The 72,089-nt window shown below is 45.6% G+C and overlaps 1 protein-coding gene and 1 pseudogene across 1 annotated transcript; one reads left to right on the forward strand and one right to left on the reverse strand.

Annotated features, from left to right (window-relative positions):
- The first annotated feature begins 7,895 nt into the window (after positions 1-7,895).
- Positions 7,896-8,660, forward strand: LOC120681017 (annotated as a pseudogene).
- Positions 8,661-36,224: 27,564 nt separating this feature from the next.
- Positions 36,225-37,371, reverse strand: LOC120683608. Its single transcript, XM_039965696.1, has 3 exons — positions 36,867-37,371; positions 36,551-36,794; positions 36,225-36,415 (listed from the first exon to the last, which is right to left on the reverse strand). Coding segments are annotated over exons 1-3 (330 nt in total). The 5' UTR covers positions 36,951-37,371; the 3' UTR covers positions 36,225-36,413.
- Positions 37,372-72,089: the final 34,718 nt, after the last annotated feature.

Raw genomic sequence — 72,089 nt, forward strand, 5'->3', positions numbered from 1 at the left:
ACCAGTCGCTAACAGGGTGATGCATGCTTGAATTTTTATGTCCAGTAGATTATTTAAGCAACAAGAGCGACGTCTAGATTAATATGGACAGCAGCCGCCTTCAAGTATGGTCATAGCAAAAGATTTGTGAATTTAGTTTTATTATCGCTTCTGACGCAATGGCAGTAGTGATATAATTGACCTACAGCTTGTTCAGCTGGTTCCACCCGGCTTGTTCTACAGTGTTTTTATCTCACACCAAATCAGCACCAGTTACCAGCTACCAACCAGCCAGCAGTACTTTTCTCTCACAGGAAACCAACCAGCCGCAACCAGCCGAACGGGGTGCTAGCTTGCTTCTTCTACAGCGCCCCACCGCGGTCAACTTTGCAGGATGGATATATTTATAAATCCTAGCTAGTAAGTCCATAAGGTTTGAAATAATACTTTTCAAGACAAAACCTATGCATACCAACTTTCTTTTTGTTGTTTCAAAACAAAATATTTTTAAACAAATGTTTGTGTAGCATATTTGCAAGAAGAGAAACCGCAGGATCTTCAAGCACAAGACACTTCTACCTGGGCAAATCTTTGGGGCTGGAAAAGGTGGTGCTGCATCAAGCTGCCCGTGGCACCCCTGAGGGCTGAGTTAAAGTCCATCTAGTTTTACTTATGTTCTTGGAGATTGAGTTCATCGGTCTTATGTAATATCAAACTCTATGTAAATATGTCTTCTTCCTTCTTTAATGGCATAGCAGCTCCTGCTCTTTTTTCAAAAAGAAAAAACAAGTTAATTACTGATTTCCCCTTGAAAAATAAAATAATTTTGCTCAGTACCATTAATGTTTTGCTCAGATGATTGTCTCTTCCTTGTGCAGCAGACTAAAAATTTGGATCTATTGACGATATCAACAAGATAACACGTTTTAAAATGCAACAAGCGACATGCATGTATTGGACTCGGCGTTAACTCACGTCAAATAATAAAGGGCATTTGATCTTTTTTTTCTTGATATGGTTTTTCGAGAATAAAGGGATCATCATATTACAAAATACTATTGTTATATTAAAAATACGGATACTCCCACCTATTCAAATGTATGACATCATTGATCTTTTTTATTCGTTTGAGGCTTTTAGTCTTTTTTATAAACATTATACAAATAGATAAATATTAAAGTTCATTTTGAAGTAGCTTTCAAGTTAGAACTAACAAGAATTTTGGTAGTCACAGTTGGAATTAAAAGTTATCACTGTCATAAATTTAAGAACGTGGGCAGTAATACTTAACAAAGTTTTATACACTCTTAAAAAACATATTTGTTGTCACGTCTGTAGAGTCAATGCCTATTCACAACATGTCTATCTGGGTTGTGCGCTTACATTACATCAAGTTGATATAGGAGTAATTAAATAGAACAGAAGTGTGCAGCAGTAGTTAGCTCCCGCGCTTCCAGAAAATAGTCAAAGGATGCATGGCAAGCCAAAAAAAAAAGGGTTATGATGAGGCTGGCAGTGAAAGAAAGAGAGCTAGGAGCAAGCAATCTTGGAGAATTACAAAGTCAAGCTTTGTGATGTCAATACAATATTTTTTTCAAATAAAAAAATGAATGTGCAGAGGAGAAAGAATCATGAACTTTAGATTCAGTTTAGATTAGAGATAGAGTCCGTTTTGGACGCGATTAGATTTAGATTGTTTTCCAAGTCTCCGGACTATAAATATGTACCCTATGTTATTTGTAAGAAGAGAACGTCATCACATTTCGCAAACAACAACTCTCGGCGCAACGCCACCCCTAATTCTAGAGTTTCATCCAAGTAAGCGTCATGCTGCCCTGATCGCTTCTTACGATCAGGGCGGCGTTGTTCTTGCTTTTACCTTGGTATTACTCGTACTAAAGCATTTTTTTATGACGAGTAGTGCTAGTTATCCTGATGTTCGTAACATGACTTTTAGTAGATTCATCATGCTTTCATTGCTTATCATCTACGAATATCATGTTGTCTTTGTGCAGTCACGTTTCAATCTTATGCTAATTCTCGTTGCATAGAATTAGTTGCACAGAGACAACACCCTGCTTCTTTTCTATTTAGTAGATCTAATCCGTTGCGGTTTGTTCTTATACTTAAGAATTGGCGTAATATCTGCTAGGTTAGGCCTTGCAAACGGGTTGGATGATCCGGCGACGTATTAGATGCTTTGCTTTGATCTTAATATGGATTGATCCGGGAATCGGCTTTTGCTTGTTCTTAGGCCTCTTTTCTGGTTAAGGTTTAGTTATTTAGTACGCTCATTAGGCACAATTACGTGTAGGATATTCCGATCTAGCAGTGAAGCTTTTACCGTCGTGGATTAGATTAGCTAGATTTAATTGAAGCAGCTTTACAGTTATTTGCTTTATTTATCAATATCCAGATACATACAGATCCAATCTGACACCGGGACTCGATCGGCTCTTTAAAGCCGATGCAAGAGTCGTCCCGGGGGAGCTGACCACGGCTCGGACTTATGTTTCCACGTGTTTGTGTATGCAGGCAAATCATTGCAAGCACGTTCGCACCTTCCTGATCGGGTATAGGTCAGGTGTCACGCCATGCGTCTTGGAAAGCCGCGGCGTGTGCCAGGATTGCGGGTCGTTGACGAGGGAGCTGTGCCTGCCAGCGCCCCGGCGACCTCCCGACTCTTCGTGTTGCCTGTCGCTACTCGCCGGTGGGTTTTGACCGACAACAGTTGGTTAGAGGGGAGGCGTGCATGCTGCTGATCCGTTAGTGCATGGCCGTGTTGTGCGGGCGAACGTGTCGCTGCAACGTCGTGCGGGTCGCACGGGATCATGGCGAGAGTGCCGGGCGTGGAGGTTAGCTCCAGCGCGCCTCGGCTATTTGTAACCCCGTGCTCCTTCCTGTTGGGGCACCAGTTCCATTTTAGTGTGAAGAAGGCCAAGATACAGGAGCATTTGGCTCCGCAGCGTTTGTCGCCAAAGAAAACACTGTTCACCTTCCACCTTCGTCCGTCGGTGAGTGAGAGAGCTAGGGAGAGCGAGGCTGTGAGCGAGCCTGCGGAACACGTGTTCCTGGGCGTTTCCAACATTTGATATCAGAGCTTGGTTGGGGAGAAGGGAGGCGGCCAGGCCGCGCGGCGGCCGCGGAGCCGCGGGCTGCGGCACGTGCAGGGTGCCCGTGCACTGAGCGTCGGGGTCGCCGGTGGTAGCACGTTGGCGCTAGCACAGGCGCAGCACATGGTGGGAGCAGCAGCGCAAGGCGGCTGTCAGGGGCGCGGCATGGCGCGCGCGTGATGCTCGGCGTGGGGGTGGCACGCACGGCGGCCAGCGGTTTGCGCGGCTGGCGGCGTGCTGAAGGTCCATGGGTCTTGTGTCGATCTATGCAAGGGAGCCCGTGGCGACGCGAGGCGCTGCGGCTAGGCAGTGGACTATGCGTCGGTCCTGTCTTGGTGCGGCAGGGCGTTGTTATGGGCGGGGATCAGCGGCGTTTGTCGCCGTAGCGGTGTGTGTCGCCGCAGCCGGAGTCATGGCGGTCGGCGATGGATCCGCGACGGTTGTTGCTGAAGTCTACTAGTCGAAGTTGGATCCAACTAGTTGTTGGGGGCGTGGTAGCCATTCTCGACTAGTTTTCTAGTCGAAACTAGTCGAGATGAGTAATCGACATAGGGCCGATGCGGCCGGAAGGCGCACGGCGTAGTTGAAGTAGAGCCGATGCGACCGGAAGACGAGTAATCGCGGCGCACGGCGTAGTTGAAGTAGAGCCGATGCAGCCGAGAGACGAGTAGTCGGGGCACACGGCGTAGTTGAAGTAGAGCCGATACAGCCGAGAGACGAGTAGTCGTGGCGCACGGCGTAGTTGAAGTAGAGCCGATGCGATCGGAAGACGAGTTGTCATGGCGCACGGCGTAGTTGAAGTAGAGCCGATGCGACCGGAAGACGAGTAGTCGTGGCGCACGGCGTAGTTGAAGTAGAGCTGATGCGGCCGGAAGACAATGTAATCGCGGCGCACGGCGTAGTTGAAGTGGAGCCGACGCCGGAAGACGTTGTAGTTGATGTAGTTGTACTCGTGTGCATCTTGCGTGTGAGCCAAGCCAAAGATCTTGAAGCTTGCTGGTGTAGTTTTCGTGTGCGCGTAGCACAAATCCACCAAAAATTGTTTGCGCGGACAGAACAGCAGCGCACGATCCGAGGTTGGAGAGCTTCTGGTAGCTTTTGATGTGCGTGTAGCAATTATTTGCTGGATTGAATTTCTGCCGCAGCAACGTGATGCTTGCGGTTCGACTCTGTTTCGAACTTCATACGGACCACAACGCATATACGGCTAAGGCTGTCACTGAGGAGGGTATGAACAATTCCACTCTTGTTCATATCCAAATCCAAATAATTATTATCCACTTCTTACCCTCCCCAATCCCACCCATACCCAATGGATAATTAATTTTGTACTAGATTCTATACATACCCAATCGATTATTTGTACCCTCCCCACACCCTACCCTCCCCATTTCTTTAATGGATAATTTTATTCTACCCATACCCTCCCCATTTGAGGTGGGTGTGAATTTGGATATGAATTATGGATAAAAACAACCTATATACGGCCAGCCAGTAGCTTGGACTTTAGCTTCGGGAACGGAGATCTCTGTTCGGTTTCGAGTTGGAAACCGAGTCAGGCAGCCAGCGGACAACGCCCCATGTGCAGCGCCTTGCTCCGGCGTCGCACGTCTTGTCGCTTCTCCGCTCCGGTCTTGAATTCGACTTCTATTTTACATCCGCGCGTACAAGAACGTTGTAGCGCAAAACACAATCTCTTTTCGCCAAGTAGATTGATTTTGATGATGGGTCTTTTGAATTTGCCCAATGATCGTGACGATCTGCCCCACGGTGGGCGCCAGTTGTCGGTGTTTAGAACCGGCAACCTCCATAGGGGGTACCCGTTGGAGAGTAGATAGTGGAGGATCGCCATGACCTGGAACCTGAAGGTATGCGCGAGGACACAAGACACAAGATTTATACAGGTTCGGGCCGCCAAGATAGCGTAATACCCTACGTCCTGTTTTGGGGGTGTTGTATATTGCGCCCTGCGCTTGGATGTTGAGGTGTTGCCTCATGGTGTCTGTCCTCCTAGGTACCCGGACCCTCCTTTATATAGTCCAGGGGGCGGGTTCCTAGTCGGTTACAAGGTTGGAGTTCTAGTAGGATTACAAAATATGAGTCCTAGTAGGAATACAGGGGAATTCTAGTAGGAGTCTACCTTCTTCCTTCCTTGCAGGTACCCGGGGTGTATACCCGACAGGAAAGTAATCAGTGCAAATCTAAGTCAATAATGTGAAAAATAAGCAAATGTTATTCAGAGGAACGTGAGATGTTTTTTTATGTTTTACAAGATTTGTCTTTCTCTTTTGCATTAAAATTTTAGACACTACACTCTAAGTAATACCAAATGGCTGGTCATAATAATTATCCACACAATTAAAACACTTTATTTATCCTTGGTCATGAAAATATTGTATTGTAAAATGTAAATTAGGGTATACCTTTGTACGAAAGAAAATTAGGATATCTCCAAATGTTTTTAAGATGCTTATTTTTCATAATTGCAGCAATTTTATTTTTTAGCGTATGCTTCGACAATTAGAAGTTTGTATGTTACCAAAACGAGGCAGTTCTAAATGATGTAGGACAAAATATGAAAAATGGTAATTGGAATTTGGAATGCATTACTTCTCTGTTTAAAGTTTATGCTGTTCCATAGTTCATATAAGAGGAAAAAGGCAGTGGTAACTGGTAAGCTAAATTAGTTGAAGGAGTTGTATCGATTATGCTATGTTCATAAAAATATTCACCAATCATTTTGTTAGAACCCCACAAATAATTATCTGATTTTTTTGCAGTTACTTCCTCTTTTTAGATGATGTATGGTCCATGTCATCATGGCAAAATATTTGGGAATCTTTGCCCAGAAATTAAAAGGGCAGTAGCATAGTGGTGACTACAAGGTTCAAGTCTGTAGCAAATGCCTTCTCCCATCAACAAAACCACATCTACATGCTTAAGCCACTCGCTCATGCGGAATCTACAAAATTGTTCTTTGACAGAATTAATGACCCAAAGCCAGAAAACTTCAAAGAAGCCAAGGATGAAATTATAAAGAAATGTGGAGGTCTGCCTTTGGCAATAGTTGCAGTTGCAGGGATCTTAACCAGGAGAGATCTGAAAGACAAGAGCCATTGGGAAACAGTGAAAGAGTCCCTAAATTCAGAGTTAGATAAGAATCTTAGTCCTGAACGAGTGACACAAATCCTTAGTCTCTGCTATAATGATTTGCCAGCCGATCAGAAAAATTGTTTGTTATACCTGAGCATATTCCCTAAAGGTTGCAGCATCAACAGGAAGCGATTAATTAGGCGATGGATATCTGAAGGTTTCATTGCTGAGAAGGACGGGAAGACAGTTGAGGAAGTTAAAGACAGTTTCAATGAGCTCATCAGTAGAAATATTGTTCGGCCAATGGAACACAGCACCAATGGAAAGGTAAAGGCTTGCCAAGTTCATGATATGATCCTTGAATACATTGTGTCCAAGTCGAGTGAAGAGAATTTTATCACTGTTGTTGGAGGTCACTGGCTCACACCAACACCAAGCAACAAAGTTCGGCAGCTTTCCCTGCATAACAGCAACCCTGAGGATGTAAAAGAGAAAATAGAGAACATGAACTTGTCACATGTCAGGTCACTAACAGTGTTTGAGAATTTGCATCATCTGCCTTCTTATTCATTCAAGTCTGTTATACTGCAAGTGTTGGATCTACAAGGTTGCAAGAACTTAAATACCAATCAGCAGGATAAAATTTTTAAGATGTTTCAACTAAAGTATCTCAGTCTATGCAACACGGACATCAAGAAGCTCCCATCAGAAATCGGAAAACTCCAATATTTGGAGACATTGGATGTTAGGGGAACAAATGTGACAGAATTGCCTTCATCCATTGGGCGGCTCCAGAAAATGGTCCATCTACTTGGTGGCAATAAATCCACACATCTTGCCTTGAGATTCACTGAAGAAATTGCAAAGATGGCTGCGTTACAAACACTAGGCAGGTTGGCGCGCTTTGCGCGCCTGTAGCAAAAGATTTGATGTAAAATAATAATAAAAATATATTATCGTATATTACAGTTAAAGCAATATCGTGTTGATATATTTTGGCAACGTATTGATGTATTGAATGAAGTGTGATAGGTATAGTTGATAGATTGTCATATAATTATATTTTGCGAGTTTATGAAGTGGAATTAAAATTCAATAAGTAGTAGGGGCTAGCACGTGTAGACGTAGTGTATGAAATATGGTTATTGTTTTCATGTAAATAAATAATTAAATATATTTTGTGGGTGGATTCCAATTGAATATTATGTGGGTAACACCTAAATAACACACAGGGCCCACATGGGCCCTGTATAAATAGTACATAGAAGAATTTATTTTGTGTATGTTAGTAGATATAATTGATGGATTAGCTTACACTAATTATTAATTTTGGTAGAAAAAATGATAGGGTTAGAAATGAATGTATGATTCAATTATATTTTGCGAGTTCACAAAGTGAAAATAAAATTCAATATATAATAGAGGTAAATGTAGTATATAATTTTTTTCATAAAAAACTAAACATCTAAACACATGGGGCCACTTTTTAATTTTTTATTTTTTAATTTCGAATTATATTTTTTTATTATGAACAGTACCCGGGGGGCCCACATGAATAGTACCTTTTTTATTATGAACAGTACCCCCGGCCCCACATGAACAGTAGTTTTATTATTTTTTAAATGATGAACAGTACCCCCCGGCCCACGTGGGGCCGCGACGCATGAGCGCGCGCCGATTCCTGGCGCGTTAGTATAGTACTCAATTATCAGGGATCGAGATTAGTACGGGTTCAACTCCAGATCTTGGAAGCATGCACAATCTCACCAAGTTGAAGAAGTTAAGCATCTACAATCTTAAAGACCTTCATGCCAATAACAATAAGTAGACGAGTTACTCCCTGCCATTGAGTACCTAAGTGGATACTCCCTCAAGACTCTTGCAATTGATGATGGCTTCACAGGTTTTCTTAATTCAATGGATGATTTGTCCAGTCCACCAAAATACCTACTATCACTTGATCTTTCTGGCAAATTGCTTCATGTGCCTAAATGGATCAAGGAGCTGGAGACTCTCGAGAAGTTAACTTTATCATTGACTTCACTGAGGACAGATGGTTTGGAAGTTCTTTCCCAACTCTCTAAGTTGTTTTCTCTCACATTCTCAATCAATCCAAAAGGGCAGGATAGTAGTGTTGTGGAGATTCTACAGAAGAATGCACTGGATTCAGGAGGCAAGATATTTGTGCCAGCTGATGGATTTTCCAGTCTTAAACTGCTACGATTTTCAGCACCAGTGATACCTTTGCTGAGCTTCCTAGAAGGGGCAATGTCGGAGCTTCAAAGACTTGAGCTACAATTCAGTCTATCTGAGGGTGTGTATGGCATAGAATACCTTAGAAGTCTCCAACAAGTCCATCTTAGAGTCAGCCAGCAGGCTTCTGAAGCTACCAAGGTGAAGGAATCTGATATCAGAAATTCAGTAAGGATGCATCCAAAGAAACCCACAATTGTAGTTGATGAGTACTATGAGTGATAAACGCTGTAACAGGTCCTGTAACCTTAATCCTTGCAATCACCGTTGTGTGTGATTGTAGTTTGAATAATAGCCCACTCATGTTACATTGGCGTAGTGTGTTGTTGATGCGTATCCTAATTTGCAAACTTATGTCAGCAGGCTGTACGATGAGTGACACTCAGCAGGTTTTTTCTCCTACAAACAGTTCTGATAAATGAATAAGTGCTGCGTTTTTTTGTTTTAGATTTTATTTTGACTTCTCGGAAGCATTTTCGTATTTTTTTTTCTTATGTTTCTGATATGTCCAAACTTCTGATTCGAAATTGAACTATCCTCCTGGCCCAAACTCCCTTTCGAACGAAATTCATTTGAATTAAAAAATGATTAACTCCCATCTGTGGGTACGACTTAACCTTGATGCAACCATTAACCATAGTGCAGAGAATGACAGTTAGTTTCGGGCATTGTTATTATGCTTGTCGTAATCTGTACACATGTGGAAACCGGTGACAGTCCTAAGGGGTTCAATTGGTTACAAATTGTCATCATCTACATAATAAGCTACTACATACAGTAGTAAATTCTAATAGGACGGAGGGAGAGCCATCTGCTGAACCATGAACAGCAACACATCGATGCGGCAGAAAGGAAGCAGCCACACAAATGAGAAACCGATCGAAATCGATAGCTGTTGCAGGAAGCACAGCTACCTCGTTCAGAGTTTTCCCAGTCCCCCATGTGGAACGAACTTGGAGCGAGCGGGGCCTCACCTGGGGAGCCGCCTCATGAGGCGAAGTTGGAGCGGGAGAGCGGCGGCAGAGATGTGTAGGTCGGCGAGCAGTTGCAGCCCCGGCAATGGCGGTGGAGCGGACGGAGCATTCCCCAGCCATCTCATTCTCATCTCCCTCGTCCCCTCGGAAGGAAGAGGCGCAACCTGTGCTGCCCGCGCGAGTTGGCCGGAAGATGCGCGGCGGACGGCGGCGGGGCTGATGCCTTTGCAGAAGGGTCCCTACTGATTCACAATATTCTCGTACTAGGAACAATGGTACCAGCTTTGCCAATGTACGAGTCTTGGACGTGACTGTCATTTGAAGATGTGATGTGGAGAAATCATCAACTTCTTACATTAAATAGCAGTGCTGTCGCCATTAAGTAGAAAAAAATCATGAGCCATCGCCTGTTGTTCAGAGGTAAGAAAACTGTGTCCATGTATAAGATTGGAAACTGTTGTTCAGAGATCAGACTTCTTAGATGACATAACACATGACAGTGTCCAATCTTATACATGGAACAGTTTTCTGACCAAAGCAGTGATCCCGAACACAGATTGCATTTGGGTGCAAGAATTGGAAGGAGTACATTGACCCGACATTTATCAAGCAACAGGGTATGTAAAGCAAGGCTAGGCATATTATTTTTACTACTTCTGTTATATCAACAGCGGCCCTGAAACAGAGGGTCTGTTGAGAATAGGGTGAGTTGAACATGGATGATGGATTACTAGTGTTTAGATCAAATTGGGTTCAGAACCTTAAGATTTAGTCAAAATTTGAACTAAATCATAAAAGTTAATTAAGTTGTCACCTTGCAAACACTTGATGTAAACCATAGAAGTTTGCAAAGTAATCAACTTCCAAATACTGCAAGGGTATAACTGGATCGGAAATATTCTGTGTACTTTGATCCATTGGCAAAAAATCAGCAGAAGATAGAGAGGAAATTTAAATGATTTTTTTATTCAGAGGAAGATAAAATTGTAGGTGTGATCTTGCATGTTTTTTTTTTAAACCCATGACACAGATTGGTTGATTTTTTAAACACAGGGAAATGGACATGTGTGGAAGGAGCCTCCAACTAGTTGCCCTGCTTCCTACGGTAAAATGATTAGGATGTCGCTTTCTCGTGGTACGATGCTACACCGACTGATTTAAAACTAACCGTGCGCTGATTCAATATTCTCCTTCTTTCAGAAAAATATCATTTTGGAGAGCATTTTTTCACACTTTGGATAATCCTGATAAGGTTGAATTTTTTTCTAACAATGGGTAGACCCGAATTACATTAAGTGAGTAAATGAGTTTTAATGTTTTTGCCTTTACTTGGGTTTAATTGTTTTTTTCAAAATACTGAAATAGCTGTGGAACTAAAGATATATTGTCTTACTTCCAATTAACATTGCTCACGCTCTAAGTGTCAAACCAGTGATTTGAGTCATGTGAGACTGTTTGTGGTCCCAGCACAAAGAGTATCACCTTCTCAAGTTCTGCTTCAGATCCCTGTGGAATCTTGATGCAATGAAATGGATAGCTTGCTTGCACAAGGTGAATTCGATACGAAGGATTAGTATTTGGTTTATTGGGTCCAAAATTAATAACATGAATTTGGATTTTAATTAAACTATGAAAATTCCTAGAGCCCAGCATGGTTGGAAGTGTTCATCTGAATGTTTACTCATTTACATGTGTGGCAATTAGCAAAAGATGGAGAGACAATTAAAATGATTATTTCCTATGAAGTTAAAATGGTTGTTGAAAAGGTGGATCTTTTTGTGTTACTTTTTCAGCAAACGGATAGATGGTTAATTTTCAAAAGACAGGAGGAACAATGACATGAATGAAAGATCACTTGGATGTCACCTTTTGATGGTAGTGCTACATGCACTTCTTCAAGCCTTTAGCATCAAAACACATTACTATGGTGCTAGATATATGCGATATGCGATCAATAAATGAAATAGAAATTCAGAGTACGCATGAACATTATCCCTTTTGCTGTTGCAAAACAAAACTGTTATTTCTTTTGTGAAATCATCCCTATAGATTACTAATGGCATATATAGCAATATTTAGTCATCCAAGGATCGAAGAAGCAAAATACCAGCGCAAATTTTACCTCACACATTCAATTAATGAGCTCGATCAAATAAAAAGATAAGAAAAAGAAAAAGAAACCGATCAGATGGTGAGCCCTAAGCCCCAATTCATGGACAAGATCACGAGGCCTAAAAATTTGTATAGTATACGAACCGATCAAAGTTCCCGTGGACTGTGGTCAACTAGCAACTCATTGCTCATTCGCAGCTGCATGGTGAGCCAGAAATATGGCCCTGAATAAGGGAACAGTTCAGAAATAAATATGGTTTAGAAAACAAATTCTGAAGCAACTGTGTACAGCAAATTCTTGAAGTACTGCTTTTCTCCCAAGAAACACCGGCCAAATTGCAAAATCTCAAGTAAAAGTGGGGCCTTTGGTCAAACAGTCAATGAAGTACTGCTAGTCCATATCAGACAATATATATGTAGGTCCTCGTCACTGTTAGCTTTTTCATGCCGTGAAGATTATTCTCCTGCATGGGTCCTAGATTCCTAGTTGATGTCTGAAAGCAAGGATAACACCCGAGAAGTTTTCAGAAACATCCACTGCATTTGAGATTGAGTTTATCACATTGTTCAGAATCCAATGGCCGGCGATTTGCTTTGCTTCTCATATCCACATAAGCTGTTATTTTTCACATGCTCCATTTTCTTTTCCTCTTCCGAATTTAACCCTTCATGGGTACTGCGAAACGTCGTGTGCACACTTTGGAGGTTCATATATGGTGGATATCCATGACATAACGATGGAACACTGATTTCATTTTCCTATTCATGAACTTTGTAATACAACTGCGACAATTCCCTGTACTTTGAATTAACCAGCAAAATCAGGTGCATGTTCAGGATTAAATTGGGATTAGGTTGCAACTACAAAACGTAGAGACCAAGTTGGAAGTTTCGAAAGCAGCAAGCAAGGGGACAGTCAGTGGGAGCTCAGGACTGAACTGTCGTCAATACTGGTCGCCATTTCGTTACTGAAACGTGTACACTGACGGGAGACAGGATTTGCCATCATTTCAAGAGAGACATACAAAAGATTGCTCAGATTCGAAAACTGAGATGGGTTCTCACTAACCACCTCAATCTCTGACGCAGGACAATACAATGCACTTAGGACGGTTCCCTTGCTAAAATGTCATTACTTCAGTAGCCAATCATCCAGCACCCAGACAATGCCTATAAAGTCTCTGTCTCTGTTTCTGTTGTAGCCTTCCTCATGTCATGCAAAGAAATCTCATGGGTCCATATTGGTATCGGAAATCAAGGAAAAAGGTCTGAAAACTATCAGAAGTTCAGAACCATCCAAACACATGTGTTGGAAGTGATCTTTGACATGAATTTGTGGAAATGACATGCGTCGCAATCTGATCGACGTGCTGTCCTCCTGATGTCCACATGTTTATTCTGACTTCCTGTGTCATTTTGCTTGTGTAGCAATAGCGTGAACAGTTGCAAGTTGTTCAGTACCTGTTGCTGGATCCTGTCAGTTTCATGTGCTCCTCTTTGTCTTCCATTCTGGATTTTATTTCGTTCTCATAGATACCGCAAAACATCATACGTAGATCATCACGCAACATCATCCAGCCAGCAGTTTGGAAGTTTATATGATACCCAAGAGATAAGCATGGAAACTCTGCAGGGCGTAGCGCGTGGGGAAGTCAACACCAATCCTGAACGTGATTGAGATATGTAGACAGTGGAAATCTGGATTAAGCGGCGACACAAGCAACCGCGCATTCAGGCCTGAATTGGGGGCAAGGTTTGGAGTTTGAATGTACTGCAAACTTGTAGAGTTGTAGTCCATGCTGGATAGCGAAAATCATATAGCAAAAGAGCGCACGACTGAACTGTCTTCAACACATGGTCCCCATATCATAACTGAAACATGTTCGGCGATAAGAGACAGGGTTCATGCTTTTGCTAGTCAACACAGTGCTCACATTGCTCTGCACTGGGACGTGGACAACAGTTCTTCCCTCCTCTCTCGTCCAAACAGTCCATACCAAGTGTGTCAGAGAAGTTGCAACATTTGTCAAGCTCCCAACACAAATGCTCCAACTATTTCAGAATTTTTCACCACGGCTTTTGAAGGGCCAAGCTGAATCTGCAATGGTAGGATAAAGGGACGCTTATGAAGCTTCTGATTGTTTACCTGTACAAGGAGATAGGTAGTCCATCGAGGACACTATGATTGAAAATCGCAACATTGAGCCAGAAAGAAGGCTTTTACTAGAAAGTTCATTCAGAAAATTGTGTTTAGGAGAAAGTTCAGAAGCAACTGCGCGAACTGCCAAAGTGTTGATTGTGCGAGAATAATGTTCTCGTAGGAAAACAAATCCCAAATGGGCAAATGGCGATATCTCATGTCACAGAAGGACTTTTCAGTCAACAGTCAAAGTAGTACAGGTACACAGCCAGCCCAGTCGGGACTGAACAAGGACCTTTCGGTCGTTGTCCCTGCTAGCTTTTTCATGGACATGAACAACTGAACAAGAGGATGGCATCTGAAAACAAGGACGAAAGCTGGTCAAGTTTTCAGAAGCACGGTTTGGAAGCTAATGGCGACCTGATGCTCCTCTGACGTCCACACAATTTGCTGGAAACTGAAACTTGTGTAGTCTGAATGCTACCGGATTCCTTCCGTTCGCTCCATGTTCTCGCGCCCTTCTGAAATTCTTGTTCCTCCTCTGATATGTCACCATACCTACATCACCATGCAACGTCACTCAGGACGAATCAAAAGGGAAAGCTATACCTTACCCGTGTGATTTGGAGGTCCTCGCCTCCTCCTCACACAAAATTTTCTTCATCCCATCTCCATCTTGTTCTCCAACTCCGGCGACACTCCGGTGAGATTAGGGTTCGGGTTAGGGGTTCGGGGGTTGCTAGGGGGCTATGCTCACCGCCAGCCATGGAGAGAGGGCCGACGGCGGTAGGCCGGCCCGGCTGAGGTGGTGGGCGGCGGGACGCCGGCGGCCGGGCGGTGGAGGATGGCGGTTGGGCCAGGGTCGGGTGGGGGCGTCGACGGCAACCATGGCGAGGGCCGGAGGCGATGTGGGCGCGCAGCGGTGACGGTGGTGAAGGCTGGAGGCGGGCCGACGCGGTCGGGCTAGGGTTCGGCGAGGTCCGCCGCACCCTAGCTGGCCGCGCCGGCGGGGTGGGATGCGACGGGGCTGCGGCGGCGGACGCGGGGTTGGTGCGCGCGGGATGGGGAGGCAGGGGAGGGAGAAGGGTGGGTGGGGAGGGGAGAGATAAGATTGAGAAAAAATAGGAGTAAAAATAATGGATCTGAATTGTAAAATAGGTAGCAAAATTCGTGTGAAAAGGATCTTTATTTCACACTTATAAGCTATAGCCACTCTCCAAATCAAATGTCGAAGAGAGCTACCGGCGTGTAGCCCTGCTAATGGGTTGGAACCCGCACCATACCCAATCCTATCCAAAATTAACATATTTAGATACCCATCCCCACCCAACCCAATTAGTTAATTTCTCAACTCTAACCAACCCGCCCCATTATATATGGGTAACCCATAAAAACCCATGGGTTCTACTATACATAGGAATTTAGTGGTTCTACACTTAATGTGGGGACCACATATATATCTAGCCACACTACTTTACACAGAGTATCTGTTAGTCATATTGACTCATCTCTAAAAATTTCAGTCAATTTCGATAAAATTTTATAGTGTGAACGCGAGATTTTAATTCTAGGGTCCGGCTCTTGATGTGGAGCCCACGTGTAGTTCTAGCCACGCTGCTTTGCACAGAATAGCTACCAGTCGTACTGAGTCATCTCCAACAAATTTCAGTCAATTTCGATAAAATTTTATAGTGTGAACGCGAGGTTTTAATTCCAGGGTTCGGCTCTTCATGTGGGGCCCACAGGTAGTTCTGGCCACACTGATTTGCACAAAATAGCTGCCAGTCATACTGAATTATCTCCAACAAAATTCAGTCAATTTCGATAAAATTTTCTGATATAAACACGTGGTTTTAATTTCAGAGTCCAGCTCTCACGTGAGACCCACATTTATATATAGTTATACTATTTTGTAAAAAGTACCAATTTCAACCCACCCCAACCCGCCTCAACCCGCATTTATATAGAACCCGCCCCGACCCACCCCATTAACTAACACAATCCATTTTAACCCATCCAAACACACCCCATTTCAAAACACACCCCATAAAACATATTTCAACCCAACCCATTAGCAGGCCTACCGGCGTGCATGTAATCGGCTGTTTTACCGTGGCTCGTGAGTTTTTTTTAGAATTTGGCTCGTGAGATAGCTGAACTACTAAAACCATCTGTTGCCGATCCATCACGACCGGGCCCTGGCCCACTCCGTCCTCGTGCGTTTTTTTGAGCTGCCGGAGTCGGACCAGGCCCATGAGAAGAGCGGTTTTTTCTTTTTTATATTTTTTAAAAATTAAAATTTCAAAAATATATGTCCGTTTTGAAATATTTCAAAAATAAACCCCGGTCGCCCTCCCATAGGGCGACAGGCCCAAAGTGTAATTTTTTCTTCAAATTTGCAACGAAGTCCCTGGAGAAAAAAAGACCCTGTCGCCCGTGGGGGGGGGGCGATAGGGGCCTGTGAAGTGCATCTAGGCCCATAGATGTTAATGGTAAGTTTCGGTGATTAATAACAACCATATGCGACTAACGTGTGTTTTGAAGGAAAAATTAATGATTGTTTTAGTCCCATATGAAATGTGTCAAGAGACCCCTCAATTCGTTACAATCACGCGTGCCAAGGACTCAATTTCAAAGATTAAGGACCTTTCTAGTATCAAGTGTCACAAGGAGATGAAGGACACTTGATTTAGATAGGGTTTATAGTTTTTAGTTCTTGACCGTACTATTAAGAGGGGTTCATGAGTTAGTAGCTTGATCAAACTTGAGTTGGCCTTAGAAATCTTGCACACTCGCTCAAAAACAGCTCAAGATAGTCAATAGAAGTTAACACAACACTTGGAAGAAGAAACAATCGAAGTTACATTGAAATCCAAGTCAATTCAGCTGAAAACCAGGAAAAACAGCAGCACCGGTTGAACCGGTGCCCTAGCGTCGGAGCATCCGATGCTTGCCGGAAGGACCGATGCCCTGTCGGTCTATCTTCTCTGGATGAAGGATGAAATCAAGTATAGCACCGGTTGAACCGATGGTCAGAAAAGTAAGCACCGGTGCAATGAAAGTTCTTTATTCCAGAGAGCATGTTTTGGTGGACTTCAACTTTTCTTCAGCACCGGTTGAACCGACGCTTCGGAATCAAAGCACCGGTGCATTGAGCGTCCTTTGTTCCAGAGAGCATGTTTTGGTGGACTTCAACTTCTCTTCAGCACCGGTTGAACCGACGCTTCGGAATCAAAGCACCGGTGCATTGAGCGTCCTATGTTCCAGAGAGCTTGTTTGAATTGATCAGTGAACCTCTTCAGCACCGGTTGAACCGATGCCTCTACGGAGCATGCACCGGTGCATTAAAGCAAGCCTGGACACTGTGTCAGAACTCCAACGGCTACAATTGGGACACAGAGAGACCGGTTGAACCGACGCCTCAAAACAGACACCCATCGGTTCTTCCGGGGCTCACGATTTTTCTGCAGTGGACTTCCAACGGCTATGTAACTCCTTCCACTCTATAAAAGGGCACCCCATGGCTCATTTCAGTTGCCTTTGACACCTTGAAAACCTGAGGCCACCCTTGAGAAAAAGAGAAAGAGCTTTGAGCAAAAGAGAGAAGATCTAGTGCTTAGTTTGTGCTTCAACCTTGAAGAACTCATCCTTTGCAAGTGTAGCAAGTGTGCTTGAGCTAGGGCCAACTGAGTGTAGGTCAAGTGAAGGCTTAGGAGCTTGTTACTCTTGGTGTTTGGCAGCACCTAGACGATCTTGGTGATCGGAGTGTTTCTCGCGGAGCTTGCCAAGGATTGTGGGAGCCCGGAGAAGAAGATTGTACGTGGCTTGAGCTCCACCACACCGGGATGGTGAACGGAGACTCTTAGTGAGCGCCCAAGTCTCGGTGACATGGGAGGTGACAAGACTCTTAGTGAGTGTCACAACGTGGATTAGGGGTGTGTGCCAACACATCGACACCACGGGAAAAAATCCGGTTGTCTCTTGCACTCTCTTTCATTTCAAGCACTTACTTTCATGCATTCTTTCATGAGCTTGACCTTAGAGATCATAGCTTAGCTCTACCTTGCTTAGTTTCACTTCTTTGATTAGCTTGTGTAGTTTGCTTTGTTTAGCCGGTTGGTGAATTGAGCCTTACTAGCATTGCATAGGTTAAGGTTGTTTTATCTATCTTAGAAATTTGAAAAAGGCCCAATTCACCCCCCTCTTGGTCCATCGATCCTTACAATTGGTATCAGAGCCTCGTTGCTCATTTGGATCATTAGGCTTCACCGCCTAGAGCTATGGCCAAGATGGGAGGTTCGCCGCCTCACTTCGAGGGCAAGAACTTTGCGTATTGGAAAGTTCGTATGGCCGCATACCTTGATGCGATTGCCCCCGAAGTGTGGATGGCAACAAAGACCGGATTCACCGGAACTCCCACCTCGGAGCAATTAAAATGGAACGCTAAGGCTAGAAATGCAATTTTCGAAGCCATTAGTGAGGAAGTCTTTGCTAGAGTAAATGGCATGGACTTAGCAAGTGAGATATGGAAAGAGCTAATTGAAATTCATGAAGGCTCCACAAAAGTCCGTGAACAAAAATATCACTTGTTTAGAGCAAAGTATGATTCTTTTAAGATGCTTGCTCATGAAAATTGCAATGATATGTATTCTCGCTTGAATGTCATTGTCAAGGACATTAATGCTCTTGAAGTTTCTAAAATTGACAGTGCCTCCATCAACCGCAAGATTCTCATGCTCCTTCCAAAGCCCAAGTACAACATTATCAATGCTATGCTTCAAAAAGAGAATCTTGATGCAATGGAAGTGGGAGAGCTTGTGGGCGAAATTCGCGCTCATGAAATGGGTATCCTTGGTATGTCCGAAGAGCCAACAACAAGCAAATCAATTGCTCTCAAAACCAAGGCTAACAAATCCCGCAAGCTCAAGATGGTCAAGCAAGAATCAAGCTCAAGCAATGAAGAAGAGGATCATCATGAGAGCTCATCCGATGAAGAAAATGATGGAGAACTTACTCTCATGATGAGAAAGTTCACACGCTTGAATGATAAAATCAACAAGAAGGGTTTCAACTTTGACCCCAAAAGAAGAATGTTCCGGCCATGGGGAGAGGTCAAGAACAAAACTTGCTATAATTGTGGAGAAAAGGGCCACATCTCTCCCGATTGCCCCAAGCCGGACAAAAGAAAGAAGGACAACAAGGGAAAACATCGCCATGATTCAAGTGATGATGAAGAAGATGAGAAGAAGAACAAGAACAAGAAGCTTGGGAAGAAGAAGAGCCATGACAAGAAGACCAAACTCTTCCCAAAGAAGAAAGGGCACACCAAGAGAAGCTTCTTGGTGGAAAAACAAGAATGGGTGACCGATGTCTCATCAAGCGAAGATTCAAGTGATGAAGAAGACATCGTCACCATCGCCCTCACCAATGAAGAAGCACCACTACCTCCGCCTCCTATGTGTCTCAAGGCAAAAGGTAACACCAAGGTATGTGAGGTAGATAGTGAAGATGAAAGTGATGAAGAGCTTGATCCTTATGAATTCACTAATCTCATTAATGAGTACACATCCGTCATCAAGAGGGAAAAGGGCAAAGTCAAAATTCTTGAGAGCACTCATGCCAAGTTAGAGCTTGCCCACTCCGACTTGCTTGGCAAGTACAATGACTTGCTCAAAAAGCACAATGAGTCACTTGTACTTGCTAAGCAAGTTGAAGAGAGCCACAAAAAGCTTAAACAAGAGCATAGGGAGTTGGCTCACAAATATCAAGAACTTGAATTTGCCTATGAAGCAATTGACCCAAGTCTTGAGAACTTTGCTCATGAAACTATTGAGAAGGTCAATGCTTCTACTTCATGTGATGACCTACTCATTAATGCAAATGCCACTAATGCTTTGCCCAAGCTTGTACCTTCTAGGGAAAAGGAATTGATGGATCAAGTGGCAAGCCTCAAAGTAGTGTGGAGAAGCTCTCAAGAGGAGAATACATCCACAAGGAAATTCTCTTCAACAATGCACGTGACTATGGCAAGAGAGGTCTTGGTTCATTTCCGGAGCCAAATCAAGGCACTACTCCTTCTCCGGAGATCAAGATTAGCTTCATCAAGGAAGTTGGATCATATTGCCAACATTGCCAAGTCACCGGGCACCACACTAGGGAGTGCACTTTACCATCACGTCCTCTTCCTAATTTACCCAAGAATTACTCTTCAATGTTTCAAAATAACCATTTTCTCTTGAGTAAAGTGAAGGGCAAGGTGAAGGCCAAGTTCATTGGCAAACTCACTAAGGAGTCAAAGAAAAAGCTCCCCAAGCAACTTTGGATCCCAAAAGTTCTTGTCACACATGTGCAAGGCCCAAAGCTTGTTTGGGTTCCTAAAACTCAAAAGTGAATTCTCATGTGTGTAGGTGAACTACAAAGCCGGTGGAAAACATTGGGTACTTGATAGCGGTTGTTCTCAACACATGACCGGCAATGATAGCATGTTCACCTCTCTTGAAGACCCCGGCGATCATGAACATGTCATCTATGGTGATAACTCAAGAGGAAAAGTTTTAGGTTTGGGTAGAATAGCAATCTCTAAAGATTTATCTATTTCTAATGTTTTGTTTGTAGAAGCACTTAGTTTTAATCTCATTTCTATTGCTCAATTGTGTGATCTTGGACTAACGTGTACCTTTGACAAGAATGGTGTTGTAGTAACTCTTGAAGAAGACAAGTCAATGGTATTCACGGGGTTTAGGTATGGCAACATCTATTTAGTGGACTTCTCTTCAAAGCAAACAAGCACCATGACATGCCTCTTCACCAAGTCTTCTTTTGGGTGGCTTTGGCATAGAAGAATTGCTCATATTGGCATGAGCAACCTCAAGAAAGCCCACAAGAGAGGGATGATCACCGGCTTGAAGGATGTCACGTTTGGCAAGAACAAGCTATGTAAAGCATGTCAAGCCGGGAAGCAAGTTGCAACACATCATCCCATCAAGACGATGTTGTCCACTTCCAAGCCGCTCGAGCTACTTCACATGGATCTCTTTGGTCCAACTACATACAAGAGCATTGGTGGTAACCTCTATTGCCTAGTAATAGTTGATGATTTTTCACGTTACACTTGGGTTACGTTTCTAGGCGATAAGGGTGAAACTCCGGAACTCTTCAAGACATTTGCAAGAAGAGCTCAAAGGGAGTACAACTCCCCAATTGTGAAGATCCGGAGTGACAACGGCACCGAGTTCAAGAATATGAAGATTGAAGAATGGTGCGATGAAGAGGGCATCAAGCATGAGTTTTCCGCCACCTACACGCCTCAACAAAATGGAGTGGTGGAAAGAAAGAACAAGACACTCATCACCCTAGCAAGAGCAATGTTGGATGATTATGGCACGTCCGAGAAGTTTTGGGCGGAAGCAATCAACACGGCGTGTCATGCATCCAACCGAGTGTATCCCCACCGACTCCTCAAGAAAACTCCATATGAGCTCATCACCGGGAGGAAACCAAATATATCTTACTTTCGAGTCTTTGGTTGCAAATGCTTCATTTACAAGAAGAAAAGGCTCGGTGATGATGAGATTGATGAAGCTTTGAAGAAGATGTCCATTGGGGATATCAAGCCGGAAGAGGTGCATGAAGGCAATGATCAAGGGGGAGGACCTTCCTCATCTACACCAAGCACCTCCACGGCGCCCCAAGTGGATGAAGACCAAGAAAAAGATGATCCACTACCTCAAGAAGATGTGCCAACACCAATACCCCAAGTCCAAGAACAAGAAGAGCAAAGTGTTCCACAACAAGCACAAGTCACACAAGATCCACCCCAACAAGCATCCACGCAAGTACCGCTAGTGAAGCATGGTCGCATCTCCAAGGATCATCCAATTGGTCAAATCATTGGTAGTCCCTCAAAGGGAGTAAGAACTCGCTCTAAGCATGCTTCATTTTGTGAACATCACTCGTTTGTTTCTTGTATTGAACCCACTAGCATAGAGGAAGCGCTTGAGGACTCGGATTGGGTGATGGCCATGCAAGAAGAATTGAACAACTTCACCCGCAATGAAGTTTGGGTCCTCTAAGCTCCTCCAAAAGACAAGAACATCATCGGCACCAAGTGGGTCTTTCGAAACAAGCAAGATGAACATGGGGTGGTGATACGCAACAAAGCAAGACTTGTGGCAAAAGGGTTTTCTCAAGTCGAAGGTTTAGATTTTGGTGAAACTTTTGCTCCGGTCGCAAGACTTGAAGCTATCCGCATCCTTCTTGCTTACTCTTCACATCATAACATTAAGTTGTATCAAATGGATGTGAAAAGTGCTTTCTTAAATGGCGTTATTAACGAACTTGTTTATGTTGAGCAACCTCCCGGGTTTGAAGACCCTAGATATCCTAATCATGTTTATAGGTTGCACAAGGCGCTCTACGGGCTCAAGCAAGCGCCAAGGGCTTGGTATGAACGCCTTCGTGACTTCCTTATCATGCAAGGCTTCAAGATCGGGAGGGTGGACACCACGTTGTTCACAAAAGACGTCAACGGGGATCTTTTTATTTGTCAAATTTATGTTGACGATATTATATTTGGCTCAACTAATGATTCACTAAGCCATGAGTTTGCTACCATGATGTCTAGGGAATTTGAGATGTCCATGATTGGCGAATTGACCTTCTTCCTTGGTTTTCAAGTCAAACAAATGAAGGAAGGGACATTTATCCATCAAGAAAAATATACTAAAGATATCTTGAAGAAGTTCAAGATGGATGAGTGCAAGCCAATCAAGACACCCATGTCAACCAATGGGCATCTCGACTTGGATGTGGATGGTAAACCGATTGATCAATCCCTCTATCGTTCTATGATAGGGTCTTTGCTTTACCTTACCGCATCTAGGCCCGATATAATGTTTAGTGTGTGCTTGTGTGCCCACTTTCAAGCAAACCCAAAGGAATCACACCTCTCGGCTGTGAATAGGATTCTTCGGTATCTCAAGCACACCCCAAGCATAGGCTTGTGGTACCCCAAAGGCGCTAGCTTAGATCTCTTGGGATACTCGGATTCGGATTTTGCCGGAAGCCGTGTCGATCGCAAGAGTACCTCCGGGGGTTGCCACTTGCTTGGGCGTTCTCTAGTTTCTTGGTCGAGTAAGAAGCAAAATTCTGTGGCTTTGTCCACCGCGGAAGCGGAATATATAGCGGCCGGTGCATGTTGTGCCCAAATCCTATATATGAAGCAAACCCTTTTGGACTTTGGCGTGAAACTAGATAGGATCCCGCTCCTTTGTGACAATGAAAGTGCCGTAAAAATTGCCAAAAATCCGGTTCAACACTCTCGCACAAAGCACATTGATATTCGCCATCACTTCTTGCGTGATCACGAAGCCAAAGGAGATATATCTCTTCAAGGTGTGAGATCCGAGGAGCAATTGGCGGATATTTTCACAAAACCTTTAGACGAGAGTACTTTTGTTAGGCTAAGGAGTGAGCTTAACATTCTAGATGCTTCTAACGTCATATAATTGCCTTGTCATATAGATGCATTTCATATGTACATGTGCTAGGGGCTTGTCTAACCTTGTTAAGATAGTGATGAACATGGGTCTTGCATGAGCCGGTAGTCTTGGTTTCGCTCATGGCATGAAGAATGGTTCATCATGAAGAAGCTTAACGAGGGTTCAAACTTGACAAGATAGATTTAAATTTTGCAATGCATGTGCTTGTCATATAGAATGCATCCATGTTTAATTTCTCACTTTGCATTGGCATTGCATCTCGTTAGTAGCATCACAAGGGAGCAAATCACACTTCGAGAAAGATATTCATGCTAAATATGATATATCATCTCCACAAGAGTGATAAGATCAATTTTGTGCTTTCATGCCTATTGAGCCACGTCCTATCGAACTTAAAGTTTCAATCTCTAAATTCATAGGCAAAAGTGGCTCATACATTTGGTTTTTGTGTTTAAACCTCGCTTGGATCTTAATTTGCTTATGTCTATGTAAAAGCTTGCGAGCACGTAGTATGAGTGTTTGAGGGGTGAGGTTGTCTCTCGAAAATGGTCCAAATTGAGTGTTTAAGGCCTTGGTTTTGAAAATTTGGATCAGAAGTAGAGTTTGTAGTTCGGCAGAAATTTTCCATAACCACCGGTTAAACCGACGCCTGGTTTTTCTCTGCATCGGTTCAGCCGGTGCTTAAAGTCTTCGTGGCTCGGTCTCTGCATTGCCTCTGGAACAGCCTCCTACATTTACACCGATGGCCACCGGTGCTTCCGATGCATGGCGGATGAACCGACGCTTCAGCATCGGTTCAACCGGTGCTACTGCGTGGAGTAAATGGCCCTTGCATAGCCTCTGGACCTTACTCCTGCAGATGCACCGACGCCCGTCGGATGTTCCGGTGCCTCAGTGGCAGATCTTCCGGTGCCCCTGTTGACCACGTTTTACCTTCGTTCAGATCCGGTCAACGTTGCTCCGATGGTTACACCGGCGCTATTTCTCTGAACCATCGGACCTTCCGGTGCTTAGGGTTGGCGGGCCCGCTCGTTCTGTTTTCTCTTAACTCTTCTGCGGGTCCCACGCGTCAGTCTCACCACTGTTTTTCTTCCTCCTCGCGAAACCGCCGCCCTGCACCCGTGCCCGTTCACCGCTCCGCCGCCGCCACTCCTGCGCTGCCCCTCCGCCGCCGCTCACGCGCCGCCTGCTCGCCACTTCAAGCCTACGCCAACGCCCGCACACGCGCCTGCGCCCACGCACGCGCCTCGCCTGCGCCCGCGCCGCCCTGCGCCGCCCGCTCACGCGCCGCCTGCTCGTCACTCCAAGTCGCCGCTCACCGCCACCGACGGCCTCTCCACACACGCGCAGCCTCCCCTGCTCCGGTCAGCCTCCCACGCTCAAGCATTCAAGATCGATTTGATTCCTCCACCCTTTGCTTAAGGCGCCCTCAAGGTGTTCGAGGAATTGTCTTTTTAGGTTTTTCTTCGGTTTCTTCTCTGTTTTGCAAGGGTATGACCTTTACACCTTGTTGCAAAGTGAAATTCCTTTGATACATCATCCTTTGCACACTTGTTTACATTTATCATTGCCTTGATCACACACATAAGAATCTTGTCACTTATCTTTGCACATGCTCACATAGATATCTTTTAAATCTTTTAGCGTGTCATCGATATCAAGGCTGCTATCCACTAGATTTCACGTCATAGGCTCAAATCAAATCTTTGTTTTGACTCTCTATGTCAGATGGCTGGTGACAAGAAGGGCAAGAGCAAGATGGTTGTACAGAAGAAGAAGAAGCGCACCCGTGAGGACCGCGAGCGAGAGCAGGCTGAGGCAGTGGCAGACGCAGCTGACAGACAGGGCTCACTCAGGATCAGGGATCCTCAGGCTCAGGGGGAGCCACAGCAGCAGTTACGTCGCTCAGGACGTACTCAGACGGCTCAGGCCACACCTGAGTCCCGCTCACGTCCACGGACTCGAGGTGGTGGCACACAGAGGGGAGCAGGTCATGCACCGCAGCAGCACACCGTCAGTAAGACTCAGTCAGGAGGTCAGGACAGTGGTGAGGAGCTGCCCGAGGTTGAGTTGTTCGATCTCAGGGGTATTCCAGGGCCTAGGGTCAAGAGACTGCGTTATGTGACCCCGGAGCAGTGGTTTCCCGAGCAGAGGGATGTTGGAGTTGATCGTCGCTTTTACACTCTGCTTCAGGAGTCTTTTTACCATACCTACTGCCAGTTGGACATCAAGATCAGTGAGCACAAGATGCTCCACTGGGTAGCTATGATTGTAGCAGCAGGTGAGACTCCAGTGCTTCCTCTCTTTGAGAGATATGTTGGATTGCCTGCTCTACTCAGTGAGAGGTCCAGGTACATTCGAGAGTGGGTTCGAGTCTTCTACGCCACTCTATTCATTGAGGAGGACCGGCAGTTTATAGACTTCATGTTCCAGGAAAGGCACTATCGTTTGACCCGAGCACGACTGGCTACCTTTCTTGGAGTTCAGATTGCCGAGGAGCCACACTTCATACACTATCAGGCTTATGGCAGCACGGTACCTCCTCGACGTCCTCATGAGTCTCACGTTCCATCTGACGAGGAGATCAGTGTTCTTTTTCAGCAGCCCTTCCTGCCAGGCACACCGAGGACTCTGAACAGGCTGACTCCCATGGCGCACTCTATCCACCTAGCTCTTAGGAAGAGTCTGTTGTTCCGGATTGGATACAACGAGGGGATTACAGCTCTGCAGCAGTGGCTCTTATTGTATATCATGACAGGACGAGACTTTGACCTCGTTGACTTCTTTATCTGCGAGCTTGAGGACGTGATTCTAGATGGAATGACAGTTCACCGTCGTCATCTGTTTGCTCATTGGATCTGTTGGATTCTGGCTCAGCTAAGTCAGAATGAGCATATGGATGAGCTGGAGCACTCGAGGACGCACTTTAGTTTTTACTCACCTGCTACTCCTCGAGACGGTCGTCGTGGCTCGAGAGGACAGCGCCGAGCTCAGCGGGTTCTTGATGAGCGTGTCTTGGCTGAGGGTAGAATTGCAGACGATCCGACAGCAGCCGAGGACGCTTCACTAGTAGCAGCAGAGGCCCAGCTCCCACATTACCTGATCACAGACTCAGAGGACTCGGAGGATGACGAGGATTTCATTCCTACTGTTACCATCCCACGAGGAGCTCATGATGATGAGGCAAGATCCTCTGGTGCAGCACGAGCCCCTGCTCCTCCAGTCACCACTGCTCAGGTCACTCAGCCCGATGCACTTGCTGCCATTCTTACTCGGCTATCAGATCAGCAGGATCGGTTTGCTGCAGCTCAGCTGAGCATGCAAGCCGAGCAGGCTCGTCAGCAGGAGGCCCAGACACTTGTTCTTGAGGGCATTCGGCAGCAGCAGGAGGCCATGAGGTTACAGCTACAGCAGCAGTCCCAGATTCAGCAGCAGATGTTCACTTTCTTCTCGGGATGCTTCGGTCAGCTGTATCGTCACACTGGACTACCTGAGCCTCAGCTTCCTACACCCCAGCAGCTCCAGTTCGACCCCACTGCTCCTCCTCCACCTGCTGGCGGCTTTGTGCAGACACCCTTGTCATCCTTCCCGTTGTCACCATTTCTTCAGACCGGGTTGTTTGCCAGTCCTGTACCTACTGCTGCTCCGGCCCCTGCTCCACAGCCTAGTGTTTGGACTGCCGAGCAGCGTGCAGAGTTTCATAGACAGCAGCAGATCCTACACCAGCTCCAGCACCCCTCGGCTCAATCACTCACGTTCGAGTCACCTTCACAGCCTGAGGTGCTCCGTCCGTCCGTCGTGCGCCCCACTCAGCCAGACCTGACTCCCGTCACGTCTGCTCCTCCGACGGACTCCACGATCGTCGCCGCGCTAGCTTCTACCGCTACTCTAGCTACTTCTGCTGCTCCGACGACTCCGGTCGAGCAGAAGTCTTCTTCGGTCGACGACGACTGGACGGACGACGATGCCGACGACTCCGCCGCTCAGTTTTCCACCGGACCCAGCCGAAAGACCCCGCCTTCTCCAGCTCAGGATTAGATCGCCTTTCTTTTTGGTGCTTTGTTGCCAAAGGGGGAGATAGATAGGGGGAGTAGAGATAGGCGGAGCCTGGTGGTTTGTGGCGTGATTGGATCTTCATGGATTTTGTGTATGGACATGTTATTTGGATATTGCGTATGCTCTGTGTTGACATGTCCCTACATGTGCTTTATTTCAAGTAATGCATGCTTGTTTATCGCTTTCAATTTCATTTCTTATGTATCTCTACTTTGTGTTGTCATCAATCACCAAAAAAGGGGAGATTGAAGTGCATCTAGGCCCATAGATGTTAATGGTAAGTTTCGGTGATTAATGACAACCGTATGCGACTAACGTGTGTTTTGAAGGAAAAATTAATGATTGTTTTAGTCCCATATGAAATGTGTTAAGAGACCCCTCAATTCGTTACAATCACACGTGCCAAGGACTCAATTTCAAAGATTAAGGACCTTTCTAGTCTCAAGTGTCACAAGGAGATGAAGGACACTTGATTTAGATAGGGTTTATAGTTTTTAGTTCTTGATCGTACTATTAAGAGGGGTTCATGAGTTAGTAGCTTGATCAAACTTGAGTTGGCCTTAGAAATCTTGCACACTCGCTCAAAAATAGCTCAAGATAGTCAATAGAAGTTAACACAACACTTGGAAGAAGAAACAATCGAAGTTACATTGAAATCCAAGTCAATTCAGCTGAAAACCAGGAAAAACAGCAGCACCGGTTGAACCGGTGCCCTAGCGTCGGAGCATCCGATGCTTGCCGGAAGGACCGATGCCCTGTCGGTTTATCTTCTCTGGATGAAGGATGAAATCAAGTATAGCACCGGTTGAACCGATGGTCAGAAAAGTAAGCACCGGTGCAATGAAAGTTCTTTATTCCAGAGAGCATGTTTTGGTGGACTTCAACTTCTCTTCAGCACCGGTTGAACCGACGCTTCGGAATCAAAGCACCGGTGCATTGAGCGTCCTTTGTTCTAGAGAGCATGTTTTGGTGGACTTCAACTTCTCTTCAGCACCGGTTGAACCGACGCTTCGGAATCAAAGCACCGGTGCATTGAGCGTCCTATGTTCCAGAGAGCTTGTTTGAATTGATCAGTGAACCTCTTCAGCACCGGTTGAACCGATGCCTCTACGAAGCATGCACCGGTGCATTAAAGCAAGCCTGGACACTGTGTCAGAACTCCAACGGCTACAATTGGGACACAGAGAGACCGGTTGAACCGACGCCTCAAAACAGACACCCATCGGTTCTTCCGGTGCTCACGATTTTTCTGCAGTGGACTTCCAACGGCTATGTAACTCCTTCCACTCTATAAAAGGGCACCCCATGGCTCATTTCAGTTGCCTTTGACACCTTGAAAACCTGAGGCCACCCTTGAGAAAAAGAGAAAGAGCTTTGAGCAAAAGAGAGAAGATCTAGTGCTTAGTTTGTGCTTCAACCTTGAAGAACTCATCCTTTGCAAGTGTAGCAAGTGTGCTTGAGCTAGGGCCAACTGAGTGTAGGTCAAGTGAAGGCTTAGGAGCTTGTTACTCTTGGTGTTTGGCAGCACCTAGACGATCTTGGTGAACGGAGTGTTTCTCGCGGAGCTTGCCAAGGATTGTGGGAGCCCGGAGAAGAAGATTGTACGTGGCTTGAGCTCCACCACACCGGGATGGTGAATGGAGACTCTTAGTGAGCGCCCAAGTCTCGGTGACATGGGAGGTGACAAGACTCTTAGTGAGTGTCACAACGTGGATTAGGGGTGTGTGCCAACACATCGACACCACAGGAAAAAATCCGGTTGTCTCTTGCACTCTCTTTCATTTCAAGCACTTACTTTCATGCATTCTTTCATGTGCTTGACCTTAGAGATCATAGCTTAGCTCTACCTTGCTTAGTTTCACTTCTTTGATTAGCTTGTGTAGTTTGCTTTGTTTAGCCGATTGGTGAATTGAGCCTTACTAGCATTGCATAGGTTAAAGTTGTTTTATCTATCTTAGAAATTTGAAAAAGGCCCAATTCACCCCCCCTCTTGGTCCATCGATCCTTACAGCCTGTCGCCCAGCCCACGGGCGACCGCCGCTGGGCCCCGCCCACGGGGGCGGCAGGGGGCCTGTCGCCCTCCCCCCCCCCCCCCCCGCGGGCGACAGGGGGGCCTGTCGCCCCCCCGCGGGCGACCGGGGTATCCCCTCTATAAAAGCTCCAGCCCTCCGCTTCCCTCCTCATTTGAGCCCGAAAATTCTACCAAAAATCCAAAAAAAAAGAGGAGTGAGGAGAAGGAAAGCGGCGAAGCCCTGCCGGATTCAGCACTTGTGATCTGCAGGTTAGTACATTTAGTTTAAATATTATTATATTTAAGTACTACGTATTTAAATATGAGTAATTTAATTTAATTAGTGCTATAGTAGAACCATTTAAGTAGGAGTTCAATGATACTTTAATTTGTAGTTACGTAGTATTAAATTAGTTTAGAAAATTAGTTCTACGCATTTATTATAACAATTGCAGTACTATTAGAGACATATTTATAAATTAATTATGATTTAGAATAGAATTTGGCATATGCAATATAGAATTTGAGTGTCATCACGTAGTTATGAATACTTATACGTTATAGTTGGATTTCATACTTAGTTTTTACGAATTTTTGAATAAGGTAGTGAAGTAAAGAGTATAACTCGATAAGTATTATGTGATATACAGATATGTCGAGGAAGATGCAGTTTCAAGTATTTTATGGTGAATACAATGTTATGTATGGGCCAAATGGAGTAGATCTTTCTGCCTTTAAGCGCACATCTAGCGGCATAGATAAACCTCTGGAAAGGAGTTTTGGTTCCATATGTAAGTGGCTGCAGCGTGGGTTCCATGTTGATCCGTTGACACATGTGATCACTGTCCAGTCTCTTGTTAATTGGGAGGTAGAAAGTGAATTATGGGAATTAATGATGATACACAGCACTGATGACTGGCAGAAGTACATGCAAGCAGCTCTAGAGCGTGGGTGGCCTCTGGCCATTCTTGTTCAAATTCAAGAGAAGACACAAAATGAAATCCAACATTGTGCAGATCAAAGAACTCCGAGTATTCGAAGAGAGACCAATTATGTTGAGCAAGATGAGTCAGAAGAGACAGAGAACCAAAACATGGGACCACAGGGCCTTGCTGATGAGGGAGAGAGGATACATAGCATTGTGGACGAGATGGAGGCAGAAGACCAAACCGCAATAGAGATGGAAGAATATGAGGACTCATTTGATGACGAGCAGTACTCATTGTCAAAAGAGTGGAAAGAGCATGGTTTTGGCAGTCATGTCGCAGAAGATGTACGAAATCAGGAGTGGGAGTACAGAGGGAATGAGGTAGTGCAATGTGCAACATATCCAAACATTGAAGCCGTAAAAGATGCTGTGAGACTATGGGCAATCTCATTGAAACGAGAATTCAGAGTCGTAAAGTCTGGCAGTAAAGAATATGAGGTGAAGTGTGTGAATGCTGGATGTCCATGGCGAGTACATGCATTCAAGGGAAAATGTAAGTCAAACTGGAAATGTTCCATTGTCACAGAGCACACTTGTTTGCTGTCAGAAGTTCTTCCATCGCATCGCAATATATCATGCGACTTTGTTGCAAAGCAAATGTATGAGTTTATTATGGACAACCTAAATTATGAGCCAAAAATGATTGTTCGACACATTGAGCAGACTTACCAGTACACCATCAGTTATTTGAAGGCATGGCGGGCTAAACAAAGGGTGTTCGAGATGCGGTTCGGCACATACGAGGCATCATATGATAACCTACCTCGTATGTTATCTCAGGTTGCTGCTAGAAATCCTGGAAGCTTTTATGAAACATACCTTGTACCAGCCGTGACTAGGGGACAAAGAATTATGCAACGAGCCTTCTTTTGCATAGGTGCTTGTGTTAGAGCATTTCAGTTTTGTCTTCCGGTGATCTGCATTGATGGCACATTTTTGACTGGAAGGTATAAAGGTCAGATACTCACCGCAATCGGTGTAGATTGCAACAACCAAATTGTTCCGCTCGCATTTGCATTTGTTGAGAATGAGAACATAGACAGTTGGTATTGGTTCCTTGAACGAGTGAAGATTCATGTTGTTGATGCACGTCTAGATGTGTGCCTTATTAGTGATAGGCATGCAGGTATCCTGCAATCAATACTGAAATTACAACATGGAACTGCGACAACGCCTCCATTATGGTCTGATGTCCAAAACAGGTGGTGCATTAGGCATATGGGTGCAAACTTCTATGAACACTTCAAGAACAAGGATCTTAAGAACCTGTTTAAGAGGTTGTGCACCCAAAATCAACAGAGAAAATTCAATGCATTATGGCAGATGCTTGATCAGTTGACTGCAGAGCTAGTGAAGGTAAGGGCATCAGGAGCAGGCACGAGTCAGGCTGCAGAGGCTAGGGATTCAATTGAGAAGCCATATTCACACTGGATTCGAGGTGCACCTAAGGAGAAATGGTCATTCCTTTATGATACCAACGGAATACGGTATGGTATTCAGACAACGAACCATGCAGAGTGTTTCAATATGGTTATGCGTTCTTGTCATGCCTTTTCACTTGTGGGAATTGTTGAGTTCATCATGTATGGGTGCATGAAGTATTTCAGAGAGCATTACACGGCTGCAAGCATAAACATCATCAACCCCAAATTTAGTTTTGTAAAAGAGTGACACAATATATGGAAGAGAAGATTGAAAAGGCCAAACTGCACCGCGTCATATCCACAGGTACAATGGAGCATAGATTTGAGGTTCTATGCAAGGATAGAAGTGGTCGTGGTATCCGTAGAGATAGAGTGGTACAGGAGAGTTTGATTACAGTTGATGGCAAAGCCTTCTGCTCCTGCATGAAGCCTAAGTTATTGCATATGCCATGCTCCCATCTCATTGCGGCATGTGCAGAGTCTGCGTTACAGCCAGGACTATTTGTTTCACCGTACTTCAGCAAGAAAGTAGCTGTATCCACATGGGGACATAAGGTATACGAGATTGGAATTGTGGGGCCTTTCACTCAGGATAATGAGAATAAGATGTTTATTTCTGATCCAGCCACTAAGAAAGGCAAAGGCCGCCGTCAGACACGTCGTATTCGGAATGGTATGGACGAGTCGGAAGCAAGCAAGGCACAAAAGCGTTGCAGCCAATGTGGAGCATTGAGTCACAACTACAAGAAGTGTCCTCAGAATGCACTTCACGATGCTGCTGACGTCGGTCCTTCCGGAAATCCCAGAGATGGAGCACCTCCTACGTTCAGACGAGCATCGGCGAGAATTGCTCGTGGAAGGCATTCGGTGTCATGATCCACAATTGTATTTCATTATTTGTAATATGTAGTAATGAAATATGGCAGGTATGTAATGAAGTATTATTGTATTTATGTGTCCAGTTTGTATGAAATATATATGTACCTATGTGTTCTCATATATTTTTGAATGCAGGTATGGAGATGGACTCCTTGTTAGACCCAGTGATCGACTCGAGCCACAGGTCTTACTTTGCAGCTGTTGAGCACCGAGCCCTAGAGGTGCTACGTCCTCGTCCACCCGGTGAGGCGATCTCTATACACCATGATTGGTGTGACCGGTATGTAATGAAATATTATTGTTTATCACTTATGTATTCACCGGTATTCCTTTGTTTCGACATTTTTTGTTTTTTTGCAGGTTACGTGAGGCCGGCCTACTGACTCTGAGCCGTCTTGTCGAGGTTGGGCCTATTCAGCTCGACCGATCCCTCCTGACGGCGCTCGTTGACAGATGGAGGCCGGAGACACACACGTTCCACCTACCGTGTAGGGAGATGACTCCTACGCTGCAGGACGTGGCCTACCTCCTCGGCCTCCCTATCGTCGGGGAGGCTGTAGGTCCGTGTGTGGTGGCGGCCTCATGGAAGGATGAGCTGGAGGCCCGTTTTGCCCTGGTTGACCGCGTGGAAGAAGCAGGTCCGATCAACCCGCACCCGCGAGCAGTAGGTCCTTCGAAGACTTGGTTTCTACAGTTTACAGTACGTATTCATTCCATATATAAATTTAATTATTACAATTCACATGTTCCATTGATAGTTGAAACCATTAATCTTAATTGTTTATGCAGCCTGCCCTGTTGGCTGCGGATGCCGACGAGTACAGTGTGACCAGATCGCTGGAGGCGTACCTATTTTGGTTGTTTGGTTATATCATGTTCAACAACACTCATGGCAACTCGGTCGATAGGATTCTCCTTCCGTATGCATGAAGACACATGGGAATGCTATCCTGTCAGGGTGCCCACTACTGCTACAGCTTTGGTCGTACGAGAGGCTAGCCGTTGGTCGGCCATTTGTCAGCCACGAGCCTTACCACGGAGGCATGTACGGCGACGAGGAGGACGAGAGGCCCACTATGGGAACTATCTGGATCTGGCGTCAGGTACGTTCGCAACAAATCTAATTTTGTTATTCATTGTTACATGATGTATTAGCGCAATTTTAATTTTACTTATTCGTAATGCAGAGGTCCTGGGCACATGCGCGGGTTAGATGCGCATATCCTGAGTTTGTTTCGGAGCTCGACATGCTAACGCCCGAGGACGTTGTCTGGGAGCCTTACAGCCCAAAGGCTGTGGCTACCCGTGCACCAGCAGGCCTGTCTTCGCACTGCTCCGCGAATGCGAGCCTGTGGCTTACTTCCGCCGTCCTGGTTTATGACATCGCGGTTGAGGCATATTGCCCCTGGAGAGTCAGGAGACAGTTTGGGCAGCGCCAGGAGTTTCCGGTGCCCACCGCGTTGGAGCGTGTCAGTCGCCAGGACCACAGGTAATTATGAATGAACTTGGCTCATACATTCGTGTCGAATCTAACGATTCTTCGTGGTCCACTTTGTAGGTTGTCAAGGAGTGGCTTGTCGTGCTCTGATGATTGGCTCACCAAGATCCAGCCGTGGGTGGACCAATGGGAACAGGCAGACGAGCTCTTGGTCCATCCAACAGGACCACACACAGACAGCTCCTTTAGGGCTTACCTCACCTGGTACTTACCCCGGACTCGGGCTCATCTGGTTTTTGTTGACACTCACCCGCAGCCACACCAGGCGAGGCCTCAGGATGGCTATGGCCGGCACCACGTGGAGGCACTAGCTGGCGCGGTGAGTCTCTTGATCATATTTGCATATATATATATATAATCATATTCATAAGATAATTCATGTGTTTGTAATTGTACCTTTACTAAATTGATGCAGCTTCGCCTTTGCAACATGATGGAGACGGACTGCTCGACTTACTTGACGAGGGTACGTGCCGGATCCCCAATGACCCAGTTTGAGTAGACAGAGGCATGGTCGAGGCAGCGTGATCAGTTGCGTCAGGTAGTGCACAACTTCGGAAGCTGTGTGCAGTACGAAGACAGCCACGGGTCGTCTCAGGCCTCGTCATCGTTCCCGTGTCCGTCGACCATTCACGGGCCGACGTCGCAGTTCTTCCCAAGTGCAGGTAACGTACATATCTCTTTAAAATTGCATCAAGTGTTCCTATATATTTACTAATATCACATACAGGATACGATCCAGCTACTGCGTTCGGCCATACTGGAATGTTTAGAGGGACAACACCAGTTGGCGGACCGTATCCAGGGATGGTACCGGGGCCATAGATACCGGCCTACACAGGTTAGTTTATGTTTCGTATTTCGGTTTCTACATGGCATGACAAAATATACGAGCGTACGCTAACATCCACATTTTTTGCGTAGGATTCTACCCCCATGCGGGCGCCGGACCTTCTTCTTCCTCCTTTCGACCAGATAACGAGACCTTCACCTTAGACGACTTCGACAGCTTGAGTCCAGAAGAGCCTGCCGCGCAAGGTGACCCCGATGTCTTGGGGTATTCACAGCTAGGAGGAGAACCACTTGGGATCTCTCAGCAGCAGACACCGCAGCCCCTTGCGCGTCCTGAGCGACAGGTGAGGTCTCCGGATGTTCTCACCTACTCCGAGGGCCATGTCCGTGCCCAGCAGAGGGCTAAGAGGGTCCGACGCCCTAGGGGTGGTTAGATGTATCTGATGTTTATTTATAATGAGATAGCTGTGGACCGCTTATTTGTATCCGATGTTTATGATTGTGGTAGGTTACTTGTCATTTGTTTCTATAGATACTATTGATGTGAACTTATTATGTTTGTGGGTTCCATAATGCTCGTGAAATAAGGGAAGTTCTTGCGATTTTTTCTCGTGATTTAATGAAGGACAAGTTACGTGTGGTAGGAGTTAGCGGCCTAGATCTGGCCGACGATGATGACGAATACACGCTCGAATAGCTCAAAATAGGTCCCTGGAAAAAAAAAGTCCCTGAAAAAAAGGGGGCCTGTCGCCCTAGAGGTGGGCGACAGGCCCCTGTCGCCCGTTGGGGTGGCGACAGGCCCCTCTTTTTTTTCTCCAGGGACTTCGTTGTAAATTTGAAGAAAAAAAAATTACACTTTGAGCCTGTCGCCCTATAGGAGGGCGACCGGGGTATATTTTTGAAATATTTCAAAACGGACATATATTTTTGAAATTTTAATTTTTTTAAATATAAAAAAGAAAAAACCGCATGAGAAGACGGGACCCCAACGGGCCCAACAAGGTGATGGTGGCCCACTTATTTTTCTTGGCCCAACCGTGTGGTCCGCGTCAACATCTATTTATTATTCTGTCATCCAAATTGATGTCTGGAAACAGAGAATTTTTTATATTTTTTTATTTTGCAAAAATATGTGCTTGAATCAAAGATTGGCAGAAACAGACCCGCAAGGCCCTAACCGCCGCTTGAAACGGTGGTTTTCCTAGCCGCCGATTGAAGCGACGGTTAGGACCCGCGAACGGCCGACGATTTATCCAACCGCCGTGGACCAACCGCCATTTAAAACGGCGATTAGGTCTGCCGCCGTGTCAAATAGCGGTTAGGCCACTTTTTTATTTCCATGTTGATTAAGTGTTGTGGCTGATTTTAATTTTGTTTAGGCTTAGTATAATTTTGTTTTGGCGATTACAACATGTTGTCTATTTAAAGATTTATTCTACTACTGTAGCAAAAACCATTGAAGGTAAAGGGTCAACCGGCTTTCGAACATCATTTAAATTACACGAAGAAATAATAACATGCGGATACGATACACAAATTTGCAATGGCACGTACGACGCAACTACTAACCTAAACATGCGTCGTTGCTAGTCCTAACATGCCTTAGAGAACTTAAGAGTGCCAATTATATTACAACATTCCTAGTCTACTAGTACGAGTACTGTCCGGAGAACATAGAACCACCAGAGTGCTTGGAAGGCATGTGGAGTTGCAGGTGGAGTTTTCTTCTCCTCGTGGCATGGGCAGCACCACTCGTCCACACAACCGGTATTCGTCTTGAACACCATAGACGAGGGGGAAGCTGACTTTGGTTCTCCGTCGTCTTCGCTTGACAAGCGATCTGCAAGAACCAGTGCCTTCGCGAGCTCCTGCTTCAGCTTGTCGATGAAGTCCTCGAGGTAGGCGATGTAGGTTTGATATGGATCAATAGCTGGGGGATCCACCCATCTCGTGAAACCGCAGTTCTTTGGTTGGTGGGAGTACTGCAGAAAAGAAGATTGCATTAGTAAACAAAAAAACTTGATGGACACAGGTCATGTAGCTGTGCTGCTTACCCATGCTCGTGGGCAGCGCCAGAAGTGACGATCGGTGTTTAAAGGTCCATTGTGAACTTGCATTATGCAGAACTCATTGTGCATGCATTATGGCCACTGCACCGGTTTTTTAGGATTGTAAAGTCTAACACTACGCATAGATCGAAAATTGCTCTTATCCCTTGGTGGGAATGCCTCCTTAAATTTTGGCTCCTGTTTAGTCCACCACTCTGGACCGAGAGAGGGATCATCAACTGACAAGGAAGACATTGCTGCTTGTTGTGAAGAGCCATGGGAGAAGTGAAGGGTGACATATATATAGGCAATGAAGGAGCCTAGGTGGTGGGCCATTCGATCTGTGGGCAAATGAAATTTACAGTGACTCTGAGGAAGCACACCCTAGTTGTAGGATCACTGTTTGCATGGTGGGCCATTTGATCCATCGGTAAAGGAAACTTGCAGTGACTTTGAGAAAACACACCCTAGTGGTAGAGTCACTATATGTTGCAGTGATTAAGAGGGAGCGTACCCTACTGGTAAATTTATATTTTGCTGTAGTGACACAGAAAGTACACTGTAATGGATAAAAGTTTTGAAGGAGATGCCCTTAAATTAAAGCATTTAAAGATACAAGCTGACTCTTGGTTCTCATGAAATTAAATCTTAAATTTTAAGAATACAATCACACTCTACGTGTACCATTGTCGACCTACTGAGTACAACGGGAGCATTTCCCCTTCCTGATGGCATCCGACCCAGCTTTGAGGAAAGAGCAGTACACACTCCTGGCTGTGATGAGTGAATTATCAACTGTGCAGTGTGATCGTGTGCTTGGTCTTTGGTTGCAGGTACACGGGCGTCGAGTGTCGACGGAAAGCTGCCGTGGAGGTGCTGTGGCCGATGGACCGTGCGGTGGACGGCGGTGAAGGGCAGCCGGGACCGGAGCTCGGGCCGGGCGGCAGCTATGGCGTCCACTCCTGGATCAAGGCGCAAGCACCGGTGGATGGCGGGTTTTTTGGTTTGCGCCACAAAACCAAGCTGGCGGACGGCGGTTGAAGACGGCAAGTCGTGGAGGCACGGGTGTCGGTCTCGGGACTGGCGGAGGAATGGGCGTCGACGGCGTCTAGGGCCTCGCTGCGGGCGAGGAGGTGACGGGCGTCGGGCGGCGTCTAGGGCCGTCAGAAGGCCGAGGCGGGAACGGCATCTAGGGCCACGGCGTGGAGGCGGAAATCTTCCCGCGCGTGGAGTTTTGGCGGTTTTCTCAAAACCGGCCACCTACCCGGGTTTCGCGGACCCTCCAAAACCGCGCACCGGATCTTAATCGATGTGGCGGCATCGCGGAGAAGACTTCGTTTCGAAGAAAGAACCTCAGCTGTCAGATAAGATCGTGTACAGGGTTCTGCAGCTCCAACCGGTCTGATCGGTCCCTAGGATCGGTCTGACTGGTCTGGGCGCGGCTGGGGTATTTAAGTCCCCTCTCACCTGCCCGTGGGAGTTGAGTCTCTTGAGTCCTTTTCTATTTTCTCCTTCCCCTTCCTCCTGCTCTAGGTTAGAGCCAAGGTCTCCAACGCAAAGGAGGATTAGGTTATAGCTAATCTCTCTAATCAAGAGGGTGGATGATAGGGTGGTAGGCTCTAGCCTTGTATAGGCGAATTCCTCTGAGATTCATGAATGAAATCGGTTTAAGATTCACCCTTGTGTGTTGGGTTTTCGTCCTCCCCTTCCTCCCTTGCGTTTTTGGGCTTGAATTCTCCTTTTTTGGTGTGTTTTGTGTTTGGGAGAGACAAGCCTTTGGATTCGTGTTTTGCTGAACTCGTTGTGACAATTCTAATCCATCTAGCCTAGAGCCAAACCCCCTGGAATCACGAGTTCTCACGAATTGGAGTTTTTCACGTTCTTGAGAAAACCCCAATCCACTTTGATCTTCCCTCGAATTCTCAAGTTCCTTTAATTTTTTGGGAGAGATCTCTTGGGGATATATTCATGGGACAGTTGTGAAGATATCCTCCAAGTTTCGTTGGATTTGGACTTCGTTTGCTCAAGATTCAATATTTGAAGCCTTGTTCACGGGCTCTCTGGGAGCTGTAACACCCCGGGTGTTTACGCAGTATTTTAATTAGGTGCCTGCACAGTAATGGTGTAGGTTTGCTATGCATCATGTGCTTGAATTACTTAAAAAGGATCTTTTTGTAATTATGAAAGGTTATATGTGTAATTATGATTTTATGCAAGGTCCTTTATATAGTTAATTGTGTTTATAGCTTTTATGGAGGGTGTTTCTGCAAAATTTCAGTGCATTTATTGCATGGCAACCAATTTTGCTTGTAAGTCTATGTTTGTAGTGAATTTACGTTGAAAAAGACAAATTTCCTAGATTTCAAAATCCCTTCAATGATTTTAATTTTAGCTCTTGAATCTTTGGTCAAATAAATTTTTGCACAACATCAAAGTTGTAGATCTTGAAAAGTTGAACAACTTTCATGTTGGGCACTTTTTCATTTGAGCTTTAGTTCAAAAGTTATTGCTTGTTTACAGAAAGGTCCCTGGAACTTTTGGAAATTGCAAAATCGTCCTTATGACCATCTCCCCACCCTGCTCTGCTTCTCGCCGCCGGCCACCGACAGCGCCGCCCGCCGACGATTTCCCGGCCTTCCCGGCCATCAATTCGCCGTGCGCTGGCGCCCACGCGTCGCGGACGAGCTCCTCCCCCGCCTGTTGCCTCGCGCTGGCGCCTCCACCCCTCGCCACGCCGCCCCGCCGCGCCCAGAACCTCCCCGCCGGCTGCCACCTCGCCGCCGCCGTGGAGAGCCCAAACCAGAGGCCCAGCTCTCGATCTTTCGCGCGCCTGAGCACTACCAGAAGCCCCGCGCTCTATTCCCCTCCTCGTTTCGCCAGTTCCCTAACCCCACGCCCCAGAACGCCGCCGCCGCTCACCCCGAACGCCGGCGAGCTCCACTCCACCGCGGAGCCGCCAACCCAGGCCCGCTCCACCCCTACATCCCCCACCTTTAGCACCGCCTCGACCTCGCGCAGCTCCCAGGCCACTTCCCCTCGCCTGAACCTCACCGGAGCACCCTCGCCGTCACTTGCCTCCGCCGCCGACCCGCCCTGCTCCGCCGAGCCGCCGCTTCCGAGCCCCTCCGCGCAACCCTAGGCCACCCAGAGGTGCGCCTTGCACCCGTGAAGCTCACGCACCCCTCCACTCTCGCCGCCGGTGAGCCCCTCGCCGGGAAACGGCCGGTCAACCGCCGCCTCCCCTCTCTGACCCGGCCCAGGGACCTCGGGTTGAAAGGAAAGAAAACCCAGGGGGTTATTTGCATAGGCATAGACTCAGATGAATAGTGCCAGTAGGGGCTGCTTTGTAATATTTTCAGTGAACTTTGAAATTCTAGATCAATTCGTAGAAAATTCGTAAAATAGCAAATCTTGATGTTTTGGAATCCTCTTGAAGAGCTCTATGCAGTAGAACCAGAATATGTTAGGCCTTAGTTGCAAGTTTTTGCTGTAGATGTTGTTTTGTGTTACTAGGTGTATAACTACTTGTTCTTTAATCTTTTTCTTATCTGATGCTTGAAAGCTTGTTTTGCTTTGAAATTTTGGTGGTAGTTTACTCATGTTACACTAGCTTTGCTATAAAAATTTCATGATCAGTTCTTTGTTGTAGCTTTTTATTTGATTTAATCTTTGTTTAATAGACTTTATTCATGGTAAATAGTTTCTGTTCTTAATAAATCCTGAAAATATTCATGAGTGTTCTTCTGGAGTATGTTAGCTTGTCCAGGAAGTTTGAGCTTTAGTTCATGTCTAGAACAGGAGCAAAAATTAAATCTTGCTAAGCTGATGTCTGTTTAGTTTAATTTTTCTGAATTAATTCCGTGCAGATAAAATCATGAAAAATTCACAGCAGCTAGATCATCCCTGTTTAGATCTCATGTTAAATTTTGAGCTTCTGATCTTCTTTAGTTTGACCTGTGTAATTCTTGCTTGTTCTAGATGTTATCTGAGTAAATGATTTATTGTGATTAAATGATTACATGTCTTGGCATGATTTTTGTAGGGTAGATTACTTTATTCATGTTCTGTTTAGAGTAATTTTGGTAGATTTTATTACTGTTTGTACTTTGATTTGTTGATTTATTTACAAACCATGACTTATTTGTATAGGAAATCGCCACCACTCTTTTTATGAAGTTAGTTAACTTCTTTTGTGCTTTTGATCATGATGCCTTGTGTAGTTAAATTTGTTATTTAACTACTCTATAAACGATTGCCCATGTTTGTTTATAATGTTGTTCTTGCATTGCATATAGATACGACTACTTTGTCAGACGGGACGTACGAGTTGATTCCGGAGTCTGACGGAGGTGATCTCGAAGCTCAAGTGAACACTGCGGAACTAACTGAAGCCCCGAACCAAAGTTCGGAAGAGCCTAGCGCTGAAATAGTTAGCAATTACCGAGAAGGCAAGCCCCGGACATAACCTATATTTTAAATTATTATCATTTACTGTTATTACTTACTTGTGCATTTACAGTTCTTAGGATTTGAATTGAAACCCTAGATGCATGATCCTAGGAACCTATGTACTGAACTCTAGACCTAAGTTCGACTATCTGCTAAGCTTATAGGAACGGTAAAAGTCGAGTGATTGCCTGTCACTCGCGAGCTTTATAGGAATTGCTTGTTTACTTTCTGTTATCAATATAAGGACGACGGACGGGGTTGTGTCGATATCATGTCCTATGTGAGACCCCGTCTGTGTTGATGAACTTGCTAAGGTCGCGGTGTGTGGTAGTGCTGGTTAAGTTTTTGAAAGTACTAGTCACATGCCGTAAATATGGTACGCGGCAAGCCTAGTAGCCGATTGGACCGGGGAGAGGATATACCTCCCACTCTCTCAGTAGGGATAGGTTTTATTTTATGTTGCGCAACACTACGACTTCTAGGGACAAGGTTCGGCCTTGGAGCCCTGTAGTCGGGGAGAGTGGCACTATCCACAAGCCGGAAAGAAAGGTTAACGGTTGTTTGGGAATGACCCGACGGTATTCCAGACGTGTGTGCTAGGTTACCCTTGCAAGGTTGAATTTCGATTCAGAATCGTCCGCCTCTCACGATGAAATGAGACTGCTTGATCTCTTTGCCACACAGAGTAATAAGAGCAACAATATTCTTATTAATCTTGATGTTTGCTTAGAAGTTTCACCATGAATGGTTGGTAGATGCTTACATAGAATGGTTAATCAACTAGAATCTTGCAGCTAAAACTTGAAAGTAAGGACCTACTCTTTATTGCTTTTCAGCAAAGGAAAACCAGAGCCTTACAAAGCCTTGCATAGTCTAGCTAAGGTGGGCTACTTATACCCGTTGTCGGTTAAGTCTTGCTGAGTATTAGAATACTCAGCCTTGCTGTTGAAACCCTTTTTCAGGTATGACTTTTGAGGATCAGGTCGCTAGCTTGACCTATCCTTGCTCGTTGCCTCCTGGCTGGTCCGTAGAATGGGATACGTCTTCGGCCGGCAATGACTATGACGAGTGATACCCGGCTTGGGCTAGCTTGGTATACTTTTGGCGACGTGTCGTAGAGATCGTGTTTCATCTTCCGCTGTTTAGACTCTGAACTTATAATCATGGCTTGAATAACTGTTTTACTTAAGTTGGTTTTGTATTAATGGTTTGAACTATTTTGTAATCACTACTGAACTTGCCTGTGTTGTAAAATTTGTGGTTGTAATATCTCTGGACTCGCCTTCGTGCGAGGTCTGCTTGTTCGATTCGAGAATCGGTGGTTGTATCGGGACGTTACCCGACAGACCAAAAATTGTTCCGTTTGAAGTGCGTTTAAGCTAATGTTGCCTTTATGGTGATGGTTTACGCACTTGAGCCGGGATAATTTAGGCGGTTCTGCCACAGCTGGCATCAGAGCTACAAGCATATACCAGAGGTGTTGGAACCTTAAAAATCGTTTTCCATATAAAATTAGAACCATAAAGAATTTCGGAAAACTACGTTGGATTCGTTAAGAGTTGTGTTTAGAACGTAAAGTCCTAGGGAATTTATGGGAATTACTAGGTGGTTATTTTCTGTATGGTTTATGTTATCTGACTTCCAGCACTTTACATTTTGTCAAACCATACTCACAAGCAACTCTTATTATTGTAACGACGCACCTACGTGAGGTAAGATGGTAAGGATCCTCAGTCAGCTGAGAGAGTCTGACCTTCCCGTCGGTGATGCGAGCCGAACGCTGCCCTCAAGCAGTGGTTTACTTGAGGTGCTCCCAATATACCAACGATTAGTTGACTATATTGGAAGTAAAGTGTGCTCAGTCAGCTGAGGGAGTCTGACCTTCCCGTCGGTGATGCGAACCGAACGCTGCGCTCAAGCAGTGACCTACTTGAGCTGCTGCCAATATACCGACCTCGGTCGACTATATTGGGAGTAAAGAAATTTGTGAATACGCCTCTGAGTAGCGTATGCTAACGCTGGCCATACGGCGGAAATTGTATGGCTGCCGCTTCTATAGTGAGCGGTAATGTTTGGGAACGCTTTCATGAATGCTGGCATGAAAGGTTCATTGGATATATATATATGTTCTGTCAATCTTATGCAGGTACACTAACCGCGATTCGATAAGCTAAGAACGGTTAGAATGTATCGAATAGCTATATAGGGAGAGCCGTATTTATGTATACCACCGTGCTAACCACGTAAGCCCAACGATAGTTGGCAATTGTTTATCTTGTGAGGACGGTCAGGACGTGCATACATATCTGGTTGATGTTTGATTGGTTCATGATATTTAAAGTTGCTACATGAGCTTTTTAAGGAATTTCTAGTATGAATCCTTATAAGATAAGTGTTAGTGTGCTTAAAACATGAGTGAGTGAAACTCTGATTTTAGTAGCATGCTTGTTACGATGCTTAGATTTTCCTTAGATAAAAAAAAATATGGTTTCGAGTCATGCCTTCCTCCTAAGCCCCATCTTGTTGTTATAAGGATCTTTTCATTCCTTAGAATCTCAAATGATGAACCAGTACCGATTGTGGTTTATTATTCTTTGAGTTTGGAATCATATCATCTTGTGAATTAGAATCACATTTGTTTTACCGCAGTCTTCTTAAAGCTTTATTTGAGAAGTCTTGAGATAATTGTATTACTCACATTTGAATCCTTTTTGATTCAGATGGCGACTTGTTCCCAGATCTTTTGGGATGAGGAGGGAAATGCTCATACCGATTGTCTGTACTGGGAGGGTTTTCCGAGGATTCTTTGGGATTCACTTCGTATCTTCCACTACCCAGATCCACCCCAGTACACGGGACGCCAGTTTTCGGAGGATGGAATTAAGAAGAACAGAGTTAAGATGATCATTCCTCAGCACCCCACCTTGGAGTGGCCACCGATTGAGATTGAGGTGATTGGGTATCGTCTTGTGGATGCGTTTGAGAAAGCAGCTCTCAACGCTATCACCACTTTTTGTGAGCACCACCCCGAGGAGGTAGCAGCATATCCTATTGGTTTGTTTCCAGCAGTCCGTACTGGCGATGCAGAGTGGCTGTTCAGGGTCACACACTTTGGGCACTTGATTGGAGATGTAGCGGATGAGACTATCGAGGCAGTAGTCAGATATATGAATGCCCAGTCTCACTACCAGATACTTCAGCAGCGACACATGGACCAGGTGATAGACTTGGCCCAGAGTTTTCAGCGAGGTCTTCGTCTGAAGGATATTCAGATTGGGGGACTTCAGGATGCCGTTGCTGGGAGGGACACTGCTATTGCACAGTTTGAGCATCAGGCTATGGAGTATGGTGCTGAGATAGAGCAGCGCAACACCGTTATCGGATTTCTTCAGGCACAGGTGAATGAGCTGCAAGCAGATTGGGCTGATGCTTTAGCACATGTTGGTATGCTCCAGGAGCAACTAGATGCCCCAGCTGAGCCGGCAGCAGCAGAGGAGGACCCAGAGGAGATCGAGGGAGTATCTGACTTAGATTCAGAGCACGCACTTGCTGAGCCTAACCCTCAGCCGGACGACTCTTCTTCCGGCAGCGCCTCTTCTGTGGGCAACCTCGACGACTTCTAGGCGACTTAGACTTGTCCTAGCTAGTTGTGTTCTCTTGTTGTAGCATATGTATATAGGGAAGATGTTTTTGTAAAATAGCCTTAGGGAGGAGTACCACTTGTTGTATTATACGTGGTAAGGTTAAGCGATGTTAGGTTGTAAGAACAAGGCTGCTTTGGATGTAATATAAGTAGCGACTACCAGTTTGGAAATCATAATCCTTCTACTTAGCAAATCTCTTTATTTGTGCATTTTCACGCCGTTTGATGAATACAAGAGGTTGCAAATTTTTGTGGCATATGTGCTCATCAAATGTTAGCATGTTGAATCTGTGAGACTAAATTTTAGTCCAACCCCTTCTATGATCTCTGTTGTTTAGCAACATAGCACATGGCGCTGAAGAGTAAATTGCTAGATTATTTCCTTTACCCTTTGCTCTCAGCATTGAGTCTTTATACGATGGAGCCTGAAGCTATCTAGCAGCTGACCAGTTTTGATTTTTGTGGGTTGCACATTTATGTGTTGTGCATATTGTGCTACACCGCATCTAGTTACATTTTTGCTGATTTTGTTTTATCCAAATGTATGATCATTGCATGTACCATTGATTTTGGAAGCGAGAAATATGTATCTAATGGATGTCTTCCATGATTACAGATGGTTGGTCATACACGCGGAACGCCTGATGGCTTTGGTTGTGAAACTGGCAGTGGATCTCAGCAACCACCGCCACCCCCGTCAAATCTGGCCGAGTTAATGGCCATGCAAACAGAACTGCTTCGCCAGCTAGTCCATGGGCAACAAAATCAGCCACGCCAACAGTATGGAGGAAGGGAGGCGCAACCAGCGGGTTACCAGGAATTCTTTGGTACCCAACCTCCACTTTTCAGCAAAGCTGATGACCCATTGGATGCCGATGCTTGGCTTCGTACAATCAATTCCAAGTTTGCTTTGTTAGTGGTACCATGTATTGATGCAAACAAGGCCCCCTTTGCCGCCCAACAGCTTCGCGGTCCTGCACGTATATGGTGGGATAATTATTGTGAAATGCAGCCTGCTGGACATATCATATCTTGGGAGGAATTCAGAACCGCATTCAGATCACATCATATTTCGGATGGACTGATGGAGAGAAAGTTGAATGAATTCTTGGCTCTAGATCAGGGAACCCGCACTGTTCTTCAATATGCACAGACCTTCAATCATCTGTGCCAATATGCGGGCCATCATGCTGATACTGATGCCAAGAAACGTGATCGTTTCCGTCGTGGCCTCAATACTAAGCTCAAGGAACGTTTAAACTTGGTTCAGCCCCATACCTATAATGAGCTGGTGAATATGGCCATTACACAGGAAGATTGTATTGCTGCACATCGTGCTGAGAAAAAGCGGAAGGCACCAACGGGACCCTCGAGTGCCCAGCCACCAAGGTATCGCCTGGTGCAAAATACTCCACCAAGGCCTCCACAAAGAAATGCCCCAGTGGGTAGGTTTGTCTTTAGGCCGCCTCAGCAACAAGGAGGATTAAGACCTCCAGTGCCCCAGCAACAGCAACAGCAGCAGTTTAGCCCAAGGTCGAATGCCCCACAGTTCAATAGTGGGAATAGTAATAATCGATGTTTCAACTGTGGCAGTACTTCTCATTTTGCCAAGAATTGTCCACAACCCAGAAGAAACAATCCAGGGCAAAACTCTAATCAGAACAACAACAACAACAACAACAACAACAACAAGGGCAAGGGCAAGAGGCAAATAGTGCAAGTCCGGCAAGGGCGAGTTAATTTCACTACTCTTGCAGACCTTCCAGCAGGAGCACCAGTAATGACGGGTACTTTCTCTATCCACAATAAACCCGCAGTCATATTATTTGATTCTGGTGCAACGCATAGTTTTATAAGTGCCAAATTTGGAGCAAGGTTAGGATTGGATTTTTGTCATACTAAGGGATCATTTATGATAACAACCCCTGGTGGGAAGATAGCTTCCAATCAAATCACTAGATGTGTGCCAATTAAGCTGGGTAGCAAATTGATAAAGACAGACTTGATCTTGCTGAATTTAGAAGGCATGGATGTTATTCTAGGTGTGAATTGGATGACTACACATAAAGTACTACTAGATATCTCTTCCCGAGCTATCGAGATAGATTCACCACATCAAGGAGCCACCATACTCTATCTGCCGCAACGAGAGTGCATTAACTCTTGTGCTTATGCCACAAAAGAAATTAAACTTGAAGATATCCCTATTGTGTGGGAGTATGCGGATGTGTTTCCAAATGATTTACCTGGAATGCCTCCTGATAGGGACATCGAGTTTGTTATCGAACTTCAACCCGGTACCGCCCCTATTTCTAAGAGGTCGTATCGAATGCCTCCAAATGAATTAGCAGAATTGAAAGTCCAACTCCAAGATCTTCTTGACAAAGGTTTTATACGTCCAAGTTCTTCACCCTGGGGATGTCCAGCCCTGTTTGTGAAGAAGAAAGACGATAGTTTGAGGCTATGTGTTGATTATCGACCACTCAATGCGGTCACTATTAAAAACAAGTATCCTCTTCCCCGCATTGATATTCTGTTTGATCAGTTAGCTGGAGCTAAGGTTTTCTCAAAGATTGATCTTCGTTCTGGCTACCATCAAATAAAGATCAAGCCTTGTGATATTCCAAAGACTGCTTTCTCTACCAGATATGGACTATATGAATATTTAGTTATGTCTTTTGGTCTTACCAACGCCCCAGCATATTTTATGTACTTGATGAATTCAGTCTTCATGCCGGAGCTGGATAAATTCGTCGTGGTTTTCATTGACGATATCTTAATCTACTCCAAGAATGAAGAAGATCATGCTGAACATTTGCGTATCGTTCTCCAACGATTACGAGATCATCATCTTTATGCCAAATTCTCCAAGTGTGAATTTTGGTTGGACAGTGTGAAATTCTTAGGTCACACTATCTCCAGTGACGGTATATCTGTTGATCCAACTAAAGTACAAGAAGTGATGGATTGGGAATCTCCTATTTCAGTTCATCAAATTCGCAGTTTTCTTGGTTTAGCTGGATATTATCGTCGATTCATTACTGATTTCTCCAGAATAGCCAAGCCTATGACGGAGTTATTGAAGAAGGGAGTGAAGTTTGTTTGGAATGATAAGTGTGAAGAAGCTTTCCAAACTCTCAAAGCAAGATTAACTACCGCTCCAGTATTGTCTACACCGGACAGTACTAAACCTTTTGATGTCTATTGTGATGCGTCGGGTACGGGACTTGGTTGTGTGCTTATGCAGGACAACCGGGTTATCTCTTATGCATCAAGAGCTCTCCGAGATCATGAGAAGAATTATCCAACCCATGATCTGGAGTTAGCAGCTGTCATTCACGCTCTTAAGATGTGGAGACATCATCTTATGGGAACTCACTGTAATATTTACACTGACCATAAGAGTCTCAAATATATCTTCACTCAAGCGGATCTCAACATGAGACAGAGACGCTGGCTGGAGTTGATAAAGGATTATGATCTAGAAGTGCATTATCATCCAGGAAAGGCTAATGTGGTTGCGGATGCACTCAGCCGCAAGTCACAATGCCATTGTCTATCTGTAGAACCATTCAATGAAACTCTATGCCAGGAAATGATGAAGTTAAACCTAGAAATGGTACCTCAAGGAAGTTTGAACCATATATCCCTTGAGCCTACACTTCATGATAGCATCATCATGGGACAATTACATGATGAGGGTATCAAGGTTATCAAGGAAAAGTTATCACAGGGAGAAGCAAAGTATAAATGTTTCAGAGTGGATCATAGGGGAGTTCTATGGTTCGAATCCCGACTGGTGGTACCTAAGGATCATCAGCTTAGAAAGCAAATCCTTGATGAAGCACATCTATCGAAGTTTTCGATTCATCCCGGTGGTACCAAGATGTACCATGATCTCAAACAAAATTTCTGGTGGACTCGAATGAAAAGAGAGATCGCCAGATATGTTTCTGAGTGTGATGTCTGTCAAAGAGTTAAAGCTAGTCATTTGAAAGTAGCTGGTACTCTCCAACCTTTATCTATTCCATCCTGGAAATGGGAGGACATCAGTATGGATTTTATCGTTGGTTTACCCACTACTCCTCATAAGCATGATTCTGTTTGGGTAATAGTTGATAGACTCACCAAGACCGCTCATTTTATTCCAGTACACACCACTTATTCTGCCAAGAAGTACGCAGAGATTTATCTCGATCAGATTGTTCGTTTACATGGTATTCCAAAGACGATTATTTCTGATCGTGGGCCTCAGTTTATAGCACGTTTCTGGGAGCAAATGCAGGAATCCCTTGGAACAAAATTGATTCGTAGTTCGGCTTATCATCCACAAACAGATGGGCAAACTGAACGAATCAATCAAATCCTTGAAGACATGTTGAGGGCATGTGTTATTCAGTATGGCAAGAATTGGGTTATGTGCTTAGCACTGGCAGAGTTTTCATATAATAACAGTTATCAATCCAGCTTGCAAATGGCACCATTTGAAGCATTATATGGTCGAAGGTGTCGAACTCCTTTGAATTGGTCCCAAGCTGGAGAACGCAAAATTTTTGGGCCAGATTTAGTCTCTGAGGCAGAGGAGCAAGTCAGAATTATTCAGGTTAATCTTAAAGCAGCTCAATCAAGACAGAAAAGTTATGCAGACAAAAGGAGAGATCCTTTACAATTCGAGGTAGGAGACTTTGTATATTTGCGAGTATCTCCTACTAAAGGTGTTCAACGCTTTGGCTTAAAAGGGAAATTAGCACCCCGATACATCGGACCATTTGAAATTATCGAAACTTGTGGACCCGTTGCCTACCGACTCCGTCTTTCATCTCAATTGGCCGCCGTTCATGATGTCTTCCATGTCTCACAACTTCGGAAGTGCACCAGGGTACCTACTGAAATCCTTGAACCACAAGATATCGAAATTGAATCCGATCTATCTTATACGGAGTATCCAATCAAGATTCTTGACACAAAAGAAAGAAGTACTAGAAGGGAGAAAGTTAAAATGTACAAAATCCAGTGGAATCAGCATACTGTAGAAGAAGCTACGTGGGAGACTGAAAATTTTCTCCAAAGAAACTTTCCCGACTTTCTTAGAACCAATCCAGGTACCAAATCGTTGCACCCTTTTCTTTCTGTAATCTCGGGACGAGATTCCTTTTAGGGGGGAAGGCTGTAACACCCCGGGTGTTTACGTAGTATTTTAATTAGGTGCCTGCACAGTAATGGTGTAGGTTTGCTATGCATCATGTGCTTGAATTACTTAAAAAGGATCTTTTTGTAATTATGAAAGGTTATATGTGTAATTATGATTTTATGCAAGGTCCTTTATATAGTTAATTGTGTTTATAGCTTTTATGGAGGGTGTTTGTGCAAAATTTCAGTGCATTTATTGCATGGCAACCAATTTTGCTTGTAAGTCTATGTTTGTAGTGAATTTACGTTGAAAAAGACAAATTTCCTAGATTTCAAAATCCCTTCAATGATTTTAATTTTAGCTCTTGAATCTTTGGTCAAATAAATTTTTGCACAACATCAAAGTTGTAGATCTTGAAAAGTTGAACAACTTTCATGTTGGGCACTTTTTCATTTGAGCTTTAGTTCAAAAGTTATTGCTTGTTTACAGAAAGGTCCCTGGAACTTTTGGAAATTGCAAAATCGTCCTTATGACCATCTCCCCACCCTGCTCTGCTTCTCGCCGCCGGCCACCGACAGCGCCGCCCGCCGACGATTTCCCGGCCTTCCCGGCCATCAATTCGCCGTGCGCTGGCGCCCACGCGTCGCGGACGAGCTCCTCCCCCGCCTGTTGCCTCGCGCTGGCGCCTCCACCCCTCGCCACGCCGCCCCGCCGCGCCCAGAACCTCCCCGCCGGCTGCCACCTCGCCGCCGCCGTGGAGAGCCCAAACCAGAGGCCCAGCTCTCGATCTTTCGCGCGCCTGAGCACTACCAGAAGCCCCGCGCTCTATTCCCCTCCTCGTTTCGCCAGTTCCCTAACCCCACGCCCCAGAACGCCGCCGCCGCTCACCCCGAACGCCGGCGAGCTCCACTCCACCGCGGAGCCGCCAACCCAGGCCCGCTCCACCCCTACATCCCCCACCTTTAGCACCGCCTCGACCTCGCGCAGCTCCCAGGCCACTTCCCCTCGCCTGAACCTCACCGGAGCACCCTCGCCGTCACTTGCCTCCGCCGCCGACCCGCCCTGCTCCGCCGAGCCGCCGCTTCCGAGCCCCTCCGCGCAACCCTAGGCCACCCAGAGGTGCGCCTTGCACCCGTGAAGCTCACGCACCCCTCCACTCTCGCCGCCGGTGAGCCCCTCGCCGGGAAACGGCCGGTCAACCGCCGCCTCCCCTCTCTGACCCGGCCCAGGGACCTCGGGTTGAAAGGAAAGAAAACCCAGGGGGTTATTTGCATAGGCATAGACTCAGATGAATAGTGCCAGTAGGGGCTGCTTTGTAATATTTTCAGTGAACTTTGAAATTCTAGATCAATTCGTAGAAAATTCGTAAAATAGCAAATCTTGATGTTTTGGAATCCTCTTGAAGAGCTCTATGCAGTAGAACCAGAATATGTTAGGCCTTAGTTGCAAGTTTTTGCTGTAGATGTTGTTTTGTGTTACTAGGTGTATAACTACTTGTTCTTTAATCTTTTTCTTATCTGATGCTTGAAAGCTTGTTTTGCTTTGAAATTTTGGTGGTAGTTTACTCATGTTACACTAGCTTTGCTATAAAAATTTCATGATCAGTTCTTTGTTGTAGCTTTTTATTTGATTTAATCTTTGTTTAATAGACTTTATTCATGGTAAATAGTTTCTGTTCTTAATAAATCCTGAAAATATTCATGAGTGTTCTTCTGGAGTATGTTAGCTTGTCCAGGAAGTTTGAGCTTTAGTTCATGTCTAGAACAGGAGCAAAAATTAAATCTTGCTAAGCTGATGTCTGTTTAGTTTAATTTTTCTGAATTAATTCCGTGCAGATAAAATCATGAAAAATTCACAGCAGCTAGATCATCGCTGTTTAGATCTCATGTTAAATTTTGAGCTTCTGATCTTCTTTAGTTTGACCTGTGTAATTCTTGCTTGTTCTAGATGTTATCTGAGTAAATGATTTATTGTGATTAAATGATTACATGTCTTGGCATGATTTTTGTAGGGTAGATTACTTTATTCATGTTCTGTTTAGAGTAATTTTGGTAGATTTTATTACTGTTTGTACTTTGATTTGTTGATTTATTTACAAACCATGACTTATTTGTATAGGAAATCGCCACCACTCTTTTTATGAAGTTAGTTAACTTCTTTTGTGCTTTTGATCATGATGCCTTGTGTAGTTAAATTTGTTATTTAACTACTCTATAAACGATTGCCCATGTTTGTTTATAATGTTGTTCTTGCATTGCATATAGATACGACTACTTTGTCAGACGGGACGTACGAGTTGATTCCGGAGTCTGACGGAGGTGATCTCGAAGCTCAAGTGAACACTGCGGAACTAACTGAAGCCCCGAACCAAAGTTCGGAAGAGCCTAGCGCTGAAATAGTTAGCAATTACCGAGAAGGCAAGCCCCGGACATAACCTATATTTCAAATTATTATCATTTACTGTTATTACTTACTTGTGCATTTACAGTTCTTAGGATTTGAATTGAAACCCTAGATGCATGATCCTAGGAACCTATGTACTGAACTCTAGACCTAAGTTCGACTATCTGCTAAGCTTATAGGAACGGTAAAAGTCGAGTGATTGCCTGTCACTCGCGAGCTTTATAGGAATTGCTTGTTTACTTTCTGTTATCAATATAAGGACGACGGACGGGGTTGTGTCGATATCATGTCCTATGTGAGACCCCGTCTGTGTTGATGAACTTGCTAAGGTCGCGGTGTGTGGTAGTGCTGGTTAAGTTTTTGAAAGTACTAGTCACATGCCGTAAATATGGTACGCGGCAAGCCTAGTAGCCGATTGGACCGGGGAGAGGATATACCTCCCACTCTCTCAGTAGGGATAGGTTTTATTTTATGTTGCGCAACACTACGACTTCTAGGGACAAGGTTCGGCCTTGGAGCCCTGTAGTCGGGGAGAGTGGCACTATCCACAAGCCGGAAAGAAAGGTTAACGGTTGTTTGGGAATGACCCGACGGTATTCCAGACGTGTGTGCTAGGTTACCCTTGCAAGGTTGAATTTCGATTCAGAATCGTCCGCCTCTCACGATGAAATGAGACTGCTTGATCTCTTTGCCACACAGAGTAATAAGAGCAACAATATTCTTATTAATCTTGATGTTTGCTTAGAAGTTTCACCATGAATGGTTGGTAGATGCTTACATAGAATGGTTAATCAACTAGAATCTTGCAGCTAAAACTTGAAAGTAAGGACCTACTCTTTATTGCTTTTCAGCAAAGGAAAACCAGAGCCTTACAAAGCCTTGCATAGTCTAGCTAAGGTGGGCTACTTATACCCGTTGTCGGTTAAGTCTTGCTGAGTATTAGAATACTCAGCCTTGCTGTTGAAACCCTTTTTCAGGTATGACTTTTGAGGATCAGGTCGCTAGCTTGACCTATCCTTGCTCGTTGCCTCCTGGCTGGTCCGTAGAATGGGATACGTCTTCGGCCGGCAATGACTATGACGAGTGATACCCGGCTTGGGCTAGCTTGGTATACTTTTGGCGACGTGTCGTAGAGATCGTGTTTCATCTTCCGCTGTTTAGACTCTGAACTTATAATCATGGCTTGAATAACTGTTTTACTTAAGTTGGTTTTGTATTAATGGTTTGAACTATTTTGTAATCACTACTGAACTTGCCTGTGTTGTAAAATTTGTGGTTGTAATATCTCTGGACTCGCCTTCGTGCGAGGTCTGCTTGTTCGATCCGAGAATCGGTGGTTGTATCGGGACGTTACCCGACAGACCAAAAATTGTTCCGTTTGAAGTGCGTTTAAGCTAATGTTGCCTTTATGGTGATGGTTTACGCACTTGAGCCGGGATAATTTAGGCGGTTCTGCCACAGGAGCAACCGGTCTGACCGGTGTCGACCACCGGTCTGACCGGTCTGACCTGGGTGCTGCACCGATCTGACCGGTCCCCGGCTGTGAGGTCTACAGAATTTCTCGTTCGCTTCCGTGTTTTCTCTCGCTCGTTCCTAGGGTCTTTTTTGTGTTTGTTTAGCTCTTCCATAGCTATTCCACACTTTACCTAGAACTCTAGGGGTTGGGTGCGCAATTGTGAGATAGGCCGTACCTTTGCTTCGTCGAAAGTTTTATTCGGCTCCCATTCACCCCCATCTGGTCGCCTTTTCAGTCCCACAATTGGTATCAGAGCATGGTTAAAGTTTTCATTACCCTAACCGGTTCGAAAACCTTTTAGCGACCATGACGAGTCTTGGTAAGATCCCTGTATTTACCGGCGAGGACTATGCCTACTGGAAGGTTCGCATGCGGGCTTTCTTGCAGAGCTTCTGAGCCGAGGTGTGGGATATAACCAAGAATAAGGCTTACGAGGTGCTTGCCATTCGGACCACTCCTCTGCAAGTGACCGAGCACGAGGTTAACGCCAAGACTGTCAATGCCTTGTTCGCTGGCGTTTCTCGTGCGGAGTTCTCACGTGTCCAGGGTTTTCAGGAAACCCAAAAAGTTTGGACGTGCCTTGAGAACTATCACGAGGGCACACCTCAGGTTAAGACTAGGCTTTTCGAGACTCATCGGCGTGAATATGAGAACTTCACACAGGGGCCGGGTGAGAGCATTGGCGACATGTTCAGTCGGTTTCAATCGATTGTGAACAAAGTCAGTACGAACAGATCTGCTGATGCCCTTGACTACACAGAGCATGAGAAGGCTCTCAAGTTGCTCTACACACTTGACCGCTCTGTGTGGGATCTCAAGGTGAACACGATCATCGAGTCTGCAGGCTATGAGACTCTGACCATGAATGAGCTCTTTAGCAAGCTCAAGGCCACTGAGGTGGATAACTAGACACGAGCCAAGCTCAATGGTGCCCTCCTTCCAAGAGCATCGCTCTTGTGACTGGCTCAGGTGGATCGAGCTCTAACGCTAACTCTGCTCTTGTCTTTTCTCTTGCCTCTTTGCCTTCTATCACAGATGAGCAGTTAGAGACGCTGGGCGACGACGACTTGTGCCTCCTTATCAACAAGTTCCAGCGTGTCTACCACAACAGGCAGAGGAGGAAGAACCCCCGGTGCTACCACTGCGGCGATCCAAACCACTTCATCGCCGACTGCCCCAAGAAGTCCGGCGGTGGCCAGAACAACAACTTCGACTACTACCGCCACCGCGACCGCGACGAGGGAGGTTCCAACAAGGAGCGTCGGCGCCACAAGCACCGTAGTCGTGACCGGGACAAGGGAGGGCGCTTCGACAAGGAGTCGCTCAAGAAGCGCTTCCAGTACAAGGCCAAGAAGCGGGAGAAGGCTTTCTTGGCGCAGCTCAGCGACCTCGACAAGAGCTCCGACACCGACCGCTCTTCTTCACCTACCTCCGACGACGATGACAAGAAGAAGAAGAAGAGGCGGGACAAGGAAGCCACCGGCTTCATCGGCCTTTGCTTGGCGGCCGGTCGACGCAAGAGTTTCTGCACCATGGCGGGCGAGGCCAATGGTGTTCATGCATCTCCAGGTGGACATGCTACACCGACGCACGACGACTCTTCTCCTGGATCCAAGAGTGATTCAAAGGTAAACTCCACTATCGACCTGCTTGATACTGAGATTAGGGAGTTGTGCGCTGCTCTCAACAATCAAAAAAGGCTACTTAAGAAAGCAGCTAGAGAGCGTAAGAAGCTTAGGGCTGAGCTGGCTTGAGCTAGAGAGAAATCTGGTAAGGATGAGTGCGCTGGCTGCATATCTCACATGAATGATCTTGTTGCTCTCCGTGCCAAGTATGATGAGAACGTTGCAAACTTGGATGTTGCCAAGACTTCGCTTGCTGATGTGTCTCACGAGCTAGCCAAGACCAAGCATGAGCTTGAATTGGCCAAGGACGCTCCTATTGTTAGTGATGTACTTGAATGTGATGAATGCTCAATTTTTATGTCTGATCTAGCTTCTTTGCAGTCTAAGTTTGCTGCTGTTGTGTGTGAGCTAAAGGAGCTTAGGTCTAGGCCTGTTCTGCTTGGTGCTTGTAAGTTTTGTCCCACGCTTAGGTCGGAGCTAGATGAGAAGAACGCTTTGATTAAGTCTTTGGGGGAAGACTAAGGTCGAGGAGTCTAGCCCACCTAATGATTGTCTTGTTTGCCCTGGTCTGATTTCTGATTTGGATGATCTTGCGGTAGAGAAAGCTAACTTGGAGAATGAGAACACATATCTTAGGGCGATTCTTAGTTGGGTTTCTGCTAGTGAGCCGCAGTTGGGCATGATGATCAAGCAGTTTAAGCGTGGTGACGGTTTTGGGGTCGGTTACACCTACACGAAGTTAGACTTTGACATATTGTATGGTAAGATCGGCAAGGCTGCTGGAGTTCTGAGTGCTCTAAACACTACTAGTACGAGCACGCAGCCTTCGCTTGTTGACCCCGTTGATGGTGTGCTTAAAGAACCATCAAAAGCACCTACACAGAATCAGGTTTGTGTTCCAAAACCCAATGAGCTGAGGAATCCCCTCGATACGCTCCCTGCTGCCACAACCCAGGTTGCCCAGAAGAAGAGGGCTGCTCCTCCCCGTCCAAAGGCGGGGCCTCCACCTCCCAAGAGAGAGGTGAGGTACCACTGCGAGTACTGTCATAGAGACGGTCACTTGGAGGAGTTTTGCTTCAGGAGGAAGCAGGCTGTGAGGCGTGAGCAGGAGAGACGTAACTCGGACATGTACTCTGCTCGAGTGCATGGTCCTCCTTGGCGTGGTGGTAGGCAAGATGCTAGGGCGTGCCGTGTAGGTGGAGGACAGGGAGACGATGGTGATTACCGTGCTCCAGTGGGTGGTCGCTTTGCCGGTCGTGCTCCTGGTCGTCCTCAGTACGGCTATGGACCACAGGACTGACGTTTTGGAGGAGGTTACGATGCACCACGCTTTCCTCGTGGTGGTGGTCGTCAGCCTCGCGGTAGATGGGACGGGGGATATGTTTTACCTGATTTTGCTAACCATTCTGTAGAGCAAATGGCTCGACACTAGTTTGCTTCACACTTTGCTAACCCCAGTGTTGAGATATTTGCTCACCCTTTGTCTCACTACTGATGTGCAGGTTGGAGGCTTGGAAAACAGGTGGATCATGGACTCTGGTTGTTCGCGCCATATGACCGGGAATAACAAATGGTTCTCCAGCCTCACCCCGATGCGCTCAAAGGAGTACATTGTGTTCGGGGACAATGGAAGAGGAAAAGTTCTTGTGATCGTGGATGACTTTTCTCGCTATTTTTGGGTCTTTTTCATGAGAACCAAGGATGAGGCTTTCGAGTTTGTTCGAGACTTGATCTTGAGGTTGAAAAATGAGCTACCCCAGGCCATGAGAGCGATTCGCAGTGACAATGGCACAGAATTCAAAAATGCTCATTTTGACACCTTGTGCAGTGATCAAGATCTTGAACACCAGTATTCTTCCCCCTACACTCCACAGCAGAATGGGGTTGTAGAGCGAAAGAATCGGACGCTGGTTGAGATGGCTAGGACGATGCTCGATGAGCATAGGACTCCTAGAAAGTACTGGGCTGAGGTGGTTAACACCGCTTGTTATGTGTCCAATCGTATTTTCTTGCGTGCTTTCATGCGCAAGACTTATTATGAGTTGCGATTTGGACGCCAGCCCCGTGTTGACCATCTCAGAGTTTTCGGTTGCCGGTGCTTTGTGCTGAAAGAAGGAAATCTTGATAAGTTTGAGTCTCGATATCTGACGGTATTTTTATCGGTTATGCTTCTCTAGAGCTTACCGTGTGCTGATTATTGATACTAACATCGTCAGAGAGACTTGTGAAGTCACTTTCGATGAGACTGCACCGTGCAATTCTTCTATCTTTGAGGTTGCAGGAAATGATGAGCTCGGCACCCCCATCTTTGAAGATGAGGAGGAAGAAGCTGCGGAGGGTGATGCTGAGGCTACCACGCGTGCTGTGGACCCAGCCGCCTCCGCCACGAGCTCGGACGATGATGACGGCCCCGACCTGACTACATCTACTTCCCGGGGGCCGATCGAGCAGGTGACTCAGCCTTCACCAGCTGCATCTGAGGAGGCACCAGTTCTGGTTGAGGAGGAGGCGACTTCAGCAAGAGAAGCACCGCAACACATTCAGCGTCGTCATCCACCTCAATAGATGCTAGGTGACCTCAACGAGCGAGTCACACGGTCCAAGGTAACAAGTATCGCTGGCTTTGCTCATTCAGCATTTGTTGCCTCTTTTGAGCCCAAAGATGTTGGACATACTCTTTCTGACTCCAATTGGGTCAATGCCATGCATGAGAAACTCAAATTTTTTGAAAGGAATCAGGTTTGGGTTTTGGTTGAGCCTCCGCCTGCTTGTAACCCTATTGGAACCAAGTGGGTGTTCAAGAACAAACAAAGTGAAGATGGGTTGGTAGTGCGGAACAAAGCACGACTTGTAGCCCAGGGGTTTTGCCAAAAGGAAGGTATAGATTATGAGGAAACTTTTGCCCCGATAGCACGCTTAGAAGAGATTCGAATCTTTCTTACTTTTGCTGCTTCCAAGGGTTTTAATGTTTTCAAATGGATGTGAAATCTGCCTTCTTGAATGGTTTTATTGAAGAGGAAGTTTATGTGAAACAAGCCCCTGGTTTTGAAAATCCCAAGTTTTCAAACCGAGTTTACAAACTTTAGAAAGCTCTTTATGGTTTGAAACAGGCGCCTAGAGCTTGGTACGATAGGATTAAAAACTTCTTGCTTGCTCAAGGTTTTAAAATGGGATGTGTTGATAAAACCTTGTTCCTCATGCGCTCTGGCTCTGACTTTTTGTTGGTTCAGATTTACGTGGATGATATCATCTTTGGTGGCTCTTCTCACACTCTTGTCTCCAAGTTTTCTGAGCAGATGTCCAGAGAGTTCGAGATGAGCATGATGGGTGAGCTGCAGTTCTTCCTCGGGCTGCAGATCAAGCAAACTCCTCAGGGCACGTTCGTCCATCAAGCGAAGTACACCAAGGACTTGCTGCGGAAGTTCGACATAAGTGACTTGTCTCCTCAGCCGACTCTGATCAGCACATCGACCGCGCTTGATGCGGACTTGGATGGCGAGGCGGTGGACCAGAAGGACTACAGGAGCATGATTGGCTCTATCCTGTACCTGACGGCGACCCGACCGGACATTCAGTTCGGGGTCGGCCTCTGTGCGCGATATCAGGTTTCGCCGCGCACCTCCCACAAGCAAGTGGTGAAACACATCTTCAGGTACCTCAAATTCACTCCTGAGTTCGGTCTTTGGTATTCTGCGGATTCATCTCTAGTCTTGGTTGGCTTTTCTGATGCCGATTTCGGTGGGTGTCGGTTGGATCGCAAGTCGACATTTGGCACTTGTCAATTTCTCGGTACATCTTTGGTGTCTTGGTCCTCTCGCAAGCAGGCTAGCGTAGCGCTTTCTTCCACAGAAGCTGAGTATGTTACCGCTGCTAGCTGTTGCTCCCAGATCCTTTGGATGAAACAGACCTTGCATGATTATGGATTGAGTTTTGGTAGGGTTACCATCTTTGTAGACAACATGTCCGCCATTAGCATTGCAAAGAACCTTGTCCTACACTCCAGAACCAAACACATAGATACCCGGTTCTACTTCCTACGAGATAACCATGAGAGAGGCCACATAGATTTGAACCATGTCCCTTCAGAGAGGCAAACCGCAGATATCCTCACCAAACCACTTGAGTAGGACACCTTTGCTCGCTTGCGAGGGGAGCTTGGGGTTTGTTACCCCTTTTGTTTTCTGACTTCTCTTTGGTTAGCTTTTTGTAGGTCTTTGTTTTTGTTTCTCTTCGCTTTCTAGCTTCTGATAGATGCATTTGCATTGTACATGTTTGCATTTTGCATTGCTTCACTACATTGACATTCTTGTATACACTGTTATGATTCTCTAGTGCTTGCTAGTGTAGTTTCTTAGACTTGATCATGTATAGCTTGCTCTTCAGTATATGTCATATCATCTGAGTTAAGCTATTTTGATTTGAAAATATGAAAACATGATCACCCTGTCTGGCTACTAGAATGTTAGGTTGCATTGATACGCTTTGCTATCTTATTCATGCTAGTGTGGCTTCTAATCTTTGACATGAGCTAAAATTGTTAAAATTATTTAATATATGTCTGAAATGGAATGAAAAGATCCAGGTGGGATTGCTTGTCGGACTGATCGAGCTTTCGGGGCGGCTCACATAGCACTAGTGAGAACCTGGGCAAGGCTGTGCATGACTGAAGCGAGTGCCTTAAACTTCTGACTGCCCTTGCATAGGCTTGGTCTCGCTGCTAAGTAAAGCATGATAAGTTTTCAACCCCTGGCAGAATCACTTGCTTGATATAACATATTAAGTTCTCGTTCAAATGCAAGTTTTGAGATGCAGAATTGATTCATGATAAAATATATTGGCTGCTTTGGATCACCCTGTATGTGTTTGGTAAGCACTGCTTTCTTTCTCCTACTTGCTGTTGCTAGATCATGGGTGATGCTTTTATTTTTGCTGAACTGAACTTGCTAGCTCTAGAGTTGATGGATATACCCTGTTGAGCTAGACTCAGTTTCTGTTTATGAAGCACACATGCCTGTCACTAGATGATCATATCTTTTTATGCCTGAATGTTTCATTTACACCCTCTGCACGACATTCATTGCATAGCATGATTTCAGGGGGAGGTTTAGGCATATTTTAGGCTTGATGTGTGCATGTGCCAACAAGGGGGAGAATTTTTGGGAGAAGTGATCGAACAAGGGGGAGACTTGTTTGATTTTTGAAAAACTTATTGCGCATAGGGATTTGAGAGTGCATCATTTTGGGAGAGTTGCACTTGTGAGAAGGAAAAACTTTGCATGGGGAGTGTCTGCTTTGTTTTTGGCTCCTGATTTTTCCTCACTTTCCCTCCGCTTCTTGCATGACTGCGCCGAGCTTTACCTTTGTCTTTGAGGAGTCATGTTTTGGCTTTTGATCGATTGCGTCTGTGGCAGCACCGCCCAAATTAATCCGGCTCCAGTGTGCTAACCATCACCCTAAAGGTAATCCCGGCTAACACGCACTTCAAACGGAGTAATCTGGCAGGGCTGTCGGGTAAAGTCCCGAAGAATCCACCTGAGCATCGATCGAACCCAAAGCTTACATGCAACCCATACGAAGGTGAGTCCAGAGAGTACAACATTTCATAAATATATTACATTACAGAGTCTTAACTTAATTATTACAAACCAAGTTCGAAATCTCAGAAAGGTACTTGAAGTTCAAATTGAAAGTAGTTCAGAGTTCAACTGCAGCGGAAATAAAGCGAGTTCTAAACGACGATACAAGATGTCATGATGAAGCCCATACATGACATCACTCGGCATTGTCATCGTTGGCCGGAGTCGCAGAACGCCCTCGCCACCGCCATTGCCGCCCGCCGCTCGAGCTCACCGTGGAACCCCGTGCTCTACCCCTCCTCGACCCAAATCGACCCCCAAGAGAGCTTCCTCGTGGTCCAGTGAACCTCCTCGGCCGGTCCTCACCCTCTCTCCCTCGCCGGAGCGGCACCGCCACCGCCCACACCCGCCGCCGCCCGCTGCTCTCCGTGGCCGGCGCGCCACAGGGCGCCCCAGCCCCCTCTAAGCCCACCCAGAGGTTCACCTCGGCCCCCTCCTTCTTTTCCCCTGCGGGGCCTCCACCGTCGGCGAGCTCCCTCGCCGGGAAACACCCGCCGCCACCTCTGTTCCTGGCTCCGGCCAAGGGCATTTTTGCGAGCCCCCAAATCATTCCAGGGGCCTAGATGCAAGTTGTCGTTTCCTTTTTCTTTTATTTTCAAAAACAGCAAACTTGTAAAATCGATATAAATTCGTAGAAAAATAGGAAAAATGCAAACTCAATTGATCTGAGTTCCTTGTTGCTAGATCTAAAACTTTTGTTACAAGCACTTTTTCAATTGCTTAATAGTTTTTGATTTATTTAAAATACAAAGAATAGGTAGCTTTTATGGTATCTCAAGTTATATGCATGTTCTGGTTCTGAGTTTTGGACAGTGTTGTATTACCAAATAGTATGGCTCTGTGTAAAAATTTCATGACCATAGGAGAAATCTAGCTATAGGTTTTTATAGATCTTGATTTATGCCTAGGTTAAATAGTTTTATTTATCCAAGTTGTTCTGATGTGATTCATGAGCTGAAACTTTTACAGTTTCTCTAAATTTTTACAGTGGGGAATGGGGGCGCGGTGGCACTGCGTAGTGGCGCGGTAGCACTAGCCTCTCAGGATGATGGGGTGGGGTGCAAGCGTGTGAAATGGGAGGCGCGTGCGTGTGCACATATGCTGCGTGAGCTAAAGGGTAGAGTGAGGGCGTAGGGAGGGGACTGGGCGCTTGCGTGCGGTTAAGGCGTTGCCGGCGAGGTGTGGCCGTGCTGTAACACCCTAATTTAAATTCCAGCATTTAATAATAAATTTAAATTGCTTTAGTTAAATTTCTAAGGTTTATTGTGTTTAGACTTGCATTTAATCTAATTTTGTTCCACAAGTAATTAAATTTGGTCTAAGTTTAAATTGTGTTGTTGCATTCATGCTGGTGCATAGTTTCATTTGATTGAGTGTGGTTTGAATTCAAACTCAAATTTGAATTCAAATAGTATTGGTTTGGTTTGAAATAGGAAAAAGAATAGAGGAAAGGATTTAGAAAAGAGAAAGAAACCCAAAACCAAACCCTGGAATCAGCCCAGCAGGTCAGCCCAGCCCTTCTCCTTTCCCTTCCGCGCCCGGCCCAGGCGGCCCATCAACCCCACCCAGTCCGACTTCCTCTTTCCCTCCTGAACCGGCCCACTCCCTCTTCCCCGCTTCAGCCGTTCCACGCGCACGGCCCACGCCCATAGACCCCGCGTCACCAGCTTGCACTCGTTCTCCCTCCCCTCGCTGACCGAGCGACCCCACGCGTCAGCTCTTTCTTCCCCGCGTGACTCTGCTCCGCCCACTCCGCCGTGAAACCCCGGTCATCCCGCCTGCCAGTGGACCGCCCGACCCCATAGGACCCACCGGCCAGCATCACCGGAGCCCCTCCCTTCTAGAAGCCTCCTCACCCGAGCCCGGAATCACGCGGAGCAACGGCTCGATCCGTTTTCCCCGCGCGGAGCCTTCCTCGCCGCGATTCTCACTGGTTTCCAAATCCGCGGCACGCACGCCCAAGATCCCTGGCTCCTCCCTTTAAACGCCACCCCGGGCCTTCTCTATCTCCCCATCCTCCACGCCAGCCACGCCGAAACCTAGCCACGCCGAAACCTAGCCACGCCTCCCGCTCTTCCTCGCCGTCGCAGAAGCTCTGCGCCACCACGGACCCGCCCCTCCACTGCACTCCGAGTCTCCACGACCCCCGCTTTAGCTTCGCCCCCGTCCGGTGGATCTCCTTGAGACCTCGGCACCAAGCCTGCGCCGCTGCATCACCGAAATTGCACCCGAACCGCCGCAGCAGGTAGTTCGGTCCGCCGCCGCGATTTCACGCCGCCGGCGAAGCCCAGGCCCTTCTGACCCTTTGTAGACCTTCACAGGGCCGTGCGGACTTCCTCCGTGGATCAACAGGCCCGGCGCACCCCTTCAGTGGCCACCACCGCGAGCGCCGCCAGCGACCCACCGCTCGACGTCGTCGCCCGCCTTGCACGGCCGCACCAGCCCGTTCCGACCCTCGGTGAGCATCACAACGACCCGCCCTTCCTTTTGAGCTGGTAATTAGGACACGTTGGCCACCTTGGCGTGCGGAACGCCGCTCGCCGGTGCTCCGTCGACGCCCGTCATGCTGGCCGCCGTAGCTAGCCGTCTGCGTTGCCGCTAGAACCCTGCTTTAGCCTCCCCTAGCTCTGCAACAACTCCACGACCCTCTTTCAGAGCCACTCCAGCATGGGTGAGCCCTACGCGCACACTCCGATGAGATCTCGCCGCCAGAGCCGCCATCGCCGTCGAGCACCACGCCCCGAGCCCCAATCCATCGTTCTGTCGCCTATGGTAGATCACACGTGTCGCGTAGATCATGCCCGACCCAAAACCCGCTCGCTTTGACCCCTGGGACGCCGGGATGGCTTCCTCCGGTGATCCCCCGCCGCGGAGCAGAGCTCCGGCGACGGCGCCGCCGCGTCCCGTGCGCCCAACTGTCCTGGCCGCCCGATCCATCTCTGACGCTCAAGATTAGAATGCCGTAATGGTTTGATCCAGACCGCCAGATCGCAATCCAATGGCCCAAATCTAAACATACCCCTTCGCCCTAGATATTTTGTTAAAGAGCCCCTCATCTTTCCTGGAATCAACCCGCGGTCCAGCTGTGTTCAAAACTAATTACAGATGGGCCCAAAATCTTGCACAGACCCCCCTGAGCTATCCAGAAATTGAACCCGCCGTCCAGGCCTTGCCTTTTTGCGAGTTAGACCTTAGAACTAATGTTTATTTATGTTTTAGTCCTCAGTTTTGCCCAGAAACCCCCTGGAACTCCAGTTTTCTTACAAATAGGTCCCTGGAACTTGTTTTTGGCCTGGATTTTGTGTTTTAGCTCCGTTTTAGGCGTTCTTTATGTCCACGCGATCGTTGTAACGAGTAGAATAGTTTTAGACTAGTTTAGCATGCTATTTTTATGTATTGATGTACTATTTCTTAGCTTTTGTTAGTGTTAACTTGTATGCTTATTGTTGTGTATTGTTTTTGGCCATGTGTTCGTGAGTAGACGTTGATCCCTCTGAGGAGCCCCAGTACCAGTACCCGGAGCAGCCGTCTTCTGATCAGTTTGAGAAACAGCAGGAGCAGTACGAGGAAGGCAAGTATAACATGAACAACCTATCACTTTTAAATACATTTTCATACTGCATTTTAATACTGTATGCCTATAAGGATTTTCTAGCCACTTTATATCATTTATATATATCCTTTGGGTTGCATTTTGGTTAGTTGTGCTAGGTGCCGTGCTATAACACATGATGGTCCTTTTTAATTAATTTGATTAATGGTATATGCAACTTAATTCTGAGAGTGGCCCTCTGTGTTGGCTTGAGTGGCTCACGTCTCGTTAAAATATGTTTTGTTAGAAACATGGTTTAGGGGGCCAGCGCAGTGCTTACTGCTGGGTTGGCCACTCTCCTTAAGGACCGGTTCATAGAGCGACAACCTGAGACAACAGCGCTACCACAAGACTGGAATGGGACGGTCTTGGCTTACTAATTAGGTCATTTTGGTTCGGGAGTAACTTACCGACGGGGCAAGAGGGGAGTCGAGCTTCAATGGTCCCTACACTACGAGGCTGGTCTGTGTTGTCTTGTACCCCTCGAGGTGGGCACCATCGTTGCATTGACTGAATCCTTAGCTGTTACACCTTACCAACGTGTCCTTTGTAATGGCCTCGTAGTGAGTTTGCTAGCCATCTCACCTAAGGAAGTGTGATGAACAACTAGCATAGCTCACGTCTTGTGGGTAAAGATGTGCAACCTCTGCAGAGTGTAAAACTGGTATACTAGCCGTGCTCACGGTCATGAGCGGCCTAGATCCTCCTTTTGATTAGTGGGGTTATCTTCCTTTGACGAGGTAGGTTTCCCCGGGTGGCTTGGTTTGGTTCTCAGTAGTAACATGATTAATTCTAATTAATTATTATGTAACTGGGTTTATGGTAATTCATCAACTTGTAGTAAATATCTTTAATAAAATTTTGCCAAGACTTAAAAGCTAATGCAGTCAGTCAGCCAACCTAGAGCCACATAGTTTGTGTTATACTTGTTGAGTACAAGTTGTGTACTCACTCTTGCCTACTCTACTCTTTTTCCTCCTGGGGACACTCTACTGCTGCTCAGTTCCTGCCGATGCGAGGGAGTTTGCTTAGCGCTACCAGGACTATGAGGACTTCTAGGCGTTCGTCTCCCAGTCGACGTCCCTGTGGCGCCCTGCTCAGCTTCGGAGAGTTTTTATCGTATTTGTACTTCGCCTCCGCTGTATCAGACATTTTTGTCATTAATGTAATAAATAATATTCGTATTCATTTTATTATATCTTTTACGTGATATGTGCTGTGATATATTGTTCATTCTGTTGTATATACGTGTGACTTGATCCTGGCACGTATATGATTGCTCGGTTTATGTCCTTTTATAAACCGGGTGTTACACGTGCCGCGAGCGACGCGTGGCCGGGCTGCAGAGCGTCACGGGCGAGCGTGTGAGTGCATGCGCGGGTGCAGCAGGGCGACCACGGAGTCAACGGTGGGGAAGGGCGCGTGGTGGCGTGGCCGGGTGGCGAAGCAGCAATGGCGCCGCTGGCACGCAGGGGCGATGATGGCGAGCTGGTGCCGTGGCGGCGGCGTGCACGCTCGAGTGGAGTGGTGATGGTGCTCGGCAGGGTAGCAGCGCGGCGGCAGCAAGCTCAGCAAGCGCGCGCGGCAGCGGCGCAGCAAGCGCGAGCGTGCGTGCTTGAGTGCTCTGCGCGCGCGGCGTCAACGCAGAGAGGAGGAAGGGGGGGAGAGAGAAAGAGAGAGAGAGAGAGAGAGAGAGAGCGAGGTTTGACCGAGGAGAACTCAAAATTTTTGAACTAAACTTGAAAAGTTTTGAATACCAAAGTTGCTCCTCGTGTCATAATCTACAACTTTGGTTTCAAACGTTTTCCCATTTGAGGCTCGGTTTGAAAATTAAAAATTCGATTTCAAGTTTAAATGAAAACCCCCTAAACCCACTGTTTTCGGGGTTTTCTCCAAATTTCATGTTGTAACTTGAAAAACTTTGAATAAAAAATTTGTTTGTCTGGTAAAACTCTACAACTTTTGTTTTGGGCAAAAGTTTATTTGAGCTAAGGTGTGAGAGTTGACTTTTCGCTCTATTTAAACGGATTTCTGGCTTTTAAGTAATTGAAAATTTGGGGTTCAACTTGTCATTTCATATTAATTGCACGTTTAAAACAGTGCTAAACACCGGAGGTGTTACAGCGTCGAGCCGTTGCCCTTGTCTTAGGGAATCAATCTTTGCTTGAGTAAGTGACTGTTCTTGCCTTTCTGAGCTTCTTGTCACTTGCTTGAGTTCTTCACTTTCTTCTTGCCACTTTTTACTTTTCACTACTCAGGTCACAGGTGGTGTGTTGACAATGCACTTATCAAGGGGGAGATTGAGGAATGAGCAGTACTCACTCCTGACTGTGATGAGTGAATTGTCAACTGTGCGGTGTGATCGTGTGCTTGGTCTTTGGTTGTAGGTACACGGGCGTCGAGTGTCGACGGAGAGCTGCCGTGGAGGTGTTGTGGCCGATGGACCGTGCGGTGGATGGCGGTGAAGGGTAGCCGGGACCGGAGCTCGGGCCGGGCGGCAGCTGTGGCGTCCACTCCTGGATCAAGGGCGCAAGCACTGGTGGATGGCGGGTTTCTTGGTTTGCGCCACAAAATCAAGCTGGCGGATGGTGGTTGAAGAGGCCAAGTCGTGGAGGCACGGGCGTCGGTCTCGGGACTGGCGGAGAAATGGGCGTCGGCGGCGTCTAGAGCTAGAGCAAGTCCAACCTTTTCAAGATAACACCTCCGCGGGCGTGAAGAAGCTTGAGAAGGGAGAAACCGTGACTTGCTTCAAGTGTTGCAAAGAAGGCCACAAGTCCTACCAATACAAGGAGAAAGAGGGCAAAGCAAAGGGCAAAGAAAATGGTAAGCCCAAGAACTTGAACAAGAGCAAGAAGGGACACAAAAAGGCTAAGGATATCAAGAAAAACAAATCTCCATACTTGAAGGCTTCATACATGTACACCAAGCCCACCCACAAGAACAAGCAAAAGAGCAACCACTACATACTTGAAAAGAAGAAGAATGGCAAGGTGGTGACTCATGTCATGGGGTGGAGAACATATGGATGGAACTGGCCTATTTGGGTGCCCAAGGATATTATTCATACCATGGATGGCTCTCAAAAGTTTTGGGTCCCTAAGACTTAGGCACCAAACAAGTGCTACGGGGAATTTGGAGGCTTGATAAGGTTTGGGATGCATGAGTATGGATGCATCATGCAAAGTTGAATTAAAGCCAAGTTGTGGATTAAAGATTAGTGACCCAAATTCCCCTTCCCTACATATGAGGTAATGAGCAAGGTAAAAGGATGATCTCAATTTCATTTGATATCCTTCATGCATCATTATAGCTCAAAGCCTCTCTAGGAATGCATGATCTTATCTTTACTATTGGTATCTTTCTTTTGATATGCCTTCCTAGACAATCATATGGTAGGTTGTTTTTGTACTAACTTCATTTTTTGTAGCAATCTACATGAGCTTAATTGTTTCTCTCACATGGCATATGTCTTCCATAGCATATCTTGCAATTTGATAACTCTCATATTCGTGGTAAAAATATTTTTGATATCAATTGCTTGCTTATGGTGCCATGATTAGTATGTTATGAAGTTAAATCCCTATTATGTGAATTACAAGTGCATACATTTGTTTAAAGTGATTCAAACACTAATACACACATTTAGGGGGAGCTAACTCTATAACTTATGTTTGTGTGACTAATGTGCTTTACAAGTGCTATTTGTTGTAGTCACCTAGAGCTATCTCCATGAGTACAAATTTCTTTTGAACACTACCCCTACAAGTCACAATTGGCATCACAATTGGTGTTAAGATGAGAAGTGCCACAAGCTTTTAAAAAAAAGGAGGAGCATATTCAAACAAAAGGAGATATGCCAAATTTAGTTGGTATAACACTCTATCACTAGTAAATTTCTTTTGCTACTAATGCTCCTTGTTGCTAGTGGTTATGAAGCTTTTAGGTGTTTGATGACAAAGGGGGAGAAATGTACCCTAAAAGCAAACAAATAGTTTGGAGTAAATGATGCCATTAGCAAGGGGGAGGAATGGAAAATGCAATGCAAAAGGATGCATGGTAATAGGGGGAGGTACTTAGTCAATATGGGGGAGAAGTGCAATTTGATGATCCCATGGACTAAGGTACAAAAATTTTCATTGCTCATATGGTTCAAACCACACAATTGTCTTACATTGGCCACAAACCATTATTTCACAATTGCTATCAAGCCGGAAGTATTTCGTCCTATGGACTAATCAAATGCCGGTAGCTTTTAAAATGAGCATTGAAATGTCATCCGAGCAAGTTAAATAGTTTCTAACTTTTCAAATTGGTATCAACTTCATATTCTTGCAATTCATCTTGATTGCTTTGGTTGTGTTGTCATCAATCACCAAAAAGGAGGAGATTGTAGCGAAAATGGCCTCTCATGCCACATTTCAATATAATGTTTTGGCGATTGATGACACACACAACACTTAGACTAATATATGTGTTAAGATGATCATTATCAGGCTTATAGGTCCAAGGGATGAAAAGATACAAAACCCCGAAGAAATCAGGTCGAAAGGACCAAGACAGAGGTAATTTGCACTCACCGGTTAAACTGACGTGAGGCAAATTACACTCATCGGTGCAATGAGCTCAGAGAAGAATCAGTTAGCAGTGTGCATCGGATGAACCGACGAGGAGCAGAGTGAAGGCATCGGTGCAATAAACCCAGAAGCTGAGGCTAGGGTTTTGCGTCGTATGAACCGACGATGCCTGAAGACAAAGCATCGGTACAATGACTTGAAGTGAAGACAGACCAAGAGGCCCCGGTTGAACCGACGATGAAGAAAAAGTGAGCGTCGGTGTGGCAGAACCACCTGAATTTTCCCGGCTCAAGTGCACTGGCCATCACCATAAAGGCAACACCGGCTCAAACGCACTTCAAACGGAACAATTCTTGGTCTGTCGGGTAACGTCCCGATACAACCATACATATTTTATAATACAGGCATAGTAGTTATTACAAGAAGTTTAAAACATCATTACAGATCCAAACTTAGTAAAGCATTATACAAGCCATAAGTTTCATGTTCAGAGTTTAAGCAGCGGAAAGAAAACACGACGGCTACAACACCTCGCAAAGGTATACCGAGCCAGCCCAAGCAAGGTATCACTCATCGGGGTCATTGCCGTCCGAAGACGGATCCCATTCTACGGACCAGCCAGGAGGCAAACAGCAGAGCCAAGATAGACTAGTGATCTGGTCCTCAAAACTCATACCTGAAAAAGGTTTCAACAGCAAGGCTGAATATTATAATACTCAGCAAGACTTAACCGTCAACGGGTATACTTAGCCCACCTAGCTAGACTATGCAGGGTTTTGTAAGGCACTGGTTTTCCTTTTGCTGAAAAGCAATAAAGAGTAGGTCCTTACTTCACATTTTAGCTTTCCATATTCTAGTTGTTTAACCATTCTATGTAAGCAACTAATCCTATTCAACCATGGTAGAACTTTAAGCAAACATCAAGATTGATCATCATAATGTTACTCTTTTTACTCTGTGTGGCAAAAGGATCAAGCAGTCCCAAACCGTGAGAAGCGGATGATTCGAATCGAATTTGTTAACCTAGCCAGGCAGACCTAACACACACATTTGGAACACCGTCGGGTTGTTCCCAAACAACCGTTTACCTTTCTTTCCGGCTTGTGGACAGGGTCACTCTCCCCGACTACAGGGCACCAACCTCGTCCTTGCACCCATGGTGTTGCGCAACATAAACATAAATAAAACATATCTCTAAGAGAGAGTGAAAGGTATATCCACTCCCCGGTCCAATCGGCTACTTGGCTTACCACGTACCATATTTATGGCATGTTGCTAGTACGTTCAAAAACTTAACCACCACTACCACACACCGCGACCTTAGCAAGTTCATCAACATAGACAGGGTCTCACACATGGTCATGATATCAAACACGACCCCGTCCGTCGTCCTTATATTGATAGCAGAAAGTAAACAAGCAATTTCTATAGAGCTCGCGAGTGACAGGCAATCACTAGATTTTTACCGGTCTTATAAGCTTAGCAATTATTCGAACTCAGGTCTAGTGTTCAGTACATAGGTTCCTAGGATCATGCATCTAGGGTTTCAATTCAAACCCTAAGAACTGTAAATGCACAAGTAAGTAATAATGATAAATTGTAATAATTTGAAATACTGGGTTATGTCCGGGGCTTGCCTTCGCGATAGTCGCTAACTAGGTCAGCTTTGGGCTCTTCCGGACTTTGGTCCAGGTCTTCAGTCAGTACGGCGGCATTCACTTGGGCTTCGTGATCACCTCCTTCGGACTCCGGGATCAGCTCGTACGTCCCGTCCGCTAGAACAGTCGTATCTATATGTGATGCAAGAAACAGTATTACAACAAACTCACTTCACGATAAAGTTGTAGTCTAACACTAAGCAAACATACTTATCGCATGGGCAATTGTTTATAGAGTAGTTATTTAACATTTATTACCACACAAAACAATAAGATTAACCTCATAAAACAATTTGATTACACTTACAAAGTAAGTGTTAGGTAGTTTATATGGCATATAAATCATGTTTTGCAAAGAATTAAGTAACTTAGTATACAAATAGCATTTAAATGCAACAAAATTACTTCAAATAGGTAGTACATAGAGAAATATACCCTGAAAATTTCATGCCATTTCATACAGCCAATTATTCAGAATAAAACAGTTATTCAGACTCCACCAAGAGCAAGATCAAATTCTACAGGTTAAACTAGAGCAAAACAGAAGCTATAAATTTAACAACAAACCAACACAGTGTTAGCAAAGCTGCTGTAAATTTTTATCTGCACATAATTAATTCTGATAAAAAGAACAAAACTAGAATTAACACATCAAGATTCATTTTTAACTTCTGTTCTATACATGATCAGTTGTTTAAACTTCATGGACAATCTGATCTATTCAAAAAGAACACTCAAAAATATTTATATGATTTATCATGAAAAGAAACTAATTACCATAATTAAAGCCTACTTAAAAAGCATTAAATCAAATAAATAGTTAAATAGATAAAAAAATTCCCAAACTTGGGAAACAGTAAGGTTTTAGTAACATATGATCATGGAAAAAGTTTCACACACATAACTTTAGTATTTCAACCAGCACAAATAAATTAGCAAAACTAGTATATTCAAGAATCTTGAAACTTTGACCTAGCTACTGATGTCAAAAAGGTTTAAAAT

Source organism: Panicum virgatum, chromosome 7N (assembly GCF_016808335.1).
Source record: "Panicum virgatum strain AP13 chromosome 7N, P.virgatum_v5, whole genome shotgun sequence".
Classification (NCBI taxonomy): domain Eukaryota; kingdom Viridiplantae; phylum Streptophyta; class Magnoliopsida; order Poales; family Poaceae; genus Panicum; species Panicum virgatum.

Bases quoted from the DNA above. Each gene is read 5' to 3' on its own strand.
- LOC120683608 (XM_039965696.1), bottom strand. From the start codon at position 36,950: ATGCACAATGAGTTCTGCATAATGCAAGTTCACAATGGACCTTTAAAC. The intron at 36,795-36,866 runs GTAAGCAGCACA...TCTTTTCTGCAG, and splicing joins GGCGCTGCCCACGAGCATGG to TACTCCCACCAACCAAAGAA.